Below are 72,089 nucleotides of genomic sequence, written 5' to 3' on the forward strand. Positions count from 1 at the left end.
TATCAAAAATACAGCATCTCTGCTGTAACGTGACATTTTCTAAGGCTTCCATTGGCTCTCAGAAGGCGCCAGAAAGTGTAATGGGGTGTCTGCTGTCTCTGGGCGAAGAACAGTAGGAGAATTTGTGAGTGGTCAGCCTGGGAACAGTGACACTGGAGATGCGCATTCATGAGAATTCTCCATTTTTTTCTTTCAGCCTTTGAATGAATACAACATTGCCCGGTTGGAATATTATCGCTATTATACGAGAAAAATCGCATAAAAATGTATTTTAAACAGTGTTTGACATGCTTCGAAGTACGGTAATGGAATATTTTGAATTTTTTTGTCACGAAATGCGCTCGTGCGTCACCCTTCGGATAGTGACCTGAACGCACGAACAAAACGGAGGTATTTGGATATAACTATGGATTATTTGGAACCAAAACAACATTTGTTGTTGAAGTAGAAGTCCTGGGAGTGCATTCTGACAAAGAACAGCAACGGTAATACAATTTTTCTAATAGTAATTCTGAGTTTGGTGAGGGCCAAACTTGGTGGGTGTCAAAATAGCTAGCCGTGATGGCCCGGCTATGTACTCAGAATATTGCAAAATGTGCTTTCGCCGAAAAGCTATTTTAAAATCTGACACAGCGATTGCATAAAGGAGTTCTGTATCTATAATTCTTAAAATAATTGTTATGTATTTTGTGAACGTTAATCATGAGTAATTTAGTAAATTCACCGGAAGTTTGCGGTGGGTATGCTAGTTCTGAACATCATATGCTAATGTAAAAAGCTGTTTTTTGATATAAATATGAACTTGATTGAACAAAACATGCATGTATTGTATAACATAATGTCCTAGGAGTGTCATCTGATGAAGATCATCAAAGGTTAGTGCTGCATTTAGCTGTGGTTTTGGTTTTTGTGACATATATGCTAGCTTTGAAAATGGCTGTGTGATTATTTTTGGCAGGGTACTCTCCTGACATAATCTAATGTTTTGCTTTCGCTGTAAAGCCTTTTTGAAATCGGACAATGTGGTTAGATTAATGAGAGTCAAGCGTCCCACCTAGCCCAGGGAAGTTAAAACATTTTATTAATTATTCATATAATGTCCTAGGAGTGTCATATAATTTTTGTTTAAAAGAAAATCCCACATTCCAAGTTAATGAGTGATTTGGTGGGAGTGTAAGTGGTGTTACATAGATGCTGTGTTCACGATGCATGATTAATACATAATTCATGGTTTATTTGATGTAGTAAATAAATAAATGATTTATTGATGTATAGATAAGAATTTAAATGTGATATAACAGGTAAATTAACGTTAGGCCATTGTTTGTGTTTTTATGTTCCATCCCGGAACTAATGTTCTCTGTTGTGTTACTGCTACGGAATTTGTTAATTGACTGTGTGCAATCTAACTTAAGCAGATCTTAGTCTGAGTCATAATTGTTGATGGATAGGATAGCCTTAAACATGTTGGTTTGGTGTCGCTAGCTTTAACAGTTCAAGAGTTGTTGGAGTTATTTTGTGTGTGTGTACAGTCAAGTTTGGACACTATGATTTTATTTTTCCATTTTCTACATTATAGAATAATAGCGAAGACATCAAAATTAAGGAATAATCTAACTTAAGCATAAATACAGTAAAGGAATAAAGACAGTAAAGGAACTTTCAAGGAACTTTAAGGATTCAAGAACCTCTTTTCAGGACAAGCAGCCAACGAGTTCTCACAGCGTGACGTGGATGCATCGGAGAAAAAGACGTGCAAGGCAATAAACGGCCATTTCAAGGAACCAACCTGTGTCTGTTGTCGTGAAGAGAGCTACACTACCATCTCATCAGGGAGGGATTTGACAGCTCGAGGTTAGCCTAGCATCGTGTGAGACCTGTAGAGAATTGCTTGTGGAAGATTAATGAGTTCATGTTTCCATGAGATATCTGTTGCTGCTAAGGAGTACTGTCTGCATTGATAGCTGTGCTTGCTGTGGATCTTGTGAGAACACTTGCACGGAACTGCTATACTTCACTGAGGAAATATCTACGAGTAGTGAGAACCACAACAGTGGGGTGCTTGGGGACTTTGTGTCATCATTTTTTTTTAGCTCCAATGCGCGCCATCGGGTTTAAGCAAGCTTGCCAGTAATTTGGACATGGGTTGTGAAAAATCATTGGGGTTTATTATTTTCATTTCTTTTGATGTGGTTCATTGAAAATGTGATAATATACATCTTGAACCTTGTCTTTTGCCTTGGCGGAGTTATTTACTGTTTCGGTGCCATTTAAAATGCATGGGAAAGCATATCCTTATATAATAACAAAAATCTATAATAATTTTATCTAAAGTTAATACCCTAGTTGTCATCACCCTAGCGAGTTTACAATAGGGATTCTTATTGGAGATGTCATTCTCACCTAATATCCCATGCTGTTCAGATATTCTAAGAAAGGTAATATCGTGAAAGTCAAATTCGACCCTGGTGAGAGGGTTACAGTTATAATCTGCACAGTGGAAACAAAGAGGAAATCTGAGAAAATAGGCATCGTTGTGAGTGTGGCTAAGCGTTTTTTGGGATTCTGGGATTTTACAGCAGAGGCATTATAAGGAATCCTGTCGACTAATGTTCAGTCCTCACAGGCCCCTGAGCCTGTGTAGGGATGTGATTTGAACTATGATTGAAGGAGTGGGATGTTTTTTTTATGTCTTTTATTTTTGTATTGTAAGAGTTGAGATTTTTCCAGTACATATGTGGCAATTATTTATTTCAGAAGGAGCCAGCAAAACGAGTGCATTCTATATGTGCTCTGGGTCATTAGACACCATTAGACATGCACCTGTCTGGGGGTTGGACACGACTGGTTATTCTTGTAACTGTGTTATGGCCTACTATGTACTGTTGCTATGGTTACACATCTTGGGTCTTTTCCAGAACATGGGTGTCCCTTTCAGAGGAGTTAGCAGGATGACATGTCTGGTTATTTCTGTAAAGTACCAAAGACTGTTGCTAGGGTCCTACATGTATGCACCTGTCTTAGTCAAGAACAGGTCTTTCTTTTTGAACTATTTCTGTGGCTAGACGGTTTCCATGCCCTAATATGAAACCAAACTAAACTTAGTGCAAGGCAATAAGATAACGGTGGCTAAATGCCAGAGGGGATGAGTCATTAAGACAAGTTATTATGGGTGTGACGTAAGGAGGAATAATGTATAAAACGTGTGTGCCAAGACTGGAAAGGCAGTTATATTCATGAACCAGCAAGGCTTTTGTTATGTTGTAATAAAAGTCTATTTGAACTCACAGGCTCCGGTATTTATGAAATATGATTGACCGAATATTTCCACGACATAAAGAGATTTATTTTTTTCTTGTTCACTACCGTACCGTAGGTGGTGGCAATACACCTCAAAGAAGAAGAAACCTCAAAGAAGAAGAAGAAAGAAACCCAGAAATTCTTCATATGAAGGAAGTGGACTTTGTGTCCTTTATAATGATAGTGATAAACACAACTAGACAAGTTGAAAGGAAGTTAAGAAATATCGATATCATTGTTTCTGCAGCAGAACTATTTTTGGGATTAAAAGATTTTACATCTGAAGAACTACATGGAGTACTGTCTGGTGTGGTCCCACCCTCTCAGGCCCTAGAGCTTGAGCAGGGTATTTTAGTTTTTGAAGGAGTGGGAGTGTATATATTTTTGTTAGTAATGTTTTTTTAGTGTGTGTGAATTAATGTTAATTTTCCCTTTCCCGTATGGGTTTTATTTTACCCCTGTACAGTACATATTTTGAGTATACTGCCCTACCAAGCAAAAAGGCAGTAACTGCTCATTTGGTCGAAAATTACTTAGTCATTTTTGCTACATTAAATACATGCTTAATCATGTGGACACGTATCCTTCCTCTATTGTATTGTGTTTTGGTGAAAATGGGGGTCATTTTAGCAGTAACTGCATAAAGTTACTGTGAACCAAGGCAAATAAAAGCCATTTTTCTCAGTGCCACACTATGAGCAGTTACTGAGAGACGGCGAGATTTTTTGAGAGAATGGATCCTTGCCTTTTGGCGAATCCATATGTGGTGTCAGGTTGGGTGGAGAAGAGGTTGAGTGATAGTGTACCATCCTCCTGGTGTAGGATCAGATAAGGACAAGTAGTCAAGTAGTGGTGAGTTTTATTTGTAGGATTAGTTTGTAGGCAATTTTTCTGCGAAGTGTGATGAACTCACACTCCAGAACAGTAGGTGGAAACACAGAGCTAGATAAGAGGAATAGATTAATAGGGAATCCGTGGATGGCCTCACACTCCGGTGGAGTGACATAGTTGGTGTGGCGATGCGAGGTCGAGCTGGTTGACTGTGTGGAAAGATGTGGTTAGTGATCAATTGTAAATAAACAAACAATCAAACTTTACTTGGTGTGGTTCGGCACGGCTGTGTTGTGACTGGGTCAGAGATGGTAGGAGAACTACTGATAGAGAAGAAACTGAAGCAAGTATGGAGCATAGTGGTACAAATAAGGGAGGAAGTAAGAAAGAGATAAATAAAGCGGGAGAGAAAGGGAGTAGGGGTTTGAAGGGGAGTGAGAGGTCTATGGAGGCAGAGAGGAGGCAGAAAAGGAAGTTTGAGGAGAGCAACAGTTTCCAACGCTAGCGGCAGTTCGGAGGTAGAAAGTGCAGAGGAAGGCCAAGATAAGACGTGAGGGGAGCATGGAGTTGAGGAGGAGCAAAAAGTGATTCTGAAGTTTAGGGAGGAAGGAGGAGTTGGGGTGATGAATCCGATAAGGCTGACGGCTGTGATAAAAGAGTTGATTGGGGAAGTTGTCAATGCTAAAGTGTTAAGATATGGGAACTTGTTGGTGTTCTGGACATGGGGGCAGAGGGAAAAAGCTCTGAGTGAAGCAAATAGGGAAGTGTACGGTGGTGTGGAGCAGCTGGAATGATCAAGCAGGGAAGCAGTGGATTAAAGGGGTGATAACAGGAGTGTCTGTGAGTGTTAGCACTAAAGAGGTAAGGGACAATTTGAGAGGAGGCGTTCTAGTGGATCTTCAAAGATTGCAGCAACAAGGGGGGGAATTAGGGTAGATAGCCCGTGTATTTTGTTACACTTCAAGGACAGTGTACTGCCAAATAAAGTAACCATAGGATATATGAGTTATTATGTGAGGGCTTATGTACCGAAACCTTTAAGATGTTATAACTGCCAGAGGTTTGGGCATGTGGCAACAGCCTGTAAAGAGAAAGAAAAGTTTGCCAGATGTGGAGGGGAGCATGAGTATGAGAAGTGTGGGGATGGTGGACAACCAAAGTGCTGCAGCTGTGGGGGTGCTCATAGTGTGGCATATAGTAGGTGTGAGGCTATGAAGCAGGCAGTGGAGGTGCAACAAGTGAGAGTGGAGAGGGGTGTCATATGCTGAGGCAGTGAGGGTGGTCCAGGTCCAGGGAGCATCTAGACTAGAGGTCGGCCGATAAATTAGGGCCGATTTCAAGTTTTCATAACAAATGGTAATCGGCCTTTTTGGACGCCGATTATGGCCGATTTCATTGCAATCCACGAGGAGACTGCATGGCAGGCTGACCACCTGTTACGCGAGTGCAGCATCAAAAGGACCTTGTGGCTGCAAGGAGCCAAGGTAAGTTGCTAGCTAGCATTAAACTTATCTTATAAAAAAAAAACAATCTTCACATAATCACTAGTTAACTACACATGGTTGATGATATTACTAGGTTAACTAGCTTGTTCTGCGTTGCATATAATCAATGTGGTGGCTGTTAATTTATCATCGAATCACAGCCTACTTCAACTTCACCAAACGGGTGATGATTTAACAAAAGCGCATTCGCAAAAAAAGCACAATCGTTGCAATAATGTACCTAACCATAAACATCAATGCCTTTCTTAAAATCAATACACAAGTATATTGTTTTAAACCTGCATATGTAGTTAAAATAAATTAATGTTAGCAGGCAATATTAACTAGAGAAATTGTGTCACTTCTCTTGCGTTCAGTGCCAGCAGAGTCAGGGTATATGTAGCAGTTTGGGCCGCATGGTTCGTTGCGAACTGTGGAAAGGCCATTTATTCCTAACAAAGACAGTAATTAATTTGCCAGAATTTTACATAATTATGACATAACATTGAAGGTTGTGCAATGTAACAGTAATATTTAGACTTAGGGTTGCCACCCGTTCAATAAAATAAGGAATAGTTCTGTATTTCACTGAAAGAATAAACGTTTTGTTTTCGAAATTAAAATGATAGTTTCTGGATTTGACCATATTAATGACCAAAGGCTCGTATTTCTGTGTTTATTATGTTATAATTAAGTCTATGATTTGATATTTGATAGAGCAGTCTGACTGAGCGGTGGTAGGTAGCAGCAGGCTCGTAAGCATTCATTCAAACAGCAGCTCTTAGCAATGCTTGAAGCACAGCGCTGTTTATAACTTCAAGCCTATCAACTCCCGAGATTAGGCTGGCAATACTAAAGTGCCTATAAGAACAACCAATAGTCAAAGGTATATGAAATACAAATGGTATAGAAAGAAATAGTCCTATAATAACTACAACCTAAAACTTCTTAACTGGGATACTGAAGACTCATGTTAAAAGGAAGCACCAGCTTTCATATGTTCTCATGTTCTGAGCAAGGAACTTAAATGTTACATGGCACATATTGCACTTTTACTTTCTTCTCCAACACTGTGTTTTTGCATTATTTAAACCAAATTGAACGTTTCATTATTTATTTGAGACTAAATTGATTTAATTTATGTATTATATTAAGTTAAAATAAAAGTGTTCATTGTTCATTCAGTGTTGTTGAATTTGTCATTTATTACAAATATATTATATATATATATATATATATATATATAAATCGTCCGATTAATCGGTATTGGCTTTTTTTGCTCCTCCAATAATCTGGATCGGTATCGGCGTTGAAAAATCATAATCGGTCGACCTCTAATCTAGACCGCGGATTACGGGGTAGGTGGGAGGTGATTATGGTATACATAGATAAGAGAAAGCTGGTGACGTTCATAAATGGAGCTATCAATAGCACTGCTAAAGTAGAGTCTGAAACAGAGAGGATCCAGATAATAGTGAAAGCTGCTGGGAGACATCTGAGTATGACAGAGTTGACATGGGAAGAGGTTTGAGATGACCTCAATCAGCCGAGGGTGGAGTCATGTATTACTGGATCTTAGTTATGGTGGTTGGTAATACTACAATGGAATGCTCGAAGCCTGTTGGCTAATGGGCAGGAGTTCAAGCAGTTCATTGTAGATAGTGCCAGCTAAGTCTGATGTGATCTGTGTGCAGGAAACATGGCTCAAACTGAATGTGGAGTTTATCATACAGGGATATGTAGTGGTTCGTAAGGACAGAGATGTAGGGGGAGGGGGGGGGATGTGCCACCTTCATAAAGCAAGAACTTCCCTACAGGATGCTAGGCAGCGGTATTGAACAGGAATATGTGGTGGTGGAGGTGTGGTTGATAGGAGGGGTGATAGTGGTAGTGAACTACTATAATCCGTGTTAGATATTGGACCTGGTAGTGCTATAGAGGGTGGAGGGCCAGGACAGAAGTAAAGTAATATGGTGTGGGGATTTTAATGCCCACAACACGCTCTGGGGTGGACAGGGGGACGGATGGATGGAATTGGCCAAGTGATGGAAAATCTAATAGAAATGAAAGATCTGGTGTGCCTGAATGATGGCCGAGGGACCAGGATTGATGTAGCCACAGGGAAAGAGTCTGCCTTGGACCTCACTCTGGTATCTAGTGTGATGGCAGGAATCTGTGAGTTGGAGGTATGGGAGGAGTCGACAGTAGGGAGTGATCATTACCCCATAGTATGCACAGTAGGACGGAGAGAGGAGGAGGTGTCAGTGGGTTGAGTTGGCAGGTGGGTGTTTGGAAGGGCAAAGTGGGATCAGTTTCAGGAGCTGAGTGACCAGGTGATGGCTCGGGTGGATAAGAACGGGGATGTGGATAGTATGAATAACTGGCTGAGAACAGCTTTAGTGGGGGCAGCTACTGAGGCTATACCTAAGAGTTCGGGGAGGAGGAGGAGGAAAGCAGTCCCATGGTGGACGGAGGAGTGTGGGGAAATGGTGAGGAGTAGAAACAGGACATTTAGAGTACTGAAAAGGACACATAACTTCCAACATCTGATTCAGTATAAGCAGGCCCAGGCTCTGGTGAGGAGGACTATCCGTCAGGCAAAGAGGTCATGTTGGCGTTGGTTCTGTGACACCATTGGAAGGGCGACACCTGTGGGAGAACTGTGGGGGATGATTAAGAGGATGAGTGGGGTCAGAAGGGAGTGGGAATTTCCAGTGTTGACGAGTGGGAAGGATGTGGCAGTAACAGATGAGGAGAAGGCAGAGATGATGGCCAAAGCGTTTGTCGAAGTGCATAGCTCTACAAATTTGTCAGAAGAGCGGCAGAGGGGGAGAGAGAGAACGAGAGAGCAGCATCCTGGAGTGCTGGATAGGAGGGAGGATGTAAATGATGCGTTGAATGCACCATTTACCATGGCAGAGATGAAAAGGGCAATAGGTAAGGCTGTGTTAACTTCACATGGGAAATATGAGGTGTGCTATGTTATGTTGTCCCATCTATGTGATGAGGGACTGGATAAGGTATTGCTGTTGTACAACACAGTGTGGGAGGAGGGGAAACTGCCAGGCAGTTGGAAGGAGGCAGTAGTGGTACCAATTCGGAAGCCAAGAAAGGACCCAACAAGGCCAACAAGATATCGGCCAATAGCTTTAACATCACATGTATGTAAGATTATTGAATGTATGATTACGGAGAGGCTAACTTGCTTCCTGGAGAGCAGGGGGCTAGTATCGCCACATCAGAGTGAGTTCAGGAAGGGAAGGGGAACTATGGACCCAGTGCTCTGCGTATAATTATAATTTTTTATTTAACCTTTATTTAACTAGGCAAGTCAGTTAAGAACAAATTCTTATTTACAATGGCGGCCTACCCCAGCCAAACACGGATGACGCTGGGCCAATTGTGCGCCGCCCTATGGGACTCCCAATCACAGCCGGATGTGTTACAGCCTGGATTCAAACCAGGGACTGTAGTTACGCCTCTTGCACTGAGATGCAATGCCTTAGACCGCTACGCCACTCGGAAGCAGAGGTCAGGAAGGCTCAGGTGAACAAGGAGACTGTTGTAGCTGTCTTTTTTGATGTGGAGGAGCCGTATGATATGATGTGGAAGGAGGGATTGTTAATCAAGCTTGATATTATGGGGTAGGAGGAAGAACGTACAACTGGATAAAGGATTTCCTCTTTGGAAGGTCTATCCAGGTGAGGAAGTCTCTATCAGGCAGCTACCTGGTGGATAACGGTACACCACAGGGGAGCCTGATTAGTCCTCTGTTGTTCTCAATCATGATCAATGATGGGTAGGAGGAAGAACGTACTGACGGATATTGGGAGGTTGTTATTTGCAGATGATGGGGCCTTATAGAAGAGGGGACGAAATGTGCCATACATAGTCAGCAAGGTACAGGAAGCAATTGTTGAGGGAGAGATGTGGGCATTATTGTGGGGATTCAGGTTCTCTGTAGAGAAAACTCAGACAGTGTTCTTTACCAAGAGGAAGGTGGGAGATGAGGTATGCCTGAGGTTATATGGGAGAAACTTGGAGAGGGTGGGGACTTTCAGGTTCCTTGAGGTATAATTTGACACTAGACTGACCCGGGCAGAACACATTGAGAGAGTGGTGGGAAAGTGTAAGAAGGTGCTAAATGTGATGCTCTATCTGACGGGAAAGGGGTGGGGGGCTGGGCGTTCCTCATTGAGGAACATGTATGTTGCATTGATCCAATCTGTAATAGACTATGGCAGTATAGCGTATGGTTCGGCAGCCCAGACATTATTGGAAAGGCTAGATGTCATACAGGGACAAGGACTCAGAATATGTAGTGGGGCGTTTCGGACGTCCCCAGTGGCTGCACTACAGGTGGAGATGGAGGATATGCCATTGCAGATTAGGAGACAGCAGCTGGCAATGAATTATTGGGTCAACCTACAGGGACATGGGGTGTCTCATCCTGCAAAAGGGGTTTTACAGGCATGCTGGGAACATGAGCGAAGACAGAACATGAGCTTGGGTTGGTGGGAAATATCCAGGCAAAGGAGATGTGACTGTATGGAAGGGAGTTTAGTCCAACGGTAGCTATTCCTGTAAATCCACCATGGCTACTCTCGCCTCCAGTAGTTGATCTAGAAGTGTTGGAGAGACTACACAAAGATAGGGATGGTGTTGATCCATCTGATTTGTTTAAGAGACGTCTGGATACTGTGCATCAGGATTTTGTGGCCATTTACACAGATGGTTCAAAAGATCAAAGGACAAGACGTACTGGGTCAGCATTTGTAGTGCAGGAATGTGGGGTGAAAGTCTGGAAACGTATTACAGATCATCTGGCTGAATATACGGCGAAGCTGATGGCCATACTGTTGGCCTTGCAGTTGGTGGAGGAAGTCAAGCCAGACAGAGTAGTTATTTGCTCTGATTCATGTGCAGTGTTAATGAGTCTCCAGTCCTTTAGGTCACATAGTAGACAAGATCTGCTTTATGAGGTGCTACAAACCCATGGCGGGATTAGACAGATGGGTATACAGATAAGATTTACTTGGGACCCAGCCCATGTGGGGGTGGAGGGGAACGAGGCAATTCATGTACTGGCTAAACAAGCACTTAGAAGTGGGAATGTTGATGTTGTAGTTTCAATGAGCAAGGCAGAGGCAAAAAGCCTGATATGGACAGTGATGGTGCAGAGATGGCAGGAGCAGTGAAATAGAGATACTAAGGGCAGGCATTTATTTAAAGTTCATAAGAAAGCAAGGGAGGGGAGAACGGCAGGAAGGGACAGAAGAGAGTTTTTTTTACAAGGTTATTAAGGGTGTGTAATAAGCCTGTGTGTAGCTGGTGTAGAGGAGTCAGGCCCAGGTACAGTTCCAGCTGGAGTAGGAACCCCTGGCATCCGGCAGCCGTCCCATCATACTCCCTCGGGAGTGCGAGCTGAATACCGCTGGGACTGGGTGAAGGAGGGGTGGACAGTGGGGTCTGCTATAGTGGGGCTGGTGGAGGCGCTGGAAGACCTCCTCCTCTCTCCCAACGATCCATCGTCTGCAGCACGCGATCCATGGCGGTGCCCAGACGTTGCAACATGGTCGCGTGTTGCTGGACGTGCTCCTCTACCGCCATAGGGAGGGCGTCTGCTCCTGCTGACTCCATTTGGTGGTGAGTGATTCTGTAATAAGCCTGTGTGTAGCTGGTGTAGAGGAGTCAGGCGCAGGACAGCAGATATGAGTAATACACGTAATTTACTCAACGAATCAATAATACAACGCAATAATCTAGCCCACAATAACAGGCTGTGTTACATTCAAACAATCATTCACAAACAAACATGGGGGAACAGAGGGTTAAATAATGAACCAGTAATTGGGGGAGTGAAACCAGGTGTGTAAGACAAGGACAAAACAAATGGAAAATGAAAAGTGGATCGACGATGGCTAGAAGGTCGGTGACGTCGACCAAACAAGGAGAGGGACCGACTTCGGCGGAAGTCGTGACAGGGTGGGACACAGCCAGTTGAATAAGTCCTTAAATGTGATAGGAAAGCATCCAATGGGAAAGTGTGATTATTGCCAAGAAACAGAGACCGTGGAGCATGTAAGCATTTCACTGTAAGGTCTACACCTGTTGTATTCGGCGCATGTGATAAATTAAATTTGATTTGATGTATTGCTACAGTGTGGGCAGTATCAGGGGAAAGAGAGAAGCTGAGATCTAGTATGAGGGAGAAGGGGATACATGAAATTAGTTTAAAGAGTATATTGAGTAGAATGTCATTACTCTTACAAAATATTTTGTTATCTTTTTTAAGAGCAACGGGACTGGCAGGTAGGATTTAGTTCCTCCCTGTCTCTGGCCCACACTCCAGTACAGTATGTGGAAGTAATGCACCATAACCTTGGATGCCAACCGCTGATATATCCCACAGACGAAGAAGAAACCTCACACTGCAGTACAGTAGGTGGCGGTGTATGCGCCTCACGTTTGCTATCCGCCAATACAAATTTAAAGAAGAAGAAAAAAAATGGCGGACAGCCACTAGCTCAATCTACAAACATTTCAAAGCAAGGTAAACAGACTCGAATATATTGTTTACACGCTGTCCTGTTTTTAACAAACACTTTTTAGCCGGTAATTTATCTAGCATTTATTGATGTATTTATAATCAAAATAGATAGCTAACATAAAGGATGCCCGTTAGCATGCGGTGTTGACGGTGCTAGCTAGCGGTTCGAGCATGCCCCTGTTATTAGGTTGGAGGTAGGTACCTCTTCATATTCTCACTATTAAATGCACATATTTGCTGGCTGAATTTCTAGCTAACGTGATGCATTGTTTGCCTTTTGCCCCTGAGGGGAGTCCCGTGTGTTGGCTTTGTGTGGAACCTTGATATCTTATGTTAGCCAGGCTAACTTAAAAATCGGTATTTTAGTCATATTACACGGACTAATGATGGTAGCTCATTTTCCTTACAGCTAGTACAGCATTGACGTGGGTCATTCTCATTAATAGTGGTCGTAGAAGCGAGCTGGTCTGTCCTACCTAGTAGGTCATGCCGCTGTCATTTTTTTTCTTGGAAGGAAAAAGGAGGGAGCCGGGAAAAAGGCGCACTTCTATTGAGAGAACCAACTGAAGACTGTGTTATGATCTTTTAAGGTTTTTTATTGCATATTATGATTATTGTTTTTGTCTCCTCCATTGCTATAGTCTAGTATTGCATATTTGAAACCGCTATAGCTTAGTATTGCATATTTGAAACTGTTATTTATGACCACTTGTCAGCCCAATGTAAACTTAGCTAATGGTTGCTAGCATGCAAATTTACAGTAACTGAGTTTAAGGCTTGCTTAATTTCGAAGTCTATTTGATTGCCAGCTGAAATTATGTAGCTACCTAGTTTGCTAGCTTGATACAGTTACTGATGCACTGCTGCTGGTGTGTATGAATAATCATCTGTTATTCTAAACCAGTTAGGAGAAAAAACAGTAAGGCTGCAAGGTTACTTTGTTGTTAATATATCTTTAAATGGTTGGTGTGATTAGCGTGGCTACTTGGTAAATATGCATTAATTAGGCAATTTGCCTTTATCTGCTATTCATTTCAATGTCCTGGCTGCATGCATTTTATAAACAATCGATTTGTGAGTAGCTGTGACTGCTGTGTCTTGATGCTAAACAAATCTAGTCTACTTTAAGGACCAATATAATTTCAGCCACTTGTTTGTTTGTCTGACCTAATGACCTGTGTGTGTAGCCAACTGGTAATTAACCTAGGCTCAGGGTTAGGGGCCAAAGCCCCTCAAGTCAAGGATAGCCAGCCAGACATCCCCAGCCTGGTCATCATTGTAAATAAGAATTTGTACTTAACTGACTTGCTTAGTTAAATAAAGGTGAAAATAAATTAATTCACAGATAATTTTTAAGATCCAAAATATATGGTGACCTCTTGAAATTAATACCCTATATTGGCTATAATGTTACCCATTCTGTTTCTCCAGTCTGGATCCTCTTGTTTTGTCAATACCCCAACAGGGATGAGTTTTCTGATTCTCCCAGAGCTGCTGTGTCAACAGTGAGCCCTGAGTGTGTTTGGGTGGGTGACTGAGGTCTGCTGACAGCTGGGGCCACCTCTTTGTTGGACCCTGTCGTCTGCCTCCAACGCTGACCCCCTGCCTGGCCGACAGAAGGGGAGAGTGTTAAGAGCGAATCCGTGGGAAAGTCAACCTGAGCATCCACAAAGTTAGTCATTTCCAAATGAAACGCATCCATAATTATGCTTACGGTCTATATGTTGGAGTTCATGCGTTTTGAAAATTAGAAGTAGGAAATTGTATGAATTTTGACCATTACAGGTGGCCAAGTCTCAAAGATATTTCAGTGAAGTCGTATTTCATGGCTTTTCTAAAGGCCTCACGGGGGGGGGGTGTAGTGGACATGGACATGGCCTAAGGTTGGGCGGTATCCAGATTTTCATACTGTCAGTGTTTCCCCTATATGTATTCAGCAGCGACACAACACTGCTGCTAAATCGTTGGCGCCACTGAAAAAAAAAGTTGATTTATTTACACTGAACAAAAAATGTTTCATGAGCTGAAATAAAAGATCCCAGAAATGTTCCATACGCACAAAAAGCTTATTTCTCTAAAATGTAATGGACAAATTTGTTTATATCCCTGTTAGTCAGCATTTCTCCTTTGCCAAGATAATCCATCCACCTGACAGGTGTGGCATATCAAGAAGCTTGCAGTACGTCCAACCGGCCTCAACTGCAGGCCACGTGTATTGCGCAGTGTGGGGGAGCAGTTTACTGATGTCAACGTTGTGAACGGAGTAGAGTTAGACCAATTATGATTTTTCACCGCCGATACCGATTATTGGAGGGCTAAAAAGCCGATACTGAATAATCTGACAATCTGTATTTTTTGTTTGTAATTATGACAATTACAACAATACTGAATGAACACTTATTTTAACTTAATATAATACATCAATAAAATCAATTTAGCCTCAAATAAATAATGAAACATGTTCAATTTGGTTTAAGTAATGCAAAAACAAAGTGTTGGAGAAGAAAGTAAAAGTGCAATATGTGCCATGTAAGAAAGATAATGTTTAAGTTCCTTGCTCAGAACATGAGAACATATGAAAGCTGGTGGTTCCTCTTAACATGAGTCTTAAATAGTTATTATAGGACTATTTCTCTATACGATTTTTATTTCATATACCTTTGACTATTGGATGTTTTTATAGGCACTTTAGTACTGCCAGTGTAACAGTATAGCTTCCGTCCCTCTCTTCGCTCCTACCTGGGCTCAAACCAGGAACACATCGACAACAGCCACCCTCGAAGCAGCGTTACCCATGTAGAGCAAGGGGAACAACTTCTCCAAGTCTCAGAGCGAATGACGTTTGAAACGTTATTAGCGCGTACCCGCTAACTAGCTAGCCATTTCACATCGGTTACACCAGCCTAATCTTGGGAGTTGATAGGCTTGAGGTCATAAACAGCGCAATGCTTGAAGCACAGTGAAGAGCTGCTGGCAAAACGCACAAAAGTGCTGTTTGAATGAATGTTTACGAGCCTGCTGCTGCCTACCACCGCTCAGTCAGACTGCTCTATCAAATCATAGACTTAATTATAACATAATAACACATAGAAATACGAGCCTTTGGTCATTAATATGGTCGAATCCAGAAACTATCATCTCGAAAACAAAAAGTTTTTCCTTTCAGTGAAATACGGAACCGTTCCGTATTTTATCTAACGGGTGGCATCCCTAAGTCTAAATATTCCTGTTACGTTGCACAACCTTCAATGCTATGTCATAATTACGTAGAATTCTGGCAAATTAGTTCGCAACGAGCCAGGCGGCCCAAACTGCTGCATATACCCTGACTCTGTTGCAAGAGAAGTGACACATTTTCCCTAGTTAAAATAAATTCATGTTAGCTGGGAATATTAACTAAATATGCAGGTTTAAAAATATATACTTGTGTATTGATTTTAAGGAAGGCATAGATCTTTATGGTTGGAGCAACGTGTACCTAAGCGATTATATGCAACGCAGGACAAGCTAGATAACTACACATGGTTGATGATATTACTAGTTTAACTAGTGATTATGATTGATTGTTTTTTTATAAAATAAGTTTAATGATAGCTAGCAACTTACCTTGGCTTCTTACTGCATTCGTGTAACAGGCAGGCTCCTCGTGGAGTGCAATGTAAAGCAGGTGGTTAGAGCGTTGGACTAGTTAACTGTAAGGTTCCAAGATTGAATCCCCGAGCTGACAAGGTAAAAATCTGTCTTTCTGCCCCTGAACAAGGCAGTTAACCCACCGTTCCTAGGCCGTCATTGAAAATGAGAATGTGTTCTTAACTGACTTGCCTAGTTAAATAAAAAAAATTGGCGTCCAAAAATACCGATTTCCGATTGTTATGAAAACTTGAAATCGGCCCTTATTAATCGGCCATTCCGATTAATCGGTCGACCTCTTCTAGAGTGCCCCATGGTAGCAGTGAGGTTATGGTATGGGCAGGCATAAGCTGCGGACAAAAAACACAATTGCATTTTATCGATGGCAATTTGAATACCCAGAGAAACTGATGAGATTGTGAGCGCCATTCATCCGTCACCATCCTCTCATGTTTCAGCATAATGCACGGCCCCATGTCGTAAGGATCTGTACACAATCCCTGGAATCTGAAAATGTCCCAGTTCTTCCATGGACTGCGTACTCACAGGACATATCATCTATTGAGCATGTTTGGGGTACTCTGGAACGTGTACGACAGCGTGTTCCAGTTCCCGCCAATATCCAGCAACTTCACACAGACATTGAAGAGGAGTGGGACAACATTCCACAGGCCACAATCAACAGCTTGATCAACTCTATGCGAAGGCGATGTCGCGCTGCACACCAGATACTGACAGGTTCTGACCCACGCCCCTACCTTTAAAAAAAAAAAAAAAAGTATCTGTGACCAAAATATGCATATCTGTATTCCCCGTTATGTGAAATTCATAATTTATTTCAATTGACATATTTACTTAGGAACTGTAACTCAGTAAGATCTTTGAAATGGTTGCATTTATATTTTTGTAGCTTATGCCTTCCCATACCATAACCTCACCGCCACCTTGGAAGGCACTCTGTTCACAACGTTAACATCTGCAAACATCCGTAAAGAGCACACTTCTCCAGCGTGCCAGTGGCCATCGAAGGCGAGCATTTGCCCACTGAAGTCGGTTACGACGCCGAACTGCAGTCAGGTCAAGACCCTAGTGAGGACGACGAGCATGCAGATGAGCTTCCCCCTGAGATGGTTTCTGACAGTTTGTGCAGAAATTATTTGGTTGTGCAAACCCAGAGTTTCACCATCTGTCCGGGTGGCTGGTTTCAGACGATCCCACAGGTGAAGAAGCCAGATGTGGAGGTCCTGGGCTAGCGTGGTTACACGTGGTCTGTGATTGTGAGGCCGGTTGGACGTACTGCCAAACTCTCTAAATCGACGTTGGAGGCGGCTTATGGTAGAGAAATGAACATTAAATTATCTGGCAACAGCTCTGGTGGACATTCCTGCAGTCAGCATTCCAATTGCACACTCCGTCAACTTGAGACATCTGTGGCATTGTGTTGTGTGATAAAACTGCACATTTTAGAATGGCCTTTTATTGTCCCCAGCACAGGGTGCACTTGTGTAATGATCATGCTGATTTAATCAGCTTCTTGATATGCCACCCCTGTCAGGTGGATGGATTATTTTAGCTAAGTAGAAAAGCTTTTTGTGCGTATGGATAATTTCTGGGGTTCTTTTATTTCAGCTCATGAAACATGGGACCAACACTTTACAAGTTGCATCTATATTTTTGTTCAGTATACATGTCATGTCTCAAAATCAATATCTATCTTACCTCTATTGTTTTATGTCCTCCGGATATGAGAAGAAAGATAAGTTCAACAGTGAACCTGTCAGTTTGCCTTAGTTCTCGCACAGCATCCAGCCTAGCTGACGCAATGCTATTTTCCAGATTTTTGACCACATTTCTTCTCTAGCCTCCATTGAGTCACCCTAATCTTGGCCAACCTACAAGAGTAAGAACTCCAATAAACCTTTCATGGATTATGATAGAGACATGCGGTTTGGACCGTTGGCTTTCTTAGAGGAGTAACTACACAGGTAACATACCCGTTGGCCAAAATATAAAAAATGTTATGGACACCGTAGACTCTAACTAAAATTTTTGCTTTATTTCTCCAACATGCCAATATTTAGAAGTCAGTTATTTTGGAGGTATACACTTCCCCTAAAGGGGTACTACAGACATACACATATATTATATTTTGTTTGTCCATTCTGTTAGAAATTAAAGTTTTGATTTTGCGTGCAAATGTAATGTCCATAATGCTGGAATCACCCTTAAAAGGCTAACCAGGCTAGCACTAGTATAGGCTACATCAGACTGACTTCTAGAACACAACAATGTAGAAGAAAGGTCCAAATTGGACCTACATTTTGACCTAACATGAAGGGGGGAAGTATGAAATGGTTTGTGTTTACTTCAATGTTGTTTCCCCCTCTCGTTTCCCTTCTTTAGAGTGGACTATTGTGTCTTGAACTTAGTCAGTATTACTGGACATGAGGAAGCCAGTGCCACAAAAAGGTAATGTCATGTTAAGAAATGGCATGCAATTGTCCGTTTGAAAAGCATAATGTACATCTTCTAATGATGCTGCTCAAGAAGGGTCCTATATTTAGGCTACTTTAATGTGTGTATAGAAGTCTCAGATGCTGATGTGATAGTTTGGACTCACACATCTCATTGACAGTTGCTAAAGATCAAGTGAATTTCTTCTAGTTATGAATAGATAGTTGAGTAATTGAATGGTGTCTCTGAAACGTTGTGCCCTGCTCTCTCCTCTAGCTATTGAGTGGAAAGATGGCAGGCAGATCAAGCATGCCCGAAGTGGCCGTCCCTCCCGGGTCCCATCGCAGTACCAAGGAGGTACATTACCACACACACCAACTTTCTCAGATGAGTCACTGCTGAATGAAAACAACATCCTTAATCAAACACATTCATATTCAGTTATAACCAGGGGTTGGAACCAAAATTATTTTCCAATTGTTTCATTCTGAACAGAAACACCATTTTTGTTCGTTCCGTTCCACTGTTCCTACCAGCAAAATAAAGTTCTGAACCGGTTCAAATGCCAAGTACTGGTTCATATTTTCTGGTCCTTTTTTCACCTGTTAAATCAACTGTTTTTTTACATTTAGCTCATTAAGTTATTGCGACTGAAATTTTCCGGGGTGGGGAGAGAGCAAGAGAGAGTTGAGGAGGAGGCTTGAAGCGCTGGGCATCTTATGACATGCATTATCTGAGTCCCCAGAATTATACCTAAGAAGAGCGGCTTCTATAGAGGAACTTTGACTGTCCTTTGACCTATACAGCTAACAAGCTGGAGCTAGATAATTAACAAGCTTGTGTGCGCAGAGCGGCACCAGAATTAAAAACATGTCTTACCTTTTTGTAGTTAATAAATTTAACGCGAAACGTGATAACTAGGCCTATAGTGTCCTTAACTAGCATTGGAAAAAGCTAATCTATTCTTCTATAGCTAATTAAAAATCTCTCTCCCCATCTTCTGAATCACGCTTGTAACGTCAGTACAGTAGCCTTTGCTTCGATGGGGGAGGGGCAGGTAGGCTAAACACACCCTGGCAAAGATTTTCAGCTTGCAAGCAGACATTGGAATATGTTTCTGAGTGAGGGCTTTGCTTCGATTTGTTTTTTTTGTGGAACTACAAAAAAATGCCTGTTCCCTGAACCAGTTCCAACCCCTGGTTATAACACTGTTCTAAAGGCGTCAGCATGCTTCAGTTCAGCTGGCGGCTAGCCGAAGTCGGCTAAGCATTCTACTTTAACCTCTCTGGCGCATGTGGGACGAACTCGTCCCACCTACGTAACAGCCACTGAAATCCAGTGGCGCGATTTTTGAATCGTTAGAAATACTATTACTTCAATTTCTCAAACATATGACTATTTTACAGCTATTTAAAGACAAGAATCTCGTTAATCTAACCCCACTGTCCGATTTCAAAAAGGCTTTACAACGAAAGCAAAACATTAGATTATGTCAGCAGAGTGCCCAGCCAGAAATAATCAGACACCCATTTTTCAAGCTAGCATATCATGTCACATAAACCCAAACCACAGCTAAATGCAGCACTAACCTTTTATGATCTTCATCAGATGACACACCTAGGACATTGTGTTATACAATACATGCATGTCTGTTCAATCAAGTTCATATTTATATCAAAAAACAGCTTTTTACATTAGCATGTGACGTTCAGAAAAAGCATAACCCCCGCAAACTTCCGGGGAATTTACTAACAGTTTGCTAAATTACTCACGATAAACGTTCACAAAAAGCATAACAATTATTTTAAGAATTATAGATACATTACACCTCTATGCACTCGATATGTCCGATTTTAAAATAGCTTTTCGGATGAAGCACATTTTGCAATAATCTAAGTACATAGCCCGGCATCACAGGGCTAGCTATTTAGACACCCACCCAGGTCAGCCTCCACCAAAATCACATTTCCTATAAGAAAAATGTTCTTACCTTGCTTGTTCTTCGTCAGAATACACTGCCAGGACTTCTACTTCAATAACAAATGTTGGTTTGGTCCCAAATAATCCATCGTTATATCCAAACAGCGACGTTTTGTTCGTGAGTTCTAGACACTATCAGAATGCTTCATCACGGTCTTGCGCATGGCGCATTGGCGTGACAAAAAATGTCTAAATATTCCATTACCGTACTTCGAAGCATGTCAACCGCTGTTTAAAACCAATTTTTATGCCATTTATCTCGTAGAAAAGTGATAATATTCCGACCGGGAATATGCATTGAGCCTAAACAGCCAAATTAAATTTCTCCTCAGGAGCGAATCGTGCACGCGCCTCATTCAAAGGTCCTCTGAGCCGCCACTTGCCAAAGGCGATAATGTGTTTCAGCCTGAGGCTGCCTCGTCAACCTTCAGTTATTTCCCGGGTTTTGAGAGCCTATCAGAGCCCTGGGAATTGTCACGTTACAGCTAAGATCCTTACTTTTCAATAAACAGATGCAAGACGCACGACTCCTTGTCAGACAGGGTACTTCCTGCTTGAAACCTTGTCAGGTTTTTGCCTGCCATAGGAGTTCTGTTATACTCACAGACACCATTCAAACAGTTTTAGAAAATTCAGAGTGTTTTCTATCCAAACCTGAACAATAATATGCATATTCTAGCTTCTGAGTTGGTGTAGGAGGCAGTTAAAAATGGGCACATATTTTTTCCAAAATTCTCAATACTGCCCCCTATCCCAAACAGGTTAAAATACATTCGCTTGAAAAATTAGAAAAAAGCGGTAATAGTACTGTTTGTCCATTTTGAGACACCGTATACACTTCCTCAATATAGTCAGAATTTATCTAAGATAATTCAAGAAATCTGTAATTAATTTTGACATTTTTGCAGAGGACTTCTTAGTTGTGCAATTTTACATCTAACTGAGATGTTTGGTGCAGTATTTCTCAATGAAAAATGTGCATGAAAATGAGTCGTCTCTCGTTGAATGACAGCAAAGACTTTACTGGAGAATCCCTACTGTTGACCAACGAAGGGGCGTAGACTTCGGCTACCGACTTCGGCTACCGACTTCGGCTACCGACTTCGGCTTGCCTCAAGAAAAAAGTGTGTACGAACAACTGAAAAAAATAAACCTTACCGAAGTTCAAAACGAACAAACGCGTCCCAAAATGATGTCATAATATATGCAGAAACTCTTCCGAACAGTTTCTGCTGGGAGGCATGGGGACACCTTAACACTAGCACATACCATAACACTGAACCCCAAAACCTCACACAAAAACATATAACGGTAGACAACAAAAAGCAGCCATTGTGCTTTTTCTGTCCCACAGGGCACTTCAGTTGGGACAAATACCTGAAGGAAACAGGTGCTAGTGCTGCACCTGCACACTGCTTCAGACAGGTAAGCCCCCCTAATCAGACTACAGTATATCCTCCTCACCAAAATGTCAGGGCATGCTACTATCCTATGTGAAAGTTCTGCTCCTGAAATGACTCAGAGCAAAATTATTCTAAGGCATGGCATTTACAGTTTGTAGGAATTATGACCAACAAGCAATATGAGATAGAAGTTAAACCTGGCAGCCAAAGTCTCACCAATGACAATGAGCAGCATCTACAGTTGAAGTCAGAAGTTTACATACACCTTAGCCAAATACATTTAAACTCAGTTTTTCACAATTCCTGACATTTAATCCTAGTAGAAATTCCCTGTCTTAGTGTGTATATGTGTGTGTATATACAGTGCCTTGCGAAAGTATTCGGCCCCCTTGAACTTTTTGACCTTTTGCCACATTTCAGGCTTCAAACATAAAGATCTAAAACTGTACTTTTTTGTGAAGAATCAACAACAAGTGGAACACAATTATGAAGTGGAAGGAAATTGATTGGATATTTCAAACTTTTTAACAAATAAAAAACTGAAAAATTGGCCGTGCAAAATTATTCAGCCCCTTTACTTTCAGTGCAGCAAACTCTCTCCAGAAGTTCAGTGAGGATCTCTGAATGATCCAATGTTGACCTAAATGGCTAATGATGATAAATAGAATCCACCTGTGTGTAATCAAGTCTCCGTATAAATGCACCTGCTCTGTGATAGTCTCAGAGGTCCGTTTAAAGCGCAGAGAGCATCATGAAGGACAAGGAACACACCAGGCAGGTCCGAGATACTGTTGTGGAGAAGTTTAAAGCCGGATTTGGATACAAAAAGATTTCCCAAGCTTTAAACATCCCAAGGAGCACTGTGCAAGCGATAATATTGAAATGGAAGGAGTATCAGACCACTGCAAATCTACGAAGACCCGGCCGTCCCTCTAAACTTTCAGCTCATACAAGGAGTAGACTGATCAGAGATGCAGCCAAGAGGCCCATGATCACTCTGGATGAACTGCAGAGATCTACAGCTGAGGTGGGAGACTCTGTCCATAGGACAACAATCAGTCGTATACTGCACAAATCTGGCCTTTATGGAAGAGTGGCAAGAAGAAAGCTATTTCTTAAAGATATCCATAAAAAGTGTCATTTAAAGTTTGCCACTAGCCACCTGGGAGACACACCAAACATGTGGAAGAAGGTGCTCTGGTCAGATGAAACCAAAATCGAACTTTTTGGCAACAATGCAAAACGTTATGTTTGGCGTAAAAGCAACACAGCTCATCACCCTGAACTCACCATCCCCACTGTCAAACATGGTGGTGGCAGCATCATGGTTTTGGCCTGCTTTTCTTCAGCAGGGGCAGGGAAGATGGTTAAAATTGATGGGAAGATGGATGAAGCCAAATACAGGACCATTCTGGAAGAAAACCTGATGGAGTCTGCAAAAGACCTGAGACTGGGACGGAGATTTGTCTTCCAACAAGACAATGATCCAAAACATAAAGCAAAATCTACAATGGAATGGTTCACAAATAAACATATCCAGGTGTTAGAATGGCCAAGTCAAAGTCCAGACCTGAATCCAATCGAGAATCTGTGGAAAGAACTGAAAACTGCTGTTCACAAACGCTCTCCATCCAACCTCACTGAGCTCGAGCTGTTTTGCAAGGAGGAATGGGCAAACATTTCAGTCTCTCGATGTGCAAAACTGATAGAGACATACCCCAAGCGACTTACAGCTGTAATCGCAAGCAAAAGGTTGCGCTACAAAGTATTAACTTAAGGGGGCTGAATAATTTTGCACGCCCAATTTTTCAGTTTTTTATTTGTTAAAAAAGTTTGAAATATCCAATAAATTTCGTTCCACTTCATGATTGTGTCCCACTTGTTGTTGATTCTTCACAAAAAATTACAGTTTTATATCTTTATGTTTGAAGCCTGAAATGTGGCAAAAGGTCGAAAAGTTCAAGGGGGCCGAATACTTTCGCAAGGCACTGTATATCCTCACACACTACCATTCAAAAGTTTGACGTCACTTAGAAATGTCCCTGTTTTTGAAAGAAAAGCACTTTTTTTTTTGTCCTTTAAAATAACATAAAATTGATCAGAAATACAGGGTAGACATCGTTAATGTTGTAAATGACTATTGTAGCTGGAAACGGCTGAATTTATTTTTTATTGGATTGTACACCTATGTAGATGAGACCCATTATCAACAACCAGCACTCCTGTGTTCCAATGGCACGTTGTGTTAGCTAATCCAAGTTTATCCTTTTAAAAGGCTAATTGATCGTTAGAAAACCCTTTTGCAATTGTTAGCACAGCTGAAAACTGTTGCTCTGATTAAATAAGCAATAAAACTGGCCTTCTTTACACTAGTTGAGTATCTGCAGCATCAGCATTTGTGGGTTCGATTACAGGCTCAAAATGGCCAGAAACAAATACTTTCTTCTGAAACTTGTCAGTCTATCCTTGTTCTGAGAAATGAAGGCTATTCCATGAGAGAAATTGCCAAGAAACTGAAGATCTCGTACTGGCAAACTGGCTCTAACTAGAATATAAATTGGAGTGGGAGGCCCCGGTGCACAACTGAGCAAGAAGACAAGTACATTAGAGTGTCTAGTTTGAGAAACAGACGCCTGACAAGTCCTCAACTGGCAGCTTCATTAAATAGTACCCGCAAAACACCAGTCTGAACGTCAACAGTGAAGAGGCTACTCCGGGATGCTGGCCTTCTAGGCAGTTCCTCTTACTGATAATGGGCCTCTGTATGCCTATGTAGATACTCCATAAAAAATCTGCTGTTTCCATTTACTATAGTCATTTACAACATTAACATTGTCTACACTGTATTTCTGATCAATTTGATGTTATTTTAATGGACAAAAAATGTGCTTTAAAAAATAAGGACATTTCTAGGTGACCCCAAACATTTGAACGGTAGTGTATATAATAGAAATCATTAGCTATTTCCATGGGAAAATGTTATGGGATGCATTTGCTCCATTGGTTTTGTTTGTAGGCCTTTTTCATAGGCCTATATTATGCCCTAATAGCCTGCTTGGCCACTGACTAAAACTATCATTAAAGCGGGTACAGCCAGTGTTCACAGTAAACGTGTACAAGTTGCACAGAATGCTCACAACATTCAAATTTCCACTCACAAGACCTGAAATTTGCTAAGTGGCGGGATTTTTTTTAGGGAACCATTAGGCTAAGAAGAAATTCCCTCTTGGGTCGAGGGGTGACACTGATTTCAAGTTGCGTGCAGGGCTACCTCGTCACCACAGCGTGAGTTGAACTCACCTTCGATACATAGTCTTGCTTGATGCTGTCTTCCTATCTCAGCATGTTGAATCTGTCCAGCATCATTGCATGCCTCTCTGACCTTCCCCTACCTCTCCAGGGCGCAACACCTCCAGTGAATGAGTTCAAGGCGGGCATGAAGCTGGAGGCGCAGGACCCTCGGAATACAACGTCCACCTGCATTGCTACAGTGGTGGGCCTGACGGGATCGCGGCTGCGCCTGCGCCTCGATGGCTCCGACAACAAGAACGACTTCTGGCGCCTGGTGGACTCGTCGGAGATCCAGCCTATTGGCAGCTGCGAGAAGAACGCGGGCATGCTGCAGCCGCCATTGGGTGAGGAGGAGAGAGAAACACATTTTCACACACGCACACACAGTCACACACTCCGATACTACATACCCATTATGGATATGATGTGCCCTATTCTTTTTTTTAAATCTTGGATCATTAAATTGTTTGCTATCACACAGTGCTACTTACCTTCCTCAGTTAGATTTACACCAGACTGATGAATACTAGGGTCTATTAATTAGTGCACACTGTAGCAAAACGTGCAACGGAAAATATTTTTGTAATGAAACGAGAGTTTCTTATTGGACAAATTAATGTAAGTCCCTCACTGTTATCGGCCCATTTGCGTCAGTTTGTCTTCTTGGCTGTATTCTAGGCTGTATTTGGTTTCCAGGCTGTATCACAACCGGCCGTGATTGGGAGTCCCATAGGGCGGCGCACAATTGGCCCAGCGTTGTCCGGGTTTGGCCGTTGTAGGCCGTCGTTGTAAATAAGAATTTGTTCTTAACTGACTTGCCTAGGTAAATAAATAAAAAAATACAAGTATATACACCTGTGTGTAATAGTGTGATTTGGTGCAATTCTCTAAATGTCCACTAGGTGTCAGCTAATATCAAAAGATGTCTATGGCCCCACCCCATGCACATTAATGAATGGTCTCGTCTACTGTGTATGGATGAGAGTTTTTTTGAAAGCGTCTGTACCTCTTCCACAGGCTTCCGTCTGAACGCATCTTCCTGGCCCATGTTCCTTCTAAAAACACTCAACGGTGCCGAAATGGCCCCAGCACGCATCTTCCACAAGGTACCTGTCACAAAGCAGCACACGCTCTCGATATAGACCTGTTTATAAAGCATACCTGTACACATATACACACTCCCTTTCCCAGCATATACACCTATGTAGCTAAACTTTCCATTGATGGCCATTTGTATTTATTATGGTTGCAGAAAAACTGATTCAAGTTAACGGTAGAACTAACACCACTGGCTGATGGAAGCACTTCTCTAAGCGAGAAGTATATTAAATATTTCTATTTAAGCTATTTATGCTACCTTTTATTGATCCTAATGATATAGGCCTAGGTGTAAACAGCTGAGGTGATAGCGCAACGACACTGGAATAAAAATCAAAATGTGTATGGATGGAGAGAGGAGAGGGTTGGTTTTACAGGTTTACTCATTCTGGTTTCTCAGTACTGCATGTATTCTTGGCTATCATGCTATGGCTGTGTCAGAGTCAATTGTAAGTTTAATTTGTGTATTCCTTTATGGGTAGTGTGATGCCTAAGATATGTTTTTACATGCAGTCATTAGCGGCCGTTAGAATCTGTTTCTTTTTCCTTCATTTTTTTGTCTGAATAAAACATGATGTAATGAGAACTACATGAAATATGTCTTGCATGTAATGGACATAAAGAACTGGTCTTGCTATATATATACATACATACATACATACATACATACATACATACATACATACATACATACATACATACATACATACATACATACATACATACATACATACATACTTTTTCTTGCCACTGTATGTATGTATGTGAACCCTTTGGAATTACCTGGATTTCTGCATAAATTTGACCTTCATCTAAATCACAACAATAGACACACAGTGTGCTTAAACTAATAAACTAATTTTTCTTGTCTTTATTGAATACATAATTTAAACATTCACAGTATAGGTTGGAAAAAGGATTTGAGAGATTTTGGTTAGAGTTGCCCTGACCCGCCCCATAAAAAACACTCACAAAATTTGAGTTTGCTATTCACAAGAAGCATTGCCTGATGTGAACCATGCCTCTTACAAAATATATTTCAGAAGACCTAAGATTAACAATTGTTGCCTTGCATAAAGCTGGAAAGGGTTTCAAAAGTATCTCTAAAAGTCAGTCCACGGTAAAACAAATTGTCTATAAATGGAGAAATTTCAGCACTGTTGCTACTCACCCTAGGAGTGGCTGTCCTGCAAAGAGCACAGCGCAGAATGCTCAATGAGGTTAAGAGGAATCCTAGAGTGTCAGCTAAAGACTTAGACATCTCTGGAAGATGCTATCATCTCTGTTGACGAGTCTACAATACGTAAAACACTAAACAAGAATAAAGAAGCCACTGCTGTCCAAAAAAACCATTGCTGCACATCTGAAGTTTGCAAAAGAGCACCTGGATGTTCCACAGCGCTACTGGCAAAATATTTTGTGGACAGATGAAACTAAAGTTTTTGTTTGGAAGGAGCACACAACACTATGTGAGGAGGGAAAAAAAGGCACAGCACACCAACATCAAAACCTCATCCCAACTGTAAACTATGGTGGAGGGAGCATCATGGTTTGGGGCTTCCTCAGGGCCTTGACAGCTTGCTATCATCGACAGAAAAATGAATTCCCAAGTTCTATCAAGACATTTTGCAGGAGAATGTAAGGCTATCTGTCCACCAATTGAAGCTCAACAGAAGTTAGGTGATGCTACAGGACAACAACCCAAAAGACAGAAGTAAATCAGCAACAGAATGGCTTGAACAGAAGAAAATACGCCTTCTGGAGTGGCCCAGTCAGTCCTGACCTCAACCCCATTGAGATGCTGTGGCATGACCCCAGGAGAGCGGTTCACACCAGGTATCCCAAGAATATTGCTGAATTGAAACAGTTTTGTAAAGAGGAATGGTCCAAAATTCCTCCTGACCGTTGTGCAGGTCTGATCCGCAACTACAGAAAATGTTTGTTTGAGGTTATTGCTGCCAAAGGAGGGTCAACCAAGAGTTCAAATACTTTTTCCAACCTGCACTGTGAATGTTTACACGGTGTGTTCAATAAAGACATGAACAATTATAATTGTTTGTGTGTTATTAGTTTAAGCAGACTGTGTTTGTCTATTGTTGTGACTTAGATGAAGATCAGATCAAATTTTATGACCAATTTATGCAGAAATCCAGGTAATTCTAAAGGGTTCACATACAATTGTATCCAGTGAACTAAGCAGGCTGGGCTGACATGCTTATAGCCTTTGCTAGGATTTTCTAAATATGAGCATGCATTTATAAGATTGTGCTGTTATTATTTCTATCAATATTATCTATTTTACTTTTCCCGTGTGTTATTTGGTTAGTTCTCTTAAAAAGCACCCTCATAGATATTTATGTTATCATGGGACTGCCCTCATTCCCCTCTGGCCAACGCCAATTGGCGGCCAAGTGTTTTCCTTAGGGCACGTCATGAGTCAGGGAGATGGTCTTAGTGACAACAGACCTAGATATGGGGGAAGGTTTTAGTGGGTGGAATATTAGGACAATTGGAGGTTGCAGCTACAGTATGCCTAACAGTGTAAATATTATGGTACAGCTATATTGACACTTAATCATCATGGTGATTTTTAATGGTAAGTTTACAAACATTGGTTGTGGTAAGTATAATTGTATCATTATGGTAAGTGGGGAAATAAGTATAGCCAGTTGTAATTGTAATGGCTTAGCTGATCATAAAAAAAATGACATTTTTACAAGGCTAAAAAAGAAATAATAAAATATCTATTGTTTACAGGAAACTCATCCTACAAATATAGATGAGGTTGGGTGGAAAAAGGACTGGGCGGGAGAAATATATTTTTGTCATGGAAACTCAAAAGGGGTGATTAAACTAATTAATGCAACTTTTGATCCGATTGTGCAAACAGATCCGCAAGGAAGATTATTTTAAATATGCTATTGGACCAAAAACAGATCTGGCTAATTAATCTATATGGGCCAAATAATGATGATCCACACTTCTTTGAAAATGTATATAATAATCTATTGAGATCACAAGCAACAAATCAATCTATTATTATGGTGAGAGATTATAATATGGTTTTAAGTACCTCAATGGATCGTAAAGGAAATCACATTACAAACTATCCCCCTCAAGCACTTAAGGAGATCATGGATACATTAGAACTAGTGGATATATGGAGGCTGTAAAACCCTAACCTAGTGAGATATACATGGAGGAGGCTTCTTGCTGGCATCAATGTAAAAAAAAGTGTTAATGGGAGACCGAATGCGATCGGACCACCATCAGATTGACCTCCTTATAACTCTTACAGAATTTCCACATGGACGGGGATATTGGACATTTTATCAAGCCCTATTGGATCACAAATTGTTCTTAACTAAGACAAAAGAATTCATACATTTTTTGCACCTCATAGGTACAGCAGTTCCCTTATTGTATGGGACACTTAAATGTGCCATTCAATACAATACTCATCATTAAACAAAAGCAGTTTAGGTCAAAAGAGATTGGACTAATAAAGGAAATAGAGGAAGTAACAGCGCAGGTAGATGGTAATGGCAACTGTACTATAGAGGCACAAAATAGGTTAGAGGAAAAAGAAATGGAGGTACTTATTCAAGAACGATCAAGTGTAATGTATTACAAAAATATATAGCGAATTGTACACAATTTTTTTTGAATGTTCAACATAGAAATGCTACCAAAAGGAATTTACAGAAACTCGTTACAAATGGAGTCATCCATGATTCACCAAATTATATTTTGAAAGCAGAAGCAAATATTTTAAGCTAATGTTTTTATTTTCTGTCTCCTCCATTTCCACTGAATGATGTTAACTGTAAGGATTTGTATTATAATAATAATAATAATAATAAAAATTATGTAAAATTAAACACATTTACAGAAAGACCTGTGTGAAGGCCAACTTACAGAACTTCCTGAGGAAAAATCTTTTCAGTCAGGAAAAACACCAGGGCTTGATGGTATACCAGTAGAGGTACAGTTCAAGTCAGAAGTTTACATACACCTTAGCCAAATACATTTAAACTCAGTTTTTCACAATTCCTGATATTTAATGCGAGTAAAAATTCCCTGTTTTAGGTCAGTTAGGATCACCACTTTATTTTAAGAATGTGAAAGGTCAGAATAATAGTAGAGTGATTTATTTCAGCTTTTATTTCTTTCATCACATTCCCAGTGGGTCCAAAGTTTACATACACTCAATTAGTATTTGGTAGCATTGCCTTTAAATTGTTTAATTGTGTCAAACGTTTCGGGTAGCCTTTTCCCAAGCTTCCCACAATAAGTTGGGTGAATTTTGGCCCATTCCTCCTGCCAGAGCTGGTGTAATTGAGTCAGGTTTGTAGGCCTCCTTGCTTGCACCTGCATTTTCAGTTCTGCCCACAAATGTTCTATAGGATTGAGGTCAGGGCTTTGTGATGGCCACTCCAATACCTTGACGTTGTTGTCCTTAAGCCATTTTGCCACAACTTTGGAAGTATGCTTGGGGTCATTGTCCACTTGGAAAACCCATTGAGATGTTGCTTCAATATATCTACATCATTTTCCTTTCTCATGATATATATATATATATATATATATATATATATATATGTGTGTGTGTGTGTGTGTGTGTGTGTGTGTGTGTGTATTTTGTGAAGTGCACCAGTCCCTCCTGCAGCAAAGCACCCCCACGACATGATCCTGCCACCCCTGTGCTTCATGGTTGGGATGGTGTTCTTCGGCTTGCAAGCATCCCCCTTTTTCCTCCAAACATAATGATAGTCATTATGGCCAAACATTTATATATTTTTTTCCATCAGACCGTAAGACATTTCTCCAAAAAGTACGATCTTTGTCCCCATGTGCAGTTGCAAACCGTAGTCTGGCTTTTTTATGGCGGTTTTGGAGCAGTGGCTTCTTCCTTGCTGAGCGGCCTTTCAGGTTATGTCGATATAGGACTCGTTTTACTGTGGATGTAGATACTTTTGTACCTGTTTCCTCCAGCATCTTCACAAGGTCCTTTGCTGTTGTTCTGGGATTGATTTGCACATTTCGCACATAATATGCTGGGGTCCAGCAAAATTAAGGCAGTTATACGATTTTAAAAACATTACAATATATGCCTTCCCTGTAGCTCAGTTGGTAGAGCATGGTGTTTGCAACACCAGGGTTGTGGGTTCGATTCCCACGGGGGGCCAGCACAGAACATTTTTTTTATGATATGTATGAAATTGTATGAAATGTATGCATTCACTACTGTAAGTCGCTCTGGATAAGAGCGTCTGCTAAATGACTAAAATGTCAAATGTAAATAACAGAATTCACAACCCACTAAGTGTGTACCCTTAGACCCATACTCCACTACCACACAAAATCCATGTGTACTTGTGTGTGTATAGTGCGTATGTTATCATGTGTGTATTGTATGCATGTGTCTGTGCCTATGCTTGTGTTGCTTCACAGTCCCTGCTGATCCATAAGGTGTATTTTTATCTGTTTTTTAACATCTGATTCTACTGCTTGCATCAGTTACCTGATGTGGAATAGAGTTCCATGTAGTCATGGCTCTATGTAGTACCATGCACCTCCCATAGTCTGTTCTGGAGATGGGGCTGTGAAGAGACCTCTGGTGGCATGTCTTGTGGAGTATGCATGGGTGTCTGAGCTGTGTGCTAGTCGTTTAAACAGACAGCTCGGTGCTTTCAACATGTCAATACCTCTCACAAATATAAGTAGTGATGAAGTCAATCTCCTATACTTTGAGCGAGGAGAGATTGACATGGATATTATTCATGTTTGCTCTCTGTGTACGTCCAAGGGCCAGCCGTGCTGCCCTATTCTGAGCCAATTGCAATTTTCCAAAGTCCCTCTTTGTAGCACCTGACCACACGACTGAACAGTAGTCCAGGTGCGACAAAACTAGGGCCTGTAGAACCTGCCTTGTTGATAGTGTTGTTAAGAAGGTAGAGCAGTACTTCATTATGGACAGACTTCTCCTCAGCTAAGCTACTGTTGTATCAATATGTTTTGACCATGACAGTTTAAACTGCTTGGAGTAACCCTGGATTGTAGTCTTTCAATTTGCTCAATGTCCACATTATTTATTACAAGATTTAGTTGAGGTTTAGGGTTTAGTGACTGATTTGTCCCAAGTATAATGCTTTTAGTTTTTGAAATATTTAGGACTAACTTATTCCTTGCCACCCATTCTGAAACTAACTGCAGCTCATTAAGAGTTGCAGTCATTTCAGTTGCTGTAATAGCTGACGTGTATAGTGTTGTCATCCGCATACATAGACACACTGGCTTTACTCAAAGCCAGTGGCATGACGTTAGTAAAGATTGAAAAATGTAAGGGGCCTAGACAGCTGCCCTGGGGAATTCCTGATTCTACCTGGATTATGTTGGAGAGGCTTCCATTAAAGAACACCCTCTGTGTTCTGTTAGAAAGGTAACTCATTGTCCACAATATAGCAGGGGGTGTAAAGCCATTTCCAGCAGCAGACTATTATTGATAATGTCAAAAGCCACACTGAAGTCTAATAAAAGCCCCCACAATCTTTTTATCATACATTTCTGTCAGCTAATTAGTCATGTGTATAAGTGCTGTGCTTGTTGAATGTCCTTCCCTATAAGCTTGCTGAAAGTCTGTTATCAGTTTGTTTACTGTAAAATTGCATTGTATCTGGTCAAACCAATTTTTTTCTGTAACTTTACTAAATGTTGGTAACAGGCTGATTGGTCAGCTATTTGAGCCAGTAAGGGGGCTTTACTATTCTTAGGTAGCGGAATGACTTTTGCTTCCCTCCAGGCCTGAGGGCACACACTTTCTAGTAGGCTTAAATTGAAGATATGGCAAATAGGAGTGGCAATATTGACCTCTATCGTCAGTAATCCATCCAAGTTGTCAGATCCCGGTGGCTTGTCATTGTTGATAGACCACAATAATTTGTTTACCTCTTCCATACTCACCATTGGGATCACAACATCATACGTGATCATATACATTTTCCAACTAAATAAAGCTTCCGAACTATTTCACATTTCATCTGGATAATCCCACATTTACCTACTCCCTTGTCACTGACCTCTCCCGTCCCTGCCAACTCCCTTTCCCTCGTACCCCAGCAGGAGCCCCCAGCCCCAGAGCAGAACTCCTTCCAGGTGGGCATGAAGCTGGAGGCGGTGGACCGCAAGAACCCCCACTTCATCTGTCCGGCCACGGTGGGGGCGCTGCGTGGCGTGGAGGTGCTGGTCACCTTCGACGGCTGGCGGGGTGCTTTCGACTACTACTGCCGCTACGACTCCCGGGACATCTTCCCCGTGGGCTGGTGCTCTCTCACCGGGGACAACCTGCAGCCGCCAGGCACCAAAGGTCTGTGCGTGTCTGTGTGTATGTATGGTATGTGTGTTTGTTTGTGTCACCCTGTAGACCTGTCAGCTATTTATATTGTGGTCATTGATGTGGTCTAATACCTGTGGTATTGACTTTAACATTATTGTTTCATGTAAAATCACATTTTAGAATTCAAATCTGAAGTTAAAGGCTCTGAAATGTCCTTTGAATGAGATGAGTGGTTTATTAGGTCAATCGAACGCACCTTTGAAATTCCTTCTCTTGTGTTGGAGGAAGACATAATTTGAGTGAATGAGTGAGGAAGAACAGAAGGGAGAGAAAGAGAATGGGTCACCTTTTGTAAGAGTGTGTTTTATGAGACCTTGGCACAGGACTGTGAAGGGGGGGGTCAGGCAAAGCTATGCGTGTGTATGCCCCACTATGTGGGCCTCATGCTGGCACTAAAAGGGGCCAAGGCAAAGGGGGCATCCAGGATAACCAGAGACTGAGAGAAAGTAGGAGAAAAACCGATAGGGAAAAGGTGCTGTCTGTGAAAGGCGTGCTGTTTACATTGTCTTGTCAGCAGAGGGGAGGAGAGTGAAGGAGGGCAGGAAATTAAAGTAGAGGAGTAAGAGTTGGAAAAGAGTAGAGGGTGAAGGAGAGGACAGCAGCACAGCAGATTGAGGCAGGGTTTTACACTGCTGAAGGGTAAGTTGAAATGAATAAAGGGCAATCTAAATTTTTAGAGGCCCACCTGTTGGCCACAAGTGACAAAAATGTGCTGTTTTAAAGCTAATTTCCTGCAATTCTACACATTTTGCCATGGCTTATGCTATCGGAGGGACTAACATGTAATCGAACCCACAAATGCTGATGCTCCAGATACTCAACTAGTCTAAAGAAGGCCAGTTTTATTTCTTCTTTAATCATAACACTTTTCAGCTGTGCTAACATAATTGCAAAAGGGTTTTCTAATGATCAATTAGCCTTTTAAAATGATAGACTTGGATTAGCTAACACAACATGCCATTGGAACACAGGAGTGATGATTTCTGATAATGGGCCTCTACGCTTATGTAGATATTCCATAAAGAATGTTTCCAGCTACAATACTCATTTACAACATTAACAATGTCTACACTGTATTTATGATCAATTTGATGTTATTTTAATGGACAAAAAATGTGCTTTTCTTTCATAAACAAGGCCATTTTTAAGTGACCCCAAACGTTTGAACAGTGGTGTACATTTGCTAACATTTCTAAAAGCCTGTTTTTCGCTTTCTCATTATGGGGTATTGTGTGTAGATTTCTGAGAATTGTTATTTAATCCATTTTAGAATAAGGCTGTAACATAACAATGTGGAAAAAGTCAAGGGGTCTGTATACATTCTAGTGTTAGTTGTTTAATAAGTTTACACTGAAAACGTTTTTCAATCCCGAAAAGTATATAAGCAATATACAGTACGAGTCAAAAGTTTGGACGCACCTACTCATTCAAGGGTTTTTCTTTATTTGTTACTATTTTCTACATTGTAGAATAATAGTGAAGACATCAACACTATGAAATAACACATATGGAATCATGTAGTAACCAAAAAAGTGTTAGATTCTTCAAAGTAGCCACCCTTTGCCTTGATGACAGCATTGCATACTCTTGGCATTATCTCAACCAGCTTCACCTGGAAGGCTTTTCCAACAGTCTTGAAGGAGTTCCACATATGCTGAGCACTTCTTGGCTGCTTTTCCTTCACTCTGCAGACCAACTCATCCCAAACCATCTCAATTGGGTTGAGGTCAGGTGATTATGGAGGCCAGGTCATCTGATGCAGCACTCCATCACTCTCCTTCTTAGTAAAATAGCCCTTACACAGCCTTCGAGGTCCTATTGTCCTGTTGAAAAACAAATGATATTCCCACTAAGCACAAAACAGATGGGATGGCATATCGCTGCAGAAAGTTGTGGTAGCCATGCTGGTTAAGTGTGCCTTGAATTCTAAATAAATCGCAGACAGTGTCACAGCACCCACACACCATCACACCACCTCCTCAATGATTCACGGTGGGAACTAAACATGCTGAGATCATCCGTTCACCTACCCTGCGTTTCACAAAGACACAGCGGTTGGAAGCAAAAATCTCGAATTTGCTCGTGTTTTTTGGCCCAAGCAAGTCTCTTCTTGTTGGTGTCCTTTAGTAGTGGTTTATTTGCAGCAGTTCGACCATGAAGGCCTGATTCACGCAGTCTCGTCTGAACAGATGTTGAGATGTGTCTGTTACTTGAACTTGTGATACATTTATTTGGGCTGCAATTTCTGAGGCTGGTAACTCTAATGAACTTATCCTCTGCAGCAGAACAAACCCTGCCATCTGAGGATTAGAAAAATAAAGTATGTTGAGGGGTGTCTGACTGCACTGAGCTCCTTCACAATGTTGAGTCCATGGCAGGTGTGGCGATAGTGAGCTCTTTAGTGTTTAGGAGGTAAAATAGCTATGTTTGACATTGTGTATCTTTATGTATTGTTAGTGTGGTTGTGTGTGTGTTATGAGTGTGTGCGTTTGTAAGTACGTATTTTGTTTTTTAACACGATCTCTCTTGCTGCTTTATGTAAAGTGCCTATCATAAGTATTCACCCTCCTTGTATTTCTTCACATTAAAATGGTTTTAATTGTCATTATTTTTCAACAAAATACTTTGTCAAAGTTGAAGAAAATTCCCCAAATTGTATGAAACATAAAACACGTGTCTTGATTAGGGGGTATTCACTGCATTGTGGTTGCCATACTAGGCGGTGATAAAGCCCGACAGAATGCTCTCAATGGTGCATCTGATTGACCAAAATGATTATTTTTGTTGTTATTAAATTGAGTATATTATGGATTATAAAGGGAAAGCCAGCCTTGTCACGGACACCGATGCCTTGCTCCCGGACAAGCTAAACACCTTCACGTTTAAGTGTGTTAACGTGCAGACCAGTGTATGTGTGGACAAGAGGAATACCTATGTAAGAATGTTGTTCATCAACTACAGCTCAGCCTTCAACACCATAGTGCCCTCCAAGTTCATCACTAAACTCGGGGGCCCTGGGTTTGAACCCTGCCCTGTGCAACTGGGTCGACCCCAGGTGGTGGAGCCGACCCCAGGTGGTGGAGTTAGGCAACAACACCTCCGCTACACTGATCCTCAACACAGGTGCCCCACAAGGGTGCGTTGTTAGTCCCCACCAATACTCTCTGTTCTCCCATGACTGAATGGCCACACATGTCTCCAACTCAATCATCAAGTTTGAAGACGACACAGCAATGGTAGGCCTGATTACCAACAACAACGAGACCGCCAAGATCCTCACCGTAGGCTGAGTGGTGCCTTGAAAATAACCTCTCCGTCCACATCGATGGGGTGAAAACCCTCAGGTTCCTTGGTGTGCACATCACTGACAACCTGAAATGGTCCATCCAAACAGAAAAATTTGTCCTGGCCCCGCAAACCCTTACAAAGTTCTACAGATGCACCACTGAGAGCATCCTGTCGGGCTGTATCACCGCCTGGTACAGCAATTGCACTGTCTGCAACCGCATGGCTCTCCAGAGGGTGGTGCGGTCAGTCCAAGGCATCACTGGGGACACACTGACATCTACAGCACCTGGTGTCACAGGAAGGCCAAGAAGATCATCAAAGACCTCAGCCACCCAAGCCACGGCCTGTTCACCCTGCTACCATCTAGAAGGCAGAGACCGTACAGGTGCATCAAAGCAGGGACCGAGAGACTGAAAAACAGCTTTTATCTCCATGCCATCAGACTATTAAATAGTCACCACTAGCCGGCCTCCACCCATTACCCTGCCCTGAACTTCGTCACTGTTACTAGCTGGCTACCACCCGGTACTCTAGCCTGCACCTTAGAGACTGCTGCCCTATGTATATAGTCATTGAACACTGGTCACTTCTTAAAAAAATAATGTTTACATCCTGTTTTACCAACTTCATAAGTACACTCAGTGGACAGTTCATTAGGTACACCACCCTGTTCATGAAAATGGTTTGCTCCTACAGACAGTGAGTCACGTGGCCATGGCTTGCTATATACTGTAAAGCAGACATGCATTGAGGCATTCAGTTACTGTTAGACTGAACGTTAGTATGTTCAAAACGAGTGACCTAAGCAACTTTGAGCGTAGTATGATTGTCGGTGCCAGGCGCACTGGTTCCAGTATCTCGGAAACGTCCGGTCTCCTGGGCTTTTCACGCACGACAGGGCAGGGTTTCCCAAACTCTGTACTCGGGACCCCAAGCGGTGCACGTTTAGTTTTTTGCCCTAGCACTACACAGCTGACTCAAATATTCAACTAATCATCAAAATTGAATCATTTTAATCGGCTGTGTTGTTAAGCAAAAACCAAAACGTGAACCCCATGGGGTCCCATGGACCGAGTTTGAGAGAAACTTGTCTAGGGTTTACCGAGAATGGTGCAATAAAAAAAAACATCCAGTCAGCAGCAGTTCTGTGGGCAAAAAAACTGCTCATTGATGAGAGGTCGAAGGAAAATGGCAAAAATCATGCATGCTAACAGTCGGGCCAAAAACAGGCAAATAACAGCGCAGTACAACAGTGGTGTGCGGAATGGCATCTCGGAACACACAACTCGTCGGTCCTTGTCACGGATGGGCTATTGCAGCAGACGACCACACCGGGTTCCACTCAATCAGCTAAAAACAAGAAGAAGTGGCTCCAGTGGACACGCGATCACCAACACTGGACAATTGAGGAGTGGAAAAACATTGCCTGGTCTGATGAATCCCAGTTCCTGTTGCGTCATACTGATGGCAGAGTCAGGATTTGGCGTAAGCAGCATGAGTCCATGGTCCCGTCATGCCTGGTGTCAACAGTACAGGCTGGTGGTGTAATGGTGTGGGGAATGTTTTCCTGGCACACGTAAGATTCCTTGATACCAATTGAGCAATGTTTCCATGCCCCAAAGAATTCAGACTGGTACTAGATGGGTGTACCTAAGAAACTGGCCACTGAGTGAATATTCTGTATTCTAGTCAAGGCTCATACTTGGTGTATATATTTATATTCCGGACTCTGACATTGCTCGTTCTGATATTTCTCAATTCCTGTCTTTTTATTTTTGGGATTTGTGTGTATTGTTAGGTATTACTGCACTGTTGGAGATAGAAACATAAGTATTTCTCCACACCAGCGATAACGTCTGAAAAATATGTGTACGTGACCAATAACATTTTATTTTATTTGGATAGCATAATTGATCCCCTGTCTGGATCAACAGCCGGCTGCCTTGTCCATGCACTGGCAGATGATGTGCATAGGATCGTTCTGGAGGGGCTCAATCAGTCTGAGCATTTTGCCCTGGCTTGCTGTGTACTGACAACACCGATGTAGCACAGTTATTTGTGTGTGTGTATATGTATGTTATTTTGATGGAAAGGAATTTAAATAAGAGCTGCTGGCACGGATTCCCGCCCGAAGGGCACACCACCGGGGACATCATATTCACAAAGCTGTAAGAATTGTTTACGCAGCATGCCTGCCATTCGAAAAAGTAAATATTGTGGTTACCGACTAGGCTTCTTTTATGGTGGGCAGACACATCCTGGTCTGCAGGTTGAAGGAAATCGCCCCCCAAACAACAGTGTGCTGTGTGCCAGACTAAATGGTGAGCTAAAAGATGTAATGGATAACGTAATGTGCATAATCAACTTTGTCAGGGAGACATCGAATCAAATTGTATTGGTCAGCAGATGTTAATGCGAGTGTAGCGAAATGCATGTGCTTCTAGTTCCAACAGTGCAGTAATATCTAACAGGTAATCTAACAATTCCACAACTACCACCTAATACACACAAATCTGAGTAAAGGGATGGAATAAGAATATATATATAAATATATGGATGAACGAGCGGCATAGGCAAGATGCAATAGATGGTATAATATACAGTATATACATATGAGATGAGTAATGCAAGATATGTAAACATCATTATTAAAGTGACTAGTGATCCATTTATTAGTGGCCAATGATTGTGAGTCTTTCTGGATGGTAGCAGGGTGAACAGGCAGTGGCTTGGGTGGTTGTTGTCCTTGATGATCTTTTTGGCCTTCCTATGACATTGGGTGCTGTAGGTGTCTTGGAGGGCAGGTAGTTTTCCCCTGGTGATGTGTTGTGCAGACCACACCACCCTCTGGAGAGCCTTGCGGTTGTGGGCGGTGCAGTTGCCGTACCAGGCGGTGATACAGCCCGACAGAATGCTCTCAATTATGCATCTGTAAAAGTTTGTGAGGGTTTTAGGTGACAAGGCAAATTTCTTTAGCCTCCTAAGGTTGAAGAGGTGCTGTTGTGCCTTCTTCACCACATTGTCTGTGTGGGTGGACCATTTCAGTTTGTCTGTGATGTGTACGCCAAAGAACTTCAAACTTTCCACCTTTTCCACTGCGGGCCCGTCGATGTGGATAGGGGGGATGCTCCCTCTGCTGTTTCCTGAAGTCCACGATCATCTCCTTTGTTTTGTTGACGTTGAGTGTGAGTTTGTTTTCCTTACACCACATTCCGAGTGCCCTCACTTCCTCTCTGTAGGCTGTCTTGTCGTTGTTGGTAATCAAACCCACTACTGTTGTGCCGTTTGAAACTTGATGATTGAGTTGGAGGCGTGCATCGCCACACAGTCGTGGGTGAACAGTGAGTACAGGAGGGGGCTGAGCACGCACCCTTGTGGGGCCGCAGTGTTGAGGATCAGCGAAGTGAAGAGGTTGTTTCCTACCTTCACCACCTGGGGCGGCCCGTCAGGAAGTCCAGGACCCAATTGCACAGGGCAGGGTTGAGACCCAGGGCCTCAAGCTTAATGATGAGCTTGGAGGGTACTTTGGTGTTGAATGCTGAGCTGTAGTCAATGAACAGCATTCTTACATAGCTATTCCTTTTGTCCAGATGGGGTAGGGCAGTGTGATGGCGATTGCATCGTCTGGATCTATTGGGGCGGTATGCAAATTGAAGTCTTGGGTGTCAGGTAGGGTGGAGGTGACATGATCCTTGACTAGTCTCTCAAAGCACTGCATGATGACTGAAGTGAGTGCTACGGGGCGATAGTCATTTAGTTGAGTTACCTTTCCCTTCTTGGGTACAGGAACAATGGTGGCCATCTTGAAGCATGTGGGGACAGCAGACTGGGATAGGGAGAGATTGAATATGTCCGTAAACACACCAGCCAGCTGGTCTGCGCATGCTCTGAGGATGCGGTTAGGGATGCCGTCTGGGCCGGCAGCCTTGCGAGGGTTAACACGTTTAAATGTCTTACTCACGTCGGCCACGGAGAAAGAGAGGAGGGGCCCGCAGTCCTTGGTAGCGGGCCGCATCAGTGGCACTGTATTATCCTCAAAGCGGGCGAAGAGTAAAGGAAAAGCGCTGGAGCGGTTCTGTGAGCTGCATGACCAGGTTGTCGATTTTCTCAGAAAAAGCTAAATATGTGCAGCAGCTGACCACCTTCACATTCTGGAAAATTAGGATTTCCCCTCCATTCTTTTTTGGGCTGATCTGTTCTGTCACTTTAAACGGGTTAAATCTGCAGTTATGAGGAAGAGGGAAAACAGTCGTGGACATGGTGGAAAAACTTGAGGCCTTTACTAGGAAGCTTGAGTAGATCGATTTGGACTTTTCATCTGGAAGGCTGCGCTTACGCACGTTGAAGAATCAGGAGTACCGAGTCCCTGAGTGCGTTTTGGTTGGCAAGCTCATAGGAATACAGCACAATAAAGAAACTTGCATTTTATGTGCTAACACTGTTTGGATCAACTTACACTTGCGAGTCCTTCTATGAACGCAATCTAGACTCACGACAGAAACCGGCTTTCACACAAGTCAATCGAGGACTGCCTGCGCATCAAAATCACATCCATCTCACCCGCCATCAACAAGATCGTGTCCGAGGAGAAATGTAACTTTTCCCATTGAGTAAGTAACTAGCCTATATGACTTAGCAAATACTTAGGCTATTTAGGTCTCATGCTGACAGTATTTTCTGTTCTGTCATTACAGGAGCATGCTATCCCGAGACTCCTGAAAGACATTCAGACAGTCATTTGCAGACATCACCTTTTTTTCTTTACATGATTGTTTTATGTAGGATGCTACATTTTTGTAAAGTTGCCATTGTAAGCAGGCCTAATTGAAAAATTCCCCAAAAAAATGTCTTCTGAAAGTTGCAGTTAAGCCATAGCCTACCTCAGCCATGTTATTTTATGTAAGACTCGGAAGAAATAGGTTGCAATTAAACCCTCTTGTTTATAAAGTCAAATTAAAATGAAGAATATCTATTCCTGTGAGCCACTTGCATAACAAGTTAGCGAGGCTATAATTTCAACACCAGGCGCTGTTCACCTCCTATTGATTGCGCTGCGGTCGCAGCTTTACGTTACAGCACCACAAAATGGTCCACTGCTTTATTAGTTGACTGTCTTTTCTCATGAATGTTAAAATGTAACTTTTGCATTATTTAGGTGGGGTAACTTCCTTCTTTTTGCATCGGGGGTCTGATGGAGTGTGTAGGGTGAGGTGGAGGTGATATTATCCTTAACTAGCCTCTCAAAGCACTTCATGATGACGTAAGTGCTACTGAGCGATAGTCATTTAGTTCAGTTACCTTCACTTTCTTGGGTACAGGAACAATGGTGGACATCTTGAAGCAAGTGTGGGCAACAGACTGGGATAGGGAGAGATTGAATATGTCTGGTAACACCCCAGCCAGCTGGTCTGCACATGTTCTGGGTGTATTGATACACCATCCAAAGCCTAATTAGTAACTTCACCATGCTCAAAGGGATATTCAGACTTTGCTTTGTAAAAAAGTGGTCCCTAGGCTTTTGGTTGAATCTGTGCTTAGAATTTACTACTCAACGGCGGGACCTTAAAGATAATTGAGTGTGTGAGGTACATTCACTCTATATACAAAAGTATGTGGACACCCCTTCAAATTAGCGGATTCAGCTATTTCAGCCACACCTGTTGCTGACAGATTTATAATATCGAGCACACAGCCATGCAATCTCCATACACAAACATTGGCAGTAGAATGGCCTTACTGAAGAGCTCAGTGACTTTCAACGTGGCACCAGCATAGGATGCCACCTTTCCAACAAGTCAGTTCGTCAAATTTCTACCCTGCTAGAGCTGCCCCGGTCAACTGTAAGTGTTGTTATTGTGAAGTGGAAATGTCTAGGAGCAACAACGGCTCAGCCACGAAGTGGTAGGCCACACAAGCTCACAGAACAGGACCGCTGAAGCGCATAGCACATAAAAAACGTCTGTCCTCGGTGGCAACACTCACTACCGAGATCCAAAAGTGCCTCTGTTCGTCGGGAGCTTCATGAAATGGGTTTCCATGGCAGAGCAGCCGTACACAAGCCTAAGATCACCATGCTCAATGCCAAGCGTCCTGCTGGAGAGGTGTAAGCTCGCCGCCATTGGACTCTGGAGCAGTGGAAACGGATTCTCTGGAGTGATGAATCACGCTTCACCATCTGGCAGTCCGAAGGATGAATCTGGGTTTGGCGGATGCCAGGAGAACGCTACCTGCCCCAATTTATAATGCCAACTGTAAAGTTTGGTGGAGGAGGAATAATGGTCTGGGGCTGTTTTTCATGGTTCGAGCTAGACTCCTTAGTTCCAGTGAAGGGAAATCTTAACGCTACAGCATACAATGACATTCTAGATAATTCTGTGCTTCCAACTTTGTGGCAACAGTTTGGGGAATGCCCTTTCCTGTTTCAGCATGACAATGCCCCCATGCACAAAGCGAGGTCCATACAGAAATGGTTTGTCGATCGGTATGGAAGAACTTGACTGGCCTGCACAGAGCTCTGACCTCAACCCCATCAAACACCTTTGGGATGAATTGGAGCGCCGAATCGCCCAACATCAGTGCCCGACCTCACTAATGCTCTTGTGGCTTAATGGAAGCAAGTCCCCGCAGCAATATTCCAACATCTAGTGGAAAGCCTTTGGAAGAAAAGTGGAGGCTGTTATAGCAGCAAAGGGAGGACCAACTCCATATTAATGCCCATGATTTTCGAATGAGATGTTCGACGAGTAGGTGTCCACATACTTTTGGTTATGTAGTGTAGATGGTGTAGTCACTCAAAAATCATGTTACCCCCTATTATTGCACACAGAATGAGTCTGTGCAACCTATTATGTGATTTGTTAAGCACATTTTTACTCCTGAACTTATTTATGCTTGCCATAACAAATTAATGCTTATATAACCAAGATGTTTTTGTTATTTATTTTTAATTAATTTGTAAACATTTATAGAATTTTCTTTTCACTTTGACATTAAGGAGTATTTTGTGTAGATCGTGACAAAAGAAATCTATTTTAATCCCACTTTGTAACGCAACAAAATGTGAAGAAAATCCAAGTGGGGGTGAATACTTATGATAGGCACTGTATCTGATACTGACGTGTACATGAGTATAATTATAACCTGCAGACTCTTTCGGTGCGTGCCATTATGGGTGTGTATTTTACAAACCTGGGTTCAAATACCATTTCAAATGTCTCAATTACTTTCACATACATTCGATGTACCTCTGGTCTCTTGGCAGCTCCCACCAGCCCAGTCCAAGCTCTTCTCTGTCCTTTCAGCAAGCTAGAACAGCGTTGTGTATTTTCTTCCGTAAACATGTGAAACCCTACCTCTTCAAAGAGTATCTGCTAAATGACTAAAATGTAAGTGAATTAAGTATTCCAATATATTATATTTGAAAACACAAGTTGAATACTTTAATGTATTTGGATATACTCTCGGAAAGTATTTGAAAATACACTGACTCAAATACACTCCCATGCGTTTAACCCAGGTATTTGAAAATAGTGTTTGAAATATGTTTTTGGAAATACTATCAATTACAATTTGGTAGAGTTTATTTTATTTTTTACAAATAACCGTTCAAATACTCAAATAAAAGTACTTGTTTTAAGCTGTGTATTTGAAAATACTCAAATACACAGAAAAAAAGTATTTTAAATAACAGATAGTCAAATACACATGTATTTGAACCCAAGTCTGGTATATTGCCCCACAGGCCAAGTCATGTGTTAGTGCGAGTGTCTGCATTCATGTGTAACTTTGCATGCTGCACATATTGTCGCCATCGTTGCTTGGTACACTTTAGGCAGTGTGTGATTTAGACTTGGCCTGGCCCCTAAGAACGGAAGGGTGTGAGGTTTAAAGATAAATGTTAACACCATATCTGACAGCTGTTGGCAGTCTGTGTCTTTATTGCTACTGCTATTATTTCCCAGGCAGTGTCAGCATGTTCTGCTTGATGGGCCTCGGTAGGCTACTAGTTTGCTTTTTCTTCTGGTGAGAATTGCACAGAGATTACAACGAGCGAGAGTAATTGCCTGCGGTTTATGAGGAATTTGGTCTTGTCCGGTCCCAATTGGCGAGGCCTTGCAAGTGTATCAAAACTCAAGAGAGGAAGGAAATGTGCAGAGAGGACGAGTCACACGGGTAACTTAGTGCAGAGGAACTCTACCGTCTACTTTCACTGTCTTTGTCTGTCTGTCTGGGCTTGATTGGGTTGTAATCAGAACCACTTCACAAAGCTTAGGAGCCTCTGTTGTGCTAGGTCTGTATTTGTTTGTCTCACCCTTTTATTGTGTGTGTGTGCGTGAAGTGAGTTGTTTGCTTTGTATCACTCATTGCAAGTTCTGCCATTGATATCTATCTCAGTGAAGAACTCTCTCAATTCCTTTCAAAGGGCTTTATTGGAATGGGAAACATACTGTATGTTTACATTGCCACAGCAAGTGAATAGATAATAAACTAAAATAAACTAAAGTAAAATAAACAATCAGAAAAGAACAGTAAATATTAAACACACAAAAGTATCAAAGGAGTAGAGACATTTAAAATGTTATTATGGCTATGTACAGAGTTGTAACAATGTTCAAAAGGGAAAATAAATAAACAGAAATATGGGCTATATTTACATTGGTGTTTGTGTATTACTGGTTGCCCTTTTTCTTGTGGCAACAGGTCACACATCTTGCTGCTGTGATGGCACACTGGTATTTCACCTAATAGATGTGGGAGTTTATAAAAATATTTTTTAATTTATACAAATTTGATTTGTTTTCGAATTCTTCATGGGTCTGTGTAATCTGAGGGAAATATGTGTCTCTAATATGATCATACATTTGGCAGGAGGTTAGGAAGAGCAGCTCGGTTTCCACTTCGTTTTGTGGGCAGTGTGCACATAGCCTGTCTTCTCTTGAGGGCCAGGTCTGCCTACGGGGGCCTCTCAATAGCAAGGCTATGCTCACTGAGTCTGTACATAGTCAAAGCTTTCCTTAATTTTGGGTCAGTCTCAGTGGTCAGGTATTCTGGGCCAAATAGCATTGCAGTTTGCTCAGTTTTTTGGTAAATTCTTTCCAATGTGTAAATTCTGGTAAATTCTTTCCAAAAATTATCTTTTTGTTTTCTCATGATTTGGTTGGGTCTAACTGTGTGTGAACATAGCCCCAGGACCAGCTTGCTGAGGGGACTCTTCTCTAGGTTCATCTCTATAGGTGATGGTTTTGTTATGGAAGGTTTGAAAATTGTGACTGGGGGTATTGATACGCCATCCAAAGTGTAATTAATAACTTCACCATGCTCAAAGGAATATTCAATGTCTTTTTTTTTTTACTCATCTACCAATAGGTGCCCTTTGCGAGGCATTGGAAAATCTCAGTGGTCTTTATAGTTGAATCTGTGTTTGAAATTCACTGCTCGACTGAGGGACCTTACAATTATCTGTATGTGTGGGGCACAGAGATGATATAGTCATTTAAAATCGTGTTAAACACTATTATTGCACACATGAAACTTATGTGACTTGTTAAGTACATTTTTACTCCCAAACTGATTTAGGCTTGCCATAACAAAGGGATTGAATACTTATTGACTCAAGACATTTCAGCTTTTCATTTTTTTATTAATTAGTACAAATTTTGAAAAACACAATTCCACTTTGACATTATAGGGTATTGTGTGTAGGCCAGTGACAAATCTAAATGTAACCCATTTTAAATTCAGGCTGTAACACAACAACATTTGGAAAATGTCAAGGGGTGTGAATACTTTCTGAAGGCACTGTATAACTGATTCAAGATTTTTAGCCAGATTCTAATTGGTATGTTGAATTTTATGTGTCTTTTTGATGGTGTAGAAGGCCCTTCTTGCTTCTCAGATCGTTCACAGCTTTATGGAAGTTACCTGTGGTGCTGATGTTTAAGCCAAGATAGGAATAGTTTGTTGTGTGCTCTAAGGCAACGGTGTCTAGATGGAATTTGTAATTGTGGTCCTGGCAACACTCTTTCTCTGTCTGTCTCTCATCCTTCTCGATGACGGCAGGGCAGTAAGAGAGTGTAACACAAGTGTATAAAACAAGTTGCCTCTTTGTTCCACAGCTGAAAGCAAACTGGGTCACCATGGCCTTCCTTAACACAAAGGCTGTCTATGTGCACTTGTGTGTGGCCGGGTCTACCACTCCTGCTGTGTTGTGTTGTTAGAGGCATTATTGCCTATCGCTGGCTGGTTATGTCATTGAGTCTGTCATGATTTTGATTAAGTCGCTGCTCTTTCCTGGTTGGTTATATGTTACTTTGATGCTACTTCCTGAATCTGACATTCATTGTTTCCTGTCAGGCTGCATTTTAATGAATGAAGGAAATAATGAATGACATAACTTCAATGGATATATTGATCTCTAGACTAGAGGATAAATTGCATTTGTTTGATTCCATAACATCCTATTTGAACTTCTTTTTTTTTTACACTCCCCCTATCGCTCTTTCTGTCTCTGGGGACAGCAGTGCTACCCAAGACCCTCGGTTGCCTTTCAGACGGTAGCGAGGGAACAGCCATGCACCCCATGCCAGGACAGCCGCCTGGCCAACGGGGACGCAAGCCAGGCCGCAGGAAAGCCAAGCTGACAGGGCCCTGGGGCCAGAAGGGGGCCGGAGTAGGAACACAGGCCCCCCCGCCCGGAAAGGGACTGGAACATATCAAGGTCCCCAAGAAGAGAGGCCCCAAACCAGGGAGTAAGGTACAGACCAAGGACCCGGGTTGGGGAGTCATGGTTGGGAAGGGTGGGTGGGGTAGGGTTGGTTGTTACATCCTGTGTCACAGCACCCAAACACTCTTTTTTAATAACGACCTTATTGGTCAAAAGTTGAACTAAAGTCAAGAATTAACTTATTCTAATTCCACTGCTACTGAGAAAAGTCATGTTTGCCCTCCAATTGATATCTAGAGTGGTTGACCTAAGCCTAACATTGTCCTCTCACTCCTCCTCTGTGTTTAGTTGGGCTGGGCGAAGAGAGCAGGCTGGCTGGAGGGTGCCATGGCAGGCCCAGGGCGACCCATGTCCCGGCCCAGAGGGAGGCTGCCAGCCAACTGGGCCCAGAGGATGGCCCTGCAGGAGGGTCAAGTGGAGTCCATCAAGATCCCCAAAAAGAGAGGGCCCAAGCCTGGCAGCAAGGTAACCACACACACACAATTATATTTTTTTAGGTACAATGTAACTAATCCAGCACCTGGGACAAGTTTTTATTTTATTTTTATGAATGAGCGCATACCACCCCACTAAACGTTGTGTATATATATGTGTGTGTGTCTGTGTAAACAGAGAAAACCGCGGGTGGTGCCCAACCCTGTGCCCGTTTCCCCCAACAGCAGTATGCCAGAGCCAGACACCAGCACGGTGCCCCTGGACAACGCCACAATCCCCAGCGCCGCCTTGCATGCTGCAACAGGTACACACACACACACACACAAAGTAGTACTTCATCACTACAATTAACACTCATATGGATTTCTGTGGAGCGCCATGCAACTTTTATTATGAATACTTGTATGCCCTCGGACATTCTTGTGAGTTGATGAAAATGTAATATTGTTAAATATGTTTGGAGCATTAAGTCAAATCTGCCTTTTTCAGCCAGAGTGGTATACATGCTGAATGTTAGATGCCTCTGTGTGTGTGACTCCCTGCATCTACCTACATGTCCCACAGTATGTGTATACCTGAACAAGTATGGGAAGGTGGGACCCCACTTGGACGGGCGGCGGGTGCAGCAGCTGCCTGACCACTTTGGTCCAGGCCGAGCTTCCTCGGTGCTACAGCAGTGTGTCCAGGCCTGTGTGGACTGTGCCCACAATCAGAGCTCTGTCTTCTCCTGCCTCAAGCCAGGTCACGGAGGAGAGGTCATATCAGGTAAGGACTGGTACCTGCTTTCTGTATGGGCTATGCTCTCTATAAGCTTTATTAGAAGTTTAGTTATAGAGATAATCAGAGTCTTTGCATTTCCTTCATTTATTTCAAGCCTCCCTGTGCACTACATCAGGACCAGTTGTTAAAACAGACTGGTAGTTCCTTTTTTCCTGAAATTGATCAAACCAAAGCTCTATATCTCCTATTCACTTGGCATTGCTGCTAAATGTGAGGAATTGGCTGTCTGAGCCGAACCCTTGCCCTCTGTGTCCCATGCAGCCCACTTTGACCAGCAGCACCATACCCTCACCCTGCCCACGGTCAACAGCGTCACGTACGTCCTGCGCTTCCTGGAGAAACTCTGTCACAACCTCTACTGTGACCCTCTGTTTGGCAGCCAGCCCGTCCCCCGAGGGGGCCTGCATTATGACAGCCACGCCTACCCAGGTCAGCACACACACTGTACTGGGGCATAACCTTGACTTTACTGTTGGTTCAGGACAGAAAAGGGTTGTCTGTTTCTTTTTGGCCTTTTCACCATTGCAACAGTGTCGATTTGAGTCAAGTATGTAGGTATTTGCTTTTCACTCCTCACTGTTTTTCTTTTCTGTTACAACTCTCTCCAGAAAGGAGAAGTTTTAGGGAGGGCCTCACGACGGGTCCAGGCAGAGGCTCCAAGCGGTTCCTTCAAGACTCCTACTACAGCCCCCTCCCCCACAAGCTGGCCAAAAACCTCTGCCTCTCCTCGGAAGGTACAGCTCCTTAGGAAATCCTTAACGCTTCATTTAAAATAACTTGATTGATAAAAATAGAAACATGCACCTCTAATGGGACAAACAAATGGAAAAACATTTGTGTACAAACAAAAACTCTTATTTAAGTGTGTAGCTAGGACTGGAGATCAGCCGGGTTTTTGTAATGCAAAAGTCTGCCGGTCTCACGGTAAGTGACCGTTAATTAACAGAAACACGTTTAGCATTTCCAGGCCTCCACAAATACAAATAGCATACAAGCCACATACAAGCTGCTGATGCGCACGCCTTTGGAACATCTACATTTTAAAAAGTCTAAGATTAGACTTTTTTAAATGTAGTTGTCCCAAAGGCACGCTCATCAGCAGCTTGTATCTTGTCAGCTAAGTGAACAAGCCTACAGCCTATGGTATGGAGCATAGCCAGATAACATACAGTATGCCAACTCATATTCTGTTCTTCTGAAATACATTTTCTTCAAATCATGTTTCTTTAGACTTGACTATAATGGATGTATTGTGATGGTGTATATTTTATTGAATATACACCATCACAATAAATTCATTATTTATTTTAGTCAGGTCTAAAGAAACATGATATGAAGAAAATGTATTTCAGAAGAACAGAATGTGAGTTGGCATACTGTATGTTATCTGGCTATGCTCCATGCCATAGGCTGTAGTCTTGTTCATTTCGCTGACAAGATATGCTTAATAGTCCCGTGCCATTATTTTATATTATATGATTTTATATAATTGAACTTAGCTGAATAAAATAGAAAGGATATTTTTCCCTTACCAGAGCGAGTGCGCATATGAAGTGGTTATGTTAAGTGTAAAAGTGATCATTTGGAACAGGTCCTATACGCTAGGTTTAGAGTTATTTGGCAACTTAGTTGTGAATGATATAAACCTTACAATTTGTTTAGATTTAGAATGGCTCATTATCAAATGGGGAGGGGAAAAAATACATGTCATCTGCATGCACTCGAATGGAGGCCGTGTACTTTCCCGCCAATACGTTTTTCAATCGATGGTAACATGTTTTCACAACAAAACATATTTCACTAAACTGTTGACAGCCCCTCTGCACGCTCGAGAAAGGAATAGAGGAGATGGAAGCGCATGGTGGTGAGGTAGTCTGTATAGTGAAAGGTAATGTGTCACATTAAAATAAAAATTCCCTATTAACTGGCTATTCAAAATCAAATACAAATTCACTATAATTGCAGGCTTATCTGTAAGCCGCCCTGCACAACCAGCTGCATCGCCTTGGGCTATATGTTCTCTTCCAGACTCATGGATAGACATTTTGGAGTGTAGCATAAGGTAACCAGTCTATCCAGTATGCATAATACAGTCCACACTCAATGGCAATTACTCAAATTTGTATAGGCTAGACCAATTATGTACCAAAGACATATTAAATCAGTTTTGTTTTATGTTTTTTTGCCATGTGTATTATGTGGTAGGCTATGTATTGTGTAACGGCACAATCATAATTTTAATTCAGGTATTTTTCGGGCTCATAAATGTATGCGTATGCATAAGCTCTAAAATGCGTATTGGTGTTTTGAATGAATCATCAGCTTAGAAGCGCTGTCCATTTCGTTGAGTTAGGCTTTGAAACAACATCCACAACAACCATGTTTTACACTGTTTCAACCTGCTGTTGAACTTCTTTCTTCAAATTGATCATCACATTGAGGTGAGTTTTAAAAGCACAATACTGTTTTGATAAGTGATTTTCAATAACATTTGCATTGATGTCAGAGTGGTTAGAGGGACAATAAAGCCCTGAGTTCCAGGCCATTAGGACCTGATGGTCATTAGCAATTTGGGTATTGCCAAAGCATGTCCAGAGTGCATAAGAGGAGATTACCATGACTCAACAGTCGCATGGAATTTTAACTCAAGACTGCCGGTGTGGCGGTAATACGGTCACCGCAACAACCCAAGGTGTAGCCAGTAATGTCCCACTAAGCAAACTTTTTGACTATAGTTAAGCTACAGGTGTGTCACTTGGGCCTCGTGATTGACTCTCCTGTCCATGTTGTTCCAGGTGAGCCCTTCCTCATGGTGAACGGTGTAGGGGGTTCGGAGCACTTAAAAAAGAGCCCCCTGTCCCCGGGCTCGACAGGGCAGCCTCTGGGCCTGCGGTCCCCCACCAAGTTGCTGCATCTCAACTCTTCAGGTAGGGGATTATCTTTAATGGAGTGCATGTCATTAAAGGCAAAAATGATATTGTCCATTGGATTTGATTTGATTTTTAGCCAAGCTAATTGATGGATTGTGTATGGCTTTACAGTAACACTTTAGATGGAGTTGCTCGTCATCCCATAATAACAAACCCCACTGGTGATTGGTGACTAATGTTCCTCTGTATCTCTACTCTGACCCGTCATCCGACAGGCTCTGAGCGTTTCAGAGAGAGCCCTCGGCCCAGTGGCCAGGACCCCAACCTGTGGACGGTGAAGGACGTCATGCAGTTCATCAGAGACATAGACCCCCTACTGGCCCCCCACGCAGATCTCTTCAGAAAACACGTACGTATCTACAGAATTTAATAGAACAGTACTATCCTATTCTATCTCTATGTACGTATCAGCCTGACAGAACACTCAGCATAGAGGGACACTTACAGTGCATTCGGAAGGTATTCACACCCCTTGACTTTTTCCACATTTTGTGACGTTACAGCTTTATTCTAAAATGTATTAAATTGTTTTTTTGTTTTTTTTCAATCTACACACAATACCCCATAATGACAAAGCAAAAACAGGTTTTTATAAACATTTTGCAAATGTATAAAAAAATAAACTATCACATTTACATAAGTATTCAGACCCTTTACTCAGTACTTTGTTGAAGCACCTTTGGCAGCAATTACACACTTGAGTCTTCTTGGGTATAACGCTACAAGCTTGACACACCTGTATTTAGGGAGTTTCTCCCATTCTTCTCTGCAGATCCTCTCAAGCTCTGTCAGGTTGGATGGGGAGTGTCGCTGCACAGCTATTTTCAGATCTCTCCAGAGATGTTTGATTGGGTTCAAGTCCGGGCTCTTGCTGGGCCGCTCAAGGACATTCAGAGACTTGTGTCGAAGCCACTCCTGAGTCTTGGTGGTTCCAAACTTCTTTCATTTAAGAATGACGGAGGCCACTGTGTTCTTGGGGACCTTCATCCTGCAGAATTCTTTTGGTAGTCGTCCCCAGATCTGTGCCTTGACACAATCCTGTCTCGGAGCTCTACGGACAATTCCTTTGACCTCATGGCTTGGTTTTTGCTCTGACATGCACTGTCAACTGTGGGACCTTATATAGACAGGTGTGTGCCTTTCTAAATCATGTCCAATGAATAGAATTTACCACAGGTGGACTCCAATGAAGTTGTAGAAACATCAAGGAAAATCAATGGAAACAGGATGCACCTGAGCTCAATTTCGAGTCTCATCGCAAAGGGTCTGAATACTTATGTAAATAAGGTATTTCTGTTTTGGTTTTTAATACATTTGCAAACATTTATAAAAAACTGTTTTCATTTTGTCGTTATGGGGTATTGTGTGCACATTGATGAGTGAAAAAAAATGATTTCATCCCTTTTAAAATAAGGCTGTAACATAACAAAATGTGGAAAAAGTCAAGGGGTGTGAGTACTTTCCCAATGCACTGTATGTTTTGCCATTGTTTTTAGTGGAAGGATTTTTTAATTCTTAACTGTTTTGTTGAGTTTATAACCTTCATAGCAAATTAAAATGTTATCCCGCTCCTATGTGTTGCAGGAGATTGATGGCAAAGCCCTGTTGTTACTACGCAGCGACATGATGATGAAATACATGGGCTTGAAGCTCGGGCCTGCCCTAAAACTCACATTCCACATCGACAAGCTCAAACATGGACGCCCTAATTGAGCTCCCCCCACCCCGCAACCCTACTACTACTACCCACCTCCCCTCTACAGGATATAATGCACTGCATACTACTGGACTAACCATCACGTCGCATCCGCCACTAGGCTATGATACCTGGTGTCATATATCCCACTCCCTTTCTCTGCCGCATCTAAGAAGCCCTGTGGCGAACTTCTCTTATTTACATTTTAAATGTAAGCAGCATTGGATATGCAGACTGACTGACTCGCCCACATCTCCTCGTCATCCATCATGTTACTTGCCTGTTCTTCTATTCCATATTCTCTTACAACAACCTCTACCAATGATGCCCTCCCTGTATGTAGCCATTTTTTACTGTAATGACCATTTTAGGCCAGAGTTTTTATTACATTGTTTTTGATCTCTTTGTTTTTGTTTGATCAAGTACATTTTTTTTTGTACCCCCCTGAAAATATGGACTTGCATTAAGCCATTTTGGCTGTTTTGTATGAAATAAGTATACTGAACAAAAATATAAATGCAACATGTAAAGTGTTGGTCCCATGTTTTATGAGCTGAAATAAAAGATCACAGAAATGTTCCATACGCACAAAAAGCTAATTTCTCTCAAATGTTGTGCACAAATTTGTTTACATCCTTGTTAGTGAGCCTTTTTCATTTGCCAAGATAATCCATCCACTTGGACAGGTGTAGCATATCAAGAAGCTGATTAAACAGCATGATCATTACACAGGTGCACCTTGTGCTGGTTTACAATAAAAGGCCACTCTAAAATGTGCTGTTTTGCCATAGATGTCTCAAGTTTTGAGGGAGCATTCAATTGGCATGCTGACTGCAGGAATGTCCACCAGAGCTGTTGCCAGAGAATTGAATGTTCATTTGTCTACCATACGTCGCCTCCAACGTCATTTTAGAGAATTTGGCAGTACTTCCAAACGGCCTCACAACCGCAGACCACGTGTAACCACGCCAACCCAGGACATCCACATCTGGCTTCTTCACCTGTGGGGATCGTTTGAGACCAGCCACCCAGACAGTTGATGAAACTGTGGGTTGACTGTGAATTTCTGCACAAACTGTCAGAAACCGTCTCAGGGAAGCTCATCTTTGTGCTCATCGTCCTCACCAGTGTCTTGACCTGACAGCAGTTTGGCGCCGTATCCGACTTCAGTAGGCAAATGCTCACCTTCGATGGCCAGTAGCACGCTGGAGAAGTGTGCACTTCACAGATGAATCCTGGGTTTCAACTGTACCGGGCAGATAGCGTGTATGGTGTTGTGTGGGCGAGCAGTTTGCTGATGTCAATGTGAACAGAGTGCCTCATGGTAGCAGTGGGGTTATGGTATGGGCAGGCATAAGCTATGGACAACGAACACAATTGCATTTTACCATGATGAGATCCTGAGGCCCATTGTGGTGCCATTCATCCGCCGTCATCACCTCATGTTTCAGCATGATAATGCAGGGCCCCATGTCGCAAGGTTATGTACACAGTTCCTGGAAGATGAAAATGTCCCAGTTCTTCCATGGCCTGCATACTCACCAGACATTTCACCCATTGAGCATGTTTGGGATGCTCTGAATTGACGTGTACGACAGCGTGTTCCAGTTCCCACAAATATCCAGCAACTTCGCACAGCCATTGAAGAGTGGGACAACATTCCACAGGCCATAATCAACAGCCTGATCAACTCTTTGCGAAAGAGATGAGGCAAATGGTGGTCACACCAGATACTGACTGGTTTTCTGATCCACGCCCCTACTTTTTTTAAAGATATCTGTGACCAACATATGCATATCTGTATTGCCAGTCGTGAAATCCATAGATGAGGGCTTTTCTGAATATGAACTTTAACTTAGTAAAGTCTTTGAAATTGTTGCACATTGCGTTTATATTTTTGTTCAGTGCAATTAATTCCAGAAAAAAAAACGAGGTTTCTCCCAGCTGTTTGGGATTTGTTCTGAATTTATTTTTGTTTGGAGGCATGGTTTTCAAACAGTATGACACTACGTTATTAAAACACATTATACTGTGCTGAAGAAATACTGACATGATAAACTGTTGCTTTTATCTTGTTATGGATGTTTACAATGACTGTTATTTGTACTTTTTTAATTTTTATACTATATTATTAGAGTTCATACATTGAGAGCTTTATCATACGTATTAATGTTCAATAAAGATATAATAACGATCTGTCAGTCATACTTTTCTTAATTTGTTAACAGTATAGGCATAGCATGAAGTTATTTAGCTGACATCCACATAGCGGTTTTTGGGTGGTCGAACTGTGTTAGAGTTGTCAAATCCACATACCGAAAGCGGACATTGCCATTAAGATAAATCTCATGAAGCCTTGTTTACAAGTTCGAACACTGGAATGTGAGATGTAATTTACACCTCGATTAGACTGATAGAAGTCCTCATTTTGTTTAATGATTTTCATTTGGAGTGTAATTTCTATATAGCCCACATTTTCTCGTTCTGAACTTCTAACACAAGTGGGACGGGTGTGGCTTCATGAAAATGATCAAGAACAGCTGCTCACCGATTTGACATCTCCAACACAGTTACACCTTGGTTATCGACATTAACGCTTGATCTGATTGAATCTAGGCCAAAGTCTCAAGATGAGTGAATAGCATGAGTTATGCAGTAATTGTTTTTTGAACATTTTCAGTTTTGGTATAGTGGCTCAAGATTGAGTAAATTTTGAAATCATACTCTTTATTGCTCCAGGAAATTTTAGATGAACGACAGTTGACCAACAGAGGGCAGGTGAGCTCCATCCATCTAGATTTACTCAGTCCTGTCTCCTTGATTCCTCTCCTTGAGGCTCAGGCACATGTTCTGCCATGAGTCAGTCACAATTAACTCACAATCATGTTATTTGCAGAGGACATACTATTTGCATACGGTTTTTGCCTTTGAGGTGTCCCAATTGATGCTACAACTTAATTAGCCCATATGTTGCGTAACACCTGGGTGCTTATTGAATTTAGTACCTGTTTTCTGACTGGTGAGCTAGATTCTCCAAAGCAATGCTTACATTGAACAATGCTTACATCAAAGTTAGCCTATTATTTTCATGTTTCTCTGACAAAATAGCTTACTAGGAAAGTGATATTGATTTAAAGTGATAGTTATTCCAATGAATTAAAGTGTGAATGAGAGTTAGGCCTGTGAGCGTGACGTGTGTTGATTGCAGCAGAAGCATTAAAAGTGCAGATGTAACCACATCCTCACAGCAAAAACAGGAAAGTGCATGTGAGGGTTAACTGACCAAACCCACTGATCAGTGCCGATTAGGGAGGTGTGTGTATATGCGTGTGTGTCAGTTAAACTTGTGCCTGTGTGCAAGACGCTTATGACTTATGGTCAGGGCCCATCCAAGGGTATAGGCTATGTTTGTTGATGTCTAATAGTAGCCACAGTGTCATTCGTAAAAAAAAAAAAGCTATTTATAGACCTCCCAGCTCCTTGCTCTTTATGTTGTGCTCACATCATGTGAGTTTCACAAACACTGAACAAACATGAGTGAGTCAGGTTTAAAATGCTGACAGGGAGGTGAGCAGAGACCATGGTGTTAACAGAATGCCCACAGGTTTAGCTAACTGGTGGTGATATTCTAGTAGGGATGCTAGAGACTTGTAGGAAAGACCCGACTAGGAAATTCTCTACCCATTGAGCAAAAGTACATTGAAAATATGTATTTTAGACATATTTTCTAGACGTTGAAATCAGGTTAATTTTCAGTTCTGATGAAAATATGTATTTTCCAAACATTGAAAATACGTATTTTCCAGACATTGAAAACGGATGCAGAACACATCAGAGTAGGATTCTATTGCATTGACACACACTACTCAGCCCATGCTCCACACAGACCTGTGCGGCATAAACAATCAGAGCTGCAGTATGCCTATATGCAAATAGACCATTGTCGTGACTTTGGATTGATTAATGTGACGACTGCTGTTCATCGAATGATTGACTGTTTATAATTACGTGATTAAATTAATTAAATGAATATGCCTGCAGAGTTCTGGCCTACTATCCAGGTCTACACCCAAACAATTTGAACTTCTACTTTTAAAAATCCACCTTTCTAAAAACAAGTCTCTCACCGTTGCCGCCTGCTATAGACCACCCTCTGCCCCCAGCGGGTGCTCTGGATACCATATGTGAACTAATTGCCCCCGATCTATCTTCAGAGCTCGTGCTGCTAGGTGACCTAAACTGTGACATACTTAACACCCCAGCCATCCTACAATCTAAGCTTGATGCCCTCAATCTCACACAAATGATCAATGAACCTACCAGGTACAACCCCAATGCCGTAAACACGGGCACCCTCATAGATATCATCCTAACCAACTTGCCCTCTAAATACACCTCTGCTGTTTTCAACCAAGATCTCAGCGATCACTGCCTCATTGCCTGCATCCGTAATGGGTCAGCTGTCAAACGACCTCCACTCATCACTATCAAACGCTCCCTGAAACACTTCAGCAAGCAGGCCTTTCTAATCGACCTGGCCCGGGTATCCTGGAAGGATATCGACCTCATCCCGTCAGTAGAGGATGCCTGGTTATTTAAAAAAAATGCCTTCCTCACCATCTTAAATAAGCATCCCCATTCAAGAAATTTAGAACCAGGAACAGATATAGCCCTTGGTTCTCTCCAGACCTGACTGTCCTTAACCAACACAAAAACATCCTGTGGCGTTCTGCATTAGCATCGAACAGCCCCCGTGATATGCTACATTTTAGGGAAGTTAGAAACCAATATACACTGGCAGTTAGAAAAGCCAAGGCTAGCTTTTTCAAGCAGAAATGTGCTTCCTGCAACACAAACTCAAAAATGTTCTGGGACATTGTAAAGTCCATGGAGAATAAGAGCACCTCCTCCCAGCTGCCCACTGCACTGAGGATAGGAAACTCTGTCACCACCGATAAATCCACTATAATTGAGAATTTCAATAAGCATTTTTCTACGGCTGTATAGGTAGTACAACACCTTCTCCCTGACCTTGAACACCTGGTGTGAGACCTTTTTGTTGTAATAGGTCTTGTCACCTTCTGCACTTCTCTCCAACTTTCCTTGAGCGTACGCAAAGGTAGTCTGGAGGTGGTTTCGCAAGTCCGTCACGTATTGATGAGCCATGTATGCGGTGGCTGCGGCGACATCTCCCGGTTGGTACAGAAGATGCAGTGGAAGTGTCATTTGTGTCATGCCCTGACCATAGAGAGCCTTTTTATTCTCTATTTTGGTTAGGTCTGGGTGTGACTAGGGTGGGTGATCTAGTGTGTTTATTTCTATGTTGGCCTGGTATGGTTCCTAATCAGAGGCAGCTGTTTATCGTTGTCTCTGATTGGGGATCATATTTAGGCAGCCATTTCCCCACTGGTCTTTGTGGGATCTTATTTTGAGTTAGTGTATGCTGTACCTCTTATGTTACGGTTCGTTGTTTGTTTCCTTTTTGTTTTGTAAGTTTCACAAAAATAAAGATGTGGAACTCAGAGCACGCTGCGCCTTGGTCCGTCTCTCCACACAACCGTGACAGAAGATCCCACCACAACAGGACCAAGCAGCGTGCCCAGGAGGAGATGGCCTCCTGGACTTACGAGGAGATCGAGGAGAGAATATCCTGGACTTGGGAGGAAAGCTTGGCAAGATACAAAAGCCTGACGTTGAAGCAGACACAAGGAGAGAAGGGAGGACAGCGACTACACTGGGGTTCGCGGCCACAAAGACAGCCCAAAAGAAAACCCAATTTTTTGGGGAGCGGGGGGGGCACACGGGGTGGTCGGCAGAGCCGAGGAATGAGCCAGAGACCGTCAGGGTATTCGGAGGAGGAACTTGATGAAAGATTCCGGAGAGAGGTGGTGGTGATGAGAGAGCTGAAGCGTGGGCGTGCTGAGGAGCGTGACACCAGTCTGGTGTCATCTGCACCGGTTTCACGCATCTGGCCTCCAGTGCGCCTCCACAGTCCGGTACGTCCTGTGCCTGCTCCCCGCACTCGCCCTGAAGAGCTTGTCACCAGTCCGGTGCAACCTGTGCCGGCTCCATGCATCAGGCCTCCAGTGTGCCTCCCAAGTCCGGTACGTCCTGTGCCTGCTCCTCGCACTCACCCTGAAGTGCGTCCCCCCAGTCCAGAGCCTCCGGCGACGGTCCCCAGTCCAGAGCTACCGACGAGGGTCCCCAGTCCAGAGCTTCCGGCGACGGGCCCCAGTCCAGAGCTTCCGGCGACGGTCCCCAGTCCGGAACCTCCTGCGACGGTCCACAGTTCGGAACCTCCTGCGACGGTCCACAGTCCGGAACCTCCTGCGACAGTCCACAGTCCAGAACCTCCTGCGGCGGTCCACAGTCCGGAACCTCCTGCGACGGTCAACGTTCCGGAACCTCCTGCGACGGTCAACGTTCCGGAACCTCCTGCGACTGTCAACGTTCCGGAATCTCCTGCGACGGTCAAAGTTCCGGAACCTCCTGCGACGGTCAACGTTCCGGAGCCTCCAACAGGGGTCAACGGTCCGGAGCTTCCAGGCAAGGCGTACAGTCTCGCGCCAGGGCAGGAGCCTCCCTGGAGCCTCCCAAAGTGGGTTCCTCTGTCGCTGTCCATGGTTTCTCCTGGCAGGCCGAAACGACTGAAAACGTGGTTGAGCAAAAGAACGGCCATGGTTTCCGCTGTGTCATTGGTTGGGGGCAGGCACTCCACCCACTTTGTGATTGCGCAAGTCACTGTGAGGGGATACTTGTTGCCTTTGGCCGACCTGGCAACTGGGCCGACCCAGTCGATCTGGATCGAGCTCCAGGGGTAAGACACACCCTTGTGTTGCAGGGGTGCTCTGTGAAGTGGCTTGGAGGGTTGAAACTGGCAGCAAACTAGACACCCTCTCACGTATTGTTCCACGTCTTGTTCCATGTGAGGCCAGTGGGCCACCTGTCACAATGTTTCACATGTAGCCTTGACCCCCCTATGGGCTCCACATGGCTTGTCGTGGGCATGAGCTATCATTATCCCCTTCTGTGTTTTAGGAACCACCCACCTTCATGTGGCGTCGGTTTCTGAAACATAAACCAGTAGGTAATCTACAAGTGTGAGGTGCTGTTTAGTTGCGTACAGCGAACGCAGGTCGTGTGAAGCAGCCAAAGCCAGTTCGGACACTGGGTGATTGACAAGATCAGACAGGAAAGCCATCAAAGTGGCGAGGGACTCATCTTGGTGTTGCATTGCTACCAGGTCACCATTCAGGAATGAATGAGTTAGCAACACATTATGTTCATGCGAAGATGTTTCCCGCGGTGCTACATGGCTACGCGTTACCTCAGATACCATGGACGCCTCTGTGATTTTTGTGTGTCGAGCATCGAACACCCAAGGGGTGCCGTGAATTGCACCAGATTTCGCCATGCTGTTAACATGGTTGTTGCCAAATCTGTCACGACCAGGTGATTTGGAGTGTCCCTTGACTTTCTTCCAATACACCTGTATGCCGTATTTGGTGATGAGGTCTTCGCAAGTTAGAATGAACTCTTTGTTTTTCACTTCTTTGCCACTTGAAGTAGTCATGTGCTTTTGTTTCCATAACGGTAAGTGGCGTAAGAAGGCGAGTCTGGCGTAGTCTGAGTAGGTGCAGATTGCGAGTTCTGACAAGTCGTGTTTCACTGCCGTTTACAGTGTGATAAGCACACCCGCCACTTCTGCGAACTGGCTGGTCTTGTTTCCTAGCTGAAATTGTAGTTTGCATGGAATGTCATTGTGCCATACCAATCCCACACCAGCTTGCAAGTGGTCTAGATGGCGGTAAAAACAGCCATTCACAAATGCCATCGGAATGCCAAGACACACGTTCTCTTCGAAGTAGTGATGGTTCGAAGGCAATGGTGGAGCAACGTTACACGGGGGTGTTGCGAAGTCAGTTTCACTTGCAAAGCCCCGCACAAAGGCAGGTTTTTCGCTTTTGCGTAGTTGACTACTACATCATGGCTCTGCAGCGTCATCAGCCAAGCCGCTATTCTGCTGTTGTGTTCAGCACCCTCACGGATTTGTTGGCTTTTCAGAAAAGTCACAGGCCGGTGACGTTTCTATGATCACCTTTTGTCCGCCGACATAACTGGTGAAGTGTTTGACCTCCCAGACTGTCGACAGCAGCTCTTTTTCACATTCTGAGTACTTGTGTTCAGCAGGGTTGAGTGTTTTGCTCGCGTAAGCAACCACACATTTGTCTTTGTCATATTTTTGGTACAACCCAGCACTAAGGCAGTGCTCTGAGAAACTGACTTCCAAAAATAACATCTTGTCTTTGTTGGGGTACACCAGGCAGGGTGCCTCGCAAAGCAGGTTTTTTCAAGGAAGCCACAGCTTCGTCGTGAGTGACATCCCAAACTAATGGGGTGTCTTTCTGAAGAAGACAGGTCAAAGGCTTTGACAAGTCGGCATAGTTTTTGATGAATTGAATCGAGTAATTACATACTCCCAAGAAAGTGCGCATCTCATGAAGGTTTGTAGGTGTTTTGATGTTGTGGACTGCTTGGATTCTGTTAGACTGTGGCAGGATTCCCTCAGCACCCACCAGAAGCCCAACATAGTTTACCTTGGTCCTGCACCATTGCCCTTTCATGATGGCCAAACTTCATGATGGCCCCTGCCGTCCCAAGTTGGGTAAGAATGTGGTCCATCTCGTTGATGGAAGGAGTAATCAATCAATGTTTCTAGCTGAGTGTGCCTAGGAATTAAAATATCTGCATGAGTCAGATTATGTACCAGGAGGTAAGTGGATCTAGCATTAGGGTTCCAATAGCGGGTTGCCATTGATAGCCCCAAGTCGAACAGTCGCGGAGAGGGTTGGAAGAACGCAGTGGTGCCTTCCATCCGGTAGCCGGGCGTCAGTTTCAGTCTTACAGAAACCTTTGTGGTTCTTGCCGGAATCACCATGGCGGATTCAGTTATCACCTTGCAAGCTTCAGGAATAGTCTGCCCGGATGCCATTCGCACCGGGTCGAAAGACAAGGCATGTTGGTCTGGCTGCACCAAAGACCAAAGAACTTGGTGTATGGTATCAAGTTTAACACCCAATCTTACCAAAATGTCCGCTCCCACATAGACTGTATGTGGGAGGTCCGCGACAGCCAGTTGGTAGTGAGATACTTCCTTGGTTCCAATGCGGATTGATAGCACACACACCCCTATAGCGGTGAGTGTTGTCTGGGGAGTCGTTCCCAGTGGAAATCTGAACGTTTTCAGGAAAAAGGGGATGGCAGTTAGCAGTTTTTGAAATTGCGTTGAACATTTTCAAACTGATTGCGGATTTTTCCGCAAGTTGAACTTGTCACCTTGTCATTTGCCACCAATGGCGGACTCGTGACCAAGTTCACCAGGGTTGCGTCAGTTGCTGACGTCGAACCCACATCGTTGCTCAATGTATGGCGTGTAGCCTTGGAAGAATGCTGTGAAGTCAACGGATTTGGCATAGTTATTTGTGACCAGATTTGGTTACTTTTCCAATCCATTTGGGGTACCAAACGGTCAATTACATATATCCCAATCAGCATCCTTTCAGTTTCAATGCTAGTCACGTACACAGGGCGGATCAGTGACACACTTTCGAAGTTGAGTTTAAGCAGGAAACGCTTGGTTAGGGACGCGGTAGCTTGAGTGAAACCGAAGATTCGTGTCGCCTCCACAATCACCCAACCTCAACCCAATTGAGATGGTTTGGGATGTGTTGGACCACAGAGTGAAGGAAAATCATCCAACAAGTGCTCAGCATATGTGGGAACTCCTTCAAGACTGTTGGAAAATCATTCCAGGTGAAGCTGGTTGAGATAATGCCAAGAGTATGCAATGCTGTCATCAAGGCAAAGGGTGGCTACTTTGAAGAATCTCACACTTTTTTGGTTACTACATGATTCCATATGTGTTATTTCATAGTTTTGATGTCTTCACTATTATTCCACAATGTAGAAAATAGTAACAATTAAGAAAGACCCTTGAATGAGTAGATGTGTCCAAACTTTTGACTGGTACTGTATATTCTAGGCGGTGTCAGAGGAAGGCCCAAAAAATGGTCAAAGACTCCAGTCGCCCAAGTCATAGACTGTTTCTGCTTCTGCACGGCAAGCAGTACCGGAGTGCCAAGTCTAGGACCAAAAGGCTCCTTAACATCTTCTACCCCCAAGCCATAAGACGACTGAACAGTTAATCACATTGACATGTACCCCCGCACATTGATATCATTTTTTTACTTTAGTTTATTTAGTAAATATACTGCTCAAAAAAATAAAGGGAACACTTAAACAACACAATATAACTCCAAGTCAATCACACTTCTGTGAAATCAAACTGTCCACTTAGGAAGCAACACTGATTGACAATAAAATTCACATGCTGTAGTTCAAATGGAATAGACAACAGGTGGAAATTATAGGCAATTAGCAAGACACCCCCAATTAAGGAGTGGTTCTGCAGGTGGTGACCACAGACCACTTCTCAGTTCCTATGACCACTTCTCAGTTCCTTCCTGGCTGATGTTTTGGTCACTTTTGAATGCTGGCGGTGCTTTCACTCTAGTGGTAGCACGAGACGGAGTCTACAACCCACACAAGTGGCTCAGGTAGTGCAGCTCATCCAGGATGGCACATCAATGCGAGCTGTGGCAAGAAGGTTTGCTGTGTCTGTCAGCGTAGTGTCCAGAGCATGGAGGCGCTACCAGGAGACAGGCCAGTACATCAGGAGATGTGGAGGAGGCCGTAGGAGGGCAACAACCCAGCAGCAGGACCACTACCTCCGCCTTTATGCAAGGAGGAGCAGGAGGAGCACTGCCAGAGCTCTGCAAAATGACCTCCAGCAGGCCACAAATGTGCATGTGTCTGCTCAAACGGTCAGAAACGGACTCCATGAGGGTGGTATGAGGGCCCGACGTCCACAGGTGGGGGTTGTGCTTACAGCCCAACACCGTGCAGGACATTTGGCATTTGCCAGAGAACACCAAGATTGGCAAATTCGCCACTGGCGCCCTGTGCTCTTCACAGATGAAAGCAGGTTCACACTGAGCACGTGACGGACGTGACAGAGTCTGGAGACGCCGTGGAGAACGTTCTGCTGCCTGCAACATCCTCCATTATGACCGGTTTGGCGGTGGGTCAGTCATGGTGTGGGGTGGCATTTCTTTGGGGGGGTCGCACAGCCCTCCATGTGCTCGCCAGAGGTAGCCTGACTGCCATTAGGTACCGAGATGAGATCCTCAGACCCCTTGTGAGACCATATGCTGGTGCGGTTGGCCCTGGGTTCCTCCTAATGCAAGACAATGCTAGACCTCATGTGGCTGGAGTGTGTCAGCAGTTCCTGCAAGAGGAAGGCATTGATGCTATGGACTGGCCCGCCCGTTCCCCAGACCTGAATCCAATTGAGCACATCATGTCTCGCTCCATCCACCAACGCCATGTTGCACCACAGACTGTCCAGGAGTTGGCGGATGCTTTAGTCCAGGTCTGGGAGGAGATCCCTCAGGAGACCATCCGCCACCTCATCAGGAGCATGCCCAGGCGTTGTAGGGAGGTCATACAGGCACGTGGAGGCCACACACACTACTGAGCCTCATTTTGACTTGTTTTAAGGACATTACATCAAAATTGGATCAGCCTGTAGTGTGGTTTTCCACTTTGAGTGTGACTCCAAATCCAGACCTCCATGGGTTGATAAATTGGATTTCCATTGATTATTTTTGTGTGATTTTGTTGTCAGCACATTCAACTATGTAAAGACAAAAGTATTTAATAAGATTATTTCATTCATTCAGATCTAGGATGTGTTATTTTAGTGTTCCCTTTATTTTTTTGAGCAGTGTATTTTCTTAACTCTATTTCTTGATTAAGGGCTTGTAATTATTTCACAGTAAGGTCTACACCTGTTGTATTTGGCGCATGTGACAAATACAATTTCATTTGATTTGATTTGATCCCTTAAAATGAGTGGATTTGGCTATTTCAGCCACACCCGTTGCTGACAGGTGTATAAAGTCGAGCACACAGCCATGCAATCTCCATAGACAACATTGGCAGTAGAGTAGCCTTACTGAAGAGCTCAGTGACTTTCAACATGGCACCGTCATAGGATGCCACCTTTCCAACAAGTCAGTTCTTAGAATTTCTGCCCTGATAGAGCTGCCCCTGTCAACTGTAAGTGTTATTGTGAAGTGGAAATGTCTAGGAGGAACAACAGCTGAGCTGCGAAGTGGTAGGCTACACAAGCTCACAGAACGGGACCGCCAAGTGCTGAAGCGCATAAAAATCGTCTGTCCTCGGTTGCAACACTCACTACCGAGTTACAAACTGCCTCTGGAAGCAACATTAGCACAATAACTGTTTGTCTGGAGCTTAATGAAATGGGTTTCCATGGCCGAGCAGCCACACACATGCCTAAGATCACCATGTGCAATGCCAGGCGTCGGCTGGAGTGGTGTAAAGATTGTCGCCATTGGACTCTGGAACAGTGGAAAAGTATTCTCTGGAGTGATGAATCACGCTCCACCACTTGGCAGTCCAATGGACGAATCTGGGTTTGCTGGATGCCAGGAGAACGCTACCTGCCCGAATGCATAGTGCCAACTGTAAAGTTTGGTGGAGGAATAATGATCTGGGGCTGTTTTTCATGGTTCGGGCTAAGCCCCTTAGTTCCAGTGAAGGGAAATCTTAACGCTACAGCATACAATGACATTCTAGACAATTCTGTGCTTTCAACTTTGTGGCAACAGTTTGGGGACATCCCTTTCCTGTTTCAGCATGACAATGCACACAAATGTACACAAAGCACGGTGCATACATAAATGCTTTGTCGAGATTGGTGTGGAATAACTTGAATTCCTTGCACAGAGCCCTGACCTTGACACCATCAAACACCTTTGGGATGAATTCAAACACTGACTGCGAGTCAGGCCTAATCGCTCAACATTAGTGCTCGACCTCACTGCTCTTGTGGCTGAATGGAAGTAAGTCCCCGCAGCAATATTCCAACATCTAGTGGAAAGCCTTCCCAGAAGAGTGGAGGCTGTTATAGCAGCAAAGGGGAGACCACCTCCATATTAATGCCCATGATTTTGGAATGAGATGTTCGACGAGCAGATGTCCACATAATTTTGGTCATGTAGTGTATCATACAAATTGTAATTCGTAACATTTCATACGAAATGGATGGTGGACATTCAAAAAGTAATACATACCATACCAAACGTAACATATCATACTAATAGTTCTGGATTTTTGTTTACTGTGTTACGTTTACCCCTGAGTCCAGGTTGAGGGCAGTGGTTCAAGCCAGGTGGTGTAGCGAGACAGGTGTGAACACAGCCAGAGGTTGACCAAAGGGATAAAGTGTTCAGGCCACCTCTACCTCTCTGGTGTACCCGAATTCCCAGAATGCTTTCACTGTCAGCAGAAGCGATGTGCTGTAGGGTCCTTCTCTAATTGCCTCAGGTCTTGGAATGCATGCTGAATGGAGAGCAGCCCTCTCCTTGGGCTCCTGCGACCTTGTTTGTGAGACGATCATAGCTGAAAAGCCCCGTCTCAGCACCCCCCGGTCTCTGCAGATGGTGCCGGCTAATGTCAGGAAATGTTGCAGCAATGGTTGCAGGAACGTGGCTGATCGGTCACATGTCAGCAAGGGTATTATCTCTCAAGGGGAAAAGAAAATCTCTCACACACACATACAAACACACTCACATGGCTTCCTCAGTCAGTGAAAACATTGCTGTAAAAGTATAGAAACATGAACAAGAATACTGTGTGGAGTGTGATGGGGTGGATTTCAAAGCATGAGCATTGCAAGTAATGGGCTCCCTGCCATGCAGGACCTCTATACCAGGCGGTGTCAGAAGAAGGCCGTAAAAATTGTCAGACTCCAGCCACCCAAGTCATAGAATGTTCTCTCTGCTTCTGCCTGGCAAGCGTTACCAATGTACCAAGTCTAAAACCAACAGGACCCTGAACAGCTTCTACCCCCAAGCCATAAGACTTCTATGTAGTTAGTTACAGTAAATAGTTAACCAATAGCTACCCGGACTATCTGCATTGACCCTTTTTGCACTAACTCTTTTGACTCATCACATACAGTGCATTCGGAAAAGTATTCAGACCCCTTGACTTTTTCACGCATTTTGTTACGTTACAGCCTTATTCTAAAATGGATTTTTTTTAAATGTCCTTATCAATCTACACACTATAATCACACCATAATAACAAAGCAAAAACAGTTTTTTTATACATGTTTGCAAATTTCTAAAAAATTAAACAATGAAATATAACATTTACATAAGTATTCCGACCCTTTACGCAGTACTTTGTTGAAGTAGCTTTGGCAGTGATTAAAGCCTCGATTCTTCTTGGATATGACGCTACAAGCTTGGTACACCTGTATTTGGGGAGTTTCTCTCATTCTTCTCTGCAGATCCTCTCAAGCTCTATCGGGTTGGATGGGGAGCGTCGCTGCACAGCTATTTTCAGGTCTTTCCAGAGATGCTTGATCGGGTTCAAGTCTGGGCTCTGGCATTCAGAGACTTGTCCCAAAGCCACTCTTGCGTTGTCTTGGCTGTGTGCTTAGGGACATTATCCTGTAGGAAGGTGATCTTTCGCCCCCAGTCTGAGGTGCTGAGCGCTCTGGAGCAGGTTTTCAGGAAGGATCTCTGTATTTTGCTCCGTTCATCTTTCCCTCGATCCTGACTAGTTTCCCAATCCCTGCCACTTAAAAACATCCCCACAGCATGATGCTACAACCACCATGCTTCACCATAGGGATAGTGCCAGGTTTCCTCCAGACCTGATGCTTGGCATTCAGCCAAAGAGTTCAATCTTGGTTTCATCAGACCAGAGAATCTTGTTTCTCATGGTCTGAGAGTCCTTTAGGTGCCTTTGGCAAACTCCAAGCGGGCTGTCATGTGCCTTTTACAGAGGAATGGCTTCCATCTAGCCACTCTACCATAAAAGTCAGACTGGTGGAATGCTGCAGAGATGGTTGTCCTTCTAGAAGGTTCTCCCATCTCCACAGAGGACCTCGGGAACTCTGTCAGAGTGACCGTTGGGTTCTTGGTCACCTTCCTGACCAAGGCCCTTCTCCCCCGATTGCACTGTTTGGCCGGGCGGCCAGCTCTAGGAAGAGTCTTGGTGGTTCCAAACTTCTTCCATTTAAGATTGATGGAGGCCACTGTGTTCCTGGGGGCCTTCAAGGCTGGAGAAATGTTTTGGTACCCTTCCCCAGATCTGTGCCTCGACACAATCCTGTCTTGGAGCTCTACGGACAATTCCTTCGACCTCATGGCTTGGTTATTGTTTTGACATGTACTGTCAACTGTGGGACCTTATATAGACAGGTGTGTGCCTTTCCAAATCATGTCCAATCAAGTGAATTTACCACAGGTGGACTCCAATCAAGTTGTAGAAACATCTCAAGGATGATCAATGGAAACAGGATGCACCTGAGCTCAATTTCGAGTCTCATAGAAAAGGGTCTGAATACATATGTGAATAAGATGTTTCAGTTTTTATTTTTTATAAATTGCAAACATTTCTAAAAACCTGTTTTTGCTTTGTCACTATGGAGTATTGTGTGTAGATTGATGAAAAATGTATTTAATACATTTTAGAATAAGCCGGTAATGTAACAAAATGTGGAAAAACGGAAGGTTTCTCAATACTTTTCCGAATGCAGTGTATGCTGCTGTTACTGCTTATTATGTATCCTTTTGCCTATTCACTTTATTGCTACCTATGTGTACATATCTACCTCAATTACCTTGTAACCCTGCACATAGACTCGGTATTGGTACCCCGTGTATATAGCCAAGTTATCACTACTCATTGTGTATTTATTCCTCATGTTATTATTTTTGTATTATGTAACAAAAAAATCTCTCTGCATTGTTGGGAAGTGTCCGTAAATAACATTTTACATTTACGTCATTTAGCAGACGCTCTTATCCAGAGCGACTTACAAGCATTTCACTAGAAGTCTACACCTGTTCGTAAGAAGCATGTGACAAATACAATTTGATTTGATGTCCTCTGAATTATCTCACACCAGTGAAGCTGCAGTTTGTTTATTTGCCTTGTAGATGGAGATAGGACCTAAATCTGAATTTACCTAAAACAACCATTCTCTGCAAATAGTCAGAATGCAGGCATGCGGGATAATGCAATCTCCCACATTCAACCAGGCTTTCAGGAACCTGCCCCTGATATCAATAAATAACTCAGCAGCTGATCCTGTTCGTTCTGTCCTAATTCTCGTGAGGCTTCTACTTAGTCATCAAATAATCAACTAAACTACAAACTTTAGGGTCAACTTTCTTCTGAATAATATAGTGATTATATAGTCATATAGTAACAATGGGCACTAGTCCCACAACTAATTTATGTTTGGATAGTGTTATGTAAGAATGTAATGTAGAACATTGTAGTAAAACGGTCCAATCACTACTACATCATTGAAATCCCTGAATAGGATATTTTAGTGGGACAGAGAGAAGCTTACTCAATGTCATATTTACAAAGGGAATAGCCTACAGCATGAGATGCAACTGCAAATAAGGGCGTATAGACGAGAGCCAATGCAATGATTTAAAAAATATGACAAAAAACTTTTTGCACAGAATCGCTAGCACTTTATGAGACAGATAATTCATAGCAAAATACTAGTGTTATCCAGTTAGCATGTTTGATCAGCCTGCAGGCCTGGACAGCTTGCTTTATCAGAGAGGGGGTGGGGACCACAGCCCATGCGTGACTAGGAATGGCCACTGTGCCCTCATTGGTGCAGGGCCCTGAGATTACACTGAGCTCATGGGAAGCCTCGACACCAGCTGTAGTACCTGGAAATAGAACGCTTGGGCCTGTTCAGGAGGTAGACATGTAAAGTGTATATAGAATTGACTACCATGTGTAATAGAGAATGAGAGGAATATTAACATTATGCAATATATTTCCAGATGCAACAATCTGATCTTTCAGCCCCAGTGTGATCTCTCAGCTAGGAGCTGTTAGAGATACAAATGGATAGGCTTGTGTAGAATGGACCATGTTTAACAGAGAATGAGAGGAATATTAGCACTATACTTGTTTCCATACGCAACAGTGCGATCCTTCTGCCCAAGTGCTGAACACTGTTGAGGGGTGGTCTTTGTCAGGAATCCTAGGGCCTCTTAGGGGTAAATCCCCCAGAGAAATCCCCATGCACCAAAAACTCTGTCCACTTAATTTCAAGAAGTAGTTTTTAATGTAACTTTTTTTCACATTGGATAATTTCCTTGGTGTTTATATGCAGAATTTTGTTTCTATCGGTCTTTCTCTCCATGTGGGTTTTGAGCTTTGACATAAGAGAAAACAGCAAGCCGACACAAGAAGACAAGTTGCGTAGCTAGCAGTTGTTGTGGGTGGGCTGCCTTGTCTGAGAGAAAGAGAAAAACAGAAACAGGCTGGCTAACTGTAAACGTCTTCCAGTCACACCCCGATTAACCTATGTCTAGACTGGCCCCTCTGTAGGTAAAAAACATAACAAGGGATTGAGTGAGCAAACAGGGGCATTTGGGACAGAATCCCATTTAACTCTGGATGAACAATGCTTAAGAAACCACCTCTTTTTTTATTGACGCTAAAGAGGGACCTTGCAATGCAGTGTTTTCAGATACAGTGTGTGGAGCCAGTGTTTTGCCAGTTAGTCCTCCTGCCTCAGCACAACCTGCACTGTCCTGGCAGTTTCCAGGAAGACCCTGTAGACTGGGCAGGGACCCTGCAACCATTACTAAGGATGGTGCCATGAGGGGCAGCACAATTGTAGCTTATGCCCCAGCCTTTCTCATGACAACCCAAGTAAAACCCACATGCCCTCGGCTGAATCTAGAGTTGTTGTGTTTGGCAAACACAAATGTAAGTTACATTAAGATCAAGTGAGTTTCATTTAGAGCAAGCCACCAGTTGATTCCATGTTTCAATTTGACAGTAAGGGCTGACTTGTTCTACACAATTGAACTACTGAAAATAGATATCTCTTTTAGAATGAGTTAGACAAAAACGAGGACTTGTTACTCATCAGGTTGCAAAAAAATATCTTAAACTGGCAATATGTAACTTTTTGGGCAACCTGACCAAATGCACATATACATGTGAGTTATAGATTATCATTCTACTGGAAAGCAAGTCTAAGAAGCAGTATATCTGCTTTCTATGCCTACCGTTCTTCCCGTTTAGTTTTTGCGTCTTTTACTTTCGGTTTTGTACACCATCTTCAAACAGCTGAAACAATATTTTTGGTTATATAAAATATATTTCACAGCAGCTTTGATGATACAATGACTCTACACTATACTAGCTTATTTTGTCACTAACTGAAATTAGGCAAACTATGAGTTTTAGCAACCAGGAAATGGCAGAGCGATTTCTGCATAATGCACCTTTAACTGTTAGATGTGGAGGTGATATTCCCATAACATGACATCAATCAAGCATTCCATGCCCTGAGGCAAAAAGCAAACCCCAACCCCATAGAATACTAAGAAACTCATTAGAATTGATATCAGGTGGCTATAACAGGCATGGGATATGTATACAGATTTTTTTTAAGGAAGCCATGCTTGTATATGCCATTTGTTATTGGCACAAACCTATATTAATTTTGCTTCCCCAACCACCCATTAAGTGCATTCTCTGTCACTAAAGGTGTGCCATACTTCTCTTTGCCCGTGGGGTAGTAATTTACATGGGATGAATTCAGTTAAACCCCCATCAAGTTAAGCATAGATTAACCCTGGCTCGCTCCACCTCCCCCACCATACAC

At 42.9% G+C, this 72,089-nt stretch overlaps 1 protein-coding gene and 1 long non-coding RNA gene across 13 annotated transcripts; both read left to right on the plus strand.

Annotated features, from left to right (window-relative positions):
* Positions 1 to 12,071: 12,071 nt before the first annotated feature.
* Positions 12,072 to 53,853, plus strand: LOC115177435 (polycomb protein SCMH1). Of its 12 annotated transcripts, none has more exons than XM_029738184.1 (18): positions 12,072 to 12,168; positions 13,597 to 13,837; positions 17,657 to 17,780; positions 18,199 to 18,264; positions 18,526 to 18,606; positions 21,584 to 21,654; positions 25,033 to 25,267; positions 25,941 to 26,029; positions 33,141 to 33,387; positions 47,223 to 47,458; positions 47,717 to 47,893; positions 48,041 to 48,167; positions 48,428 to 48,628; positions 48,905 to 49,072; positions 49,252 to 49,377; positions 51,439 to 51,570; positions 51,789 to 51,922; positions 53,158 to 53,853. In XM_029738184.1, exons 4-18 carry the CDS (start codon positions 18,240 to 18,242, stop codon positions 53,284 to 53,286), a joined length of 2,178 nt encoding a protein of 725 aa, XP_029594044.1. In that variant the 5' UTR covers positions 12,072 to 12,168; positions 13,597 to 13,837; positions 17,657 to 17,780; positions 18,199 to 18,239; the 3' UTR covers positions 53,287 to 53,853. The 12 variants fall into 12 exon arrangements, with proteins under 12 accessions (XP_029594044.1, XP_029594043.1, XP_029594053.1 ...); XM_029738185.1 differs by lacking the exon at positions 17,657 to 17,780 and adding an exon at positions 12,680 to 12,755 and having other exon boundaries at positions 12,101 to 12,168; XM_029738188.1 differs by lacking the exon at positions 17,657 to 17,780 and adding an exon at positions 12,680 to 12,755 and having other exon boundaries at positions 12,101 to 12,168; positions 13,631 to 13,837.
* On the plus strand, positions 40,714 to 41,658 carry LOC115177437 (uncharacterized). Its single transcript, XR_003872403.1, has 2 exons — positions 40,714 to 41,315; positions 41,400 to 41,658. It is a non-coding gene; the product is annotated as an uncharacterized LOC115177437 (long non-coding RNA).
* Positions 53,854 to 72,089: the final 18,236 nt, after the last annotated feature.

This window comes from Salmo trutta, chromosome 37 (genome assembly GCF_901001165.1).
Source record: "Salmo trutta chromosome 37, fSalTru1.1, whole genome shotgun sequence".
In the NCBI taxonomy this organism is placed as follows: domain Eukaryota; kingdom Metazoa; phylum Chordata; class Actinopteri; order Salmoniformes; family Salmonidae; genus Salmo; species Salmo trutta.

What these genes read in the sequence shown, in the direction of transcription:
- LOC115177435 (XM_029738184.1), top strand. Translation starts at nt 18,240, where the DNA reads ATGAGGAAGCCAGTGCCACAAAAAG. An exon ending in GCAGCCGCCAGGCACCAAAG is followed by an intron (nt 33,388 to 47,222) that starts GTCTGTGCGTGT and finishes CTCTGGGGACAG; the next exon opens with CAGTGCTACCCAAGACCCTC. An exon ending in GCCCCAAACCAGGGAGTAAG is followed by an intron (nt 47,459 to 47,716) that starts GTACAGACCAAG and finishes CTCTGTGTTTAG; the next exon opens with TTGGGCTGGGCGAAGAGAGC.